This window comes from Haliotis rubra, unplaced genomic scaffold, assembly GCF_003918875.1.
Source record: "Haliotis rubra isolate DU_JTF1 unplaced genomic scaffold, ASM391887v1 Scf292, whole genome shotgun sequence".
Classification (NCBI taxonomy): Eukaryota; Metazoa; Mollusca; class Gastropoda; order Lepetellida; family Haliotidae; genus Haliotis; species Haliotis rubra.
The window spans coordinates 811,638-870,974 of record NW_025766960.1 but is presented as its reverse complement, the minus strand read 5'-3'; the positions used below and the strand labels follow the sequence as shown (position 1 = coordinate 870,974).

The 59,337-nt window shown below is 41.7% G+C and overlaps 2 protein-coding genes and 2 long non-coding RNA genes across 5 annotated transcripts; 1 reads left to right on the top strand and 3 right to left on the bottom strand.

The window, feature by feature from the left end:
* Window positions 1-17,027: 17,027 nt before the first annotated feature.
* Window positions 17,028-20,570, bottom strand: LOC124282105. The gene is made up of 2 exons (XR_006900054.1): window positions 20,378-20,570; window positions 17,028-20,143 (listed from the first exon to the last, which is right to left on the bottom strand). It is a non-coding gene; the product is annotated as an uncharacterized LOC124282105 (long non-coding RNA).
* A 1,590-nt stretch (window positions 20,571-22,160) lies between these two features.
* LOC124282106 lies at window positions 22,161-25,252 on the bottom strand. Its single transcript, XR_006900055.1, has 3 exons — window positions 22,443-25,252; window positions 22,265-22,382; window positions 22,161-22,205 (listed from the first exon to the last, which is right to left on the bottom strand). It is a non-coding gene; the product is annotated as an uncharacterized LOC124282106 (long non-coding RNA).
* Window positions 25,253-26,427: 1,175 nt separating this feature from the next.
* On the bottom strand, window positions 26,428-39,484 carry LOC124282104 (serine/threonine-protein phosphatase 6 regulatory ankyrin repeat subunit A-like). Of its 2 annotated transcripts, none has more exons than XM_046718074.1 (5): window positions 39,395-39,484; window positions 37,437-37,656; window positions 36,702-36,895; window positions 35,680-35,808; window positions 26,428-27,231 (listed from the first exon to the last, which is right to left on the bottom strand). In XM_046718074.1, exons 2-5 carry the CDS (start codon window positions 37,618-37,620, stop codon window positions 27,028-27,030), a joined length of 711 nt encoding a protein of 236 aa, XP_046574030.1. In that variant the 5' UTR covers window positions 37,621-37,656; window positions 39,395-39,484; the 3' UTR covers window positions 26,428-27,027. The 2 variants fall into 2 exon arrangements, with proteins under 2 accessions (XP_046574030.1, XP_046574031.1); XM_046718075.1 differs by having other exon boundaries at window positions 37,437-37,650.
* Window positions 39,485-40,187: 703 nt separating this feature from the next.
* On the top strand, window positions 40,188-58,283 carry LOC124282102 (sugar phosphate exchanger 3-like). The gene is given in 15 exon segments (XM_046718073.1): window positions 40,188-40,402; window positions 40,547-40,688; window positions 44,457-44,549; window positions 44,761-44,802; window positions 44,804-44,842; window positions 45,424-45,492; window positions 47,802-47,927; window positions 48,335-48,394; window positions 49,209-49,281; window positions 49,937-50,009; window positions 54,423-54,513; window positions 55,454-55,548; window positions 55,926-56,086; window positions 56,991-57,065; window positions 57,477-58,283. Coding segments are annotated over 14 exon segments (1,275 nt in total). The 5' UTR covers window positions 40,188-40,402; window positions 40,547-40,595; the 3' UTR covers window positions 57,662-58,283.
* The last annotated feature ends 1,054 nt before the right edge of the window (window positions 58,284-59,337 follow it).

Genomic DNA, 59,337 nt, shown 5'->3' with positions numbered 1-59,337 from the left:
TACTGACTTAAAGTCAAACACCTTCCAGTTAAGCCTACCCCTGCCCAGTCTTAAGATTTAAGTCGGAAATCGCCAAAACTTAAGCCTAAGTTGCTTTATGAATATGACTTGAGTAAAATCTGAAAACTTAAGTCAGAAAAAGTGAAAAACTTAGTTTTTTAAAAAACTTAAGTCATATTTCAGACTAAGTTCTTTTATGAATACCGCCCTCACTATGTTGAATATGTTACGGTTTCCATACAAATAATTCCATAATAACATGTGGACGTCTAATGTACAATCAGGGGCATGTATCATAACATATATAATTTATAACTTGAAAAAGTCTTTGATGGTCATTAACATCAAACACGTCTAAGTCGTGTGTCAGAAATGTTTGCAAAGTGTTCAACGATGTTTTGGCCTCATATAGCTTGAAGCATTGGAATCAGTCGTAGAGACGCTCAACCACTAAGCAGACTGTTTCAGATGTCAGATACGGTTGATCGTCCAATCTTCACATCAAACTTCTTCTCAGCAAAAGTGATGACTTCTTGTTGTGTTGTCTGGGGTTTGTCTTTCTTCAAAAGGAGATTTCTTTCTTGATCAATGGCGTAACTTCTACAAGGGGTCGCTTAGCAGGTGGTGTACTCGTGACAAACATCTTGTGTTGAAAACTCATGTCGGTTGTAAACATTTTATACAGCTCGCTCTACTGTTATTTCTTTATTAAATCGTCTCAATTAATTATCCTGTGTTCCTAATTAACAAGTGTGATGTTCACTGACGCCGTGTCAAGCAGCCAGTAAGGCTGCGCTTCACGCTAATTACCACTCACGCAGTGATTGTTTGTATACGGTCGGATCATCCGACCGGGCTGTGTTGATTGTCGGATTAACGAATGTTTTACAATGTATTTACAATAATAAGCTGCTAGATTGGTGTGTCGGAGTCGGAATGCGAGAATGTCGGATTAACGAGAGTAATTATCACTGTTTTAAATGGTTCCCTAATTTTTTGTCGGATTAACGTGATTGTCGGATTAACGAGTGTCGGATTAACGAGAGCTGACTGTATATTGTTAGAATTAATCGATTTATATATTTGAATCCCAGTTAACTTCCTGGTCACTATGGCCGTGAACCAGCACTTTCCTGATCATGTGACATGTCGTGTTGACAGGATACTATTGGGATTACTTGGTAAGTGTTAAATATTTTGCTTGGGGGGTAGCATAGTGCCGTACGGTATGACTAATAATTCTTCTCTAACAAACCCTCTCCCTGGTCCATCTCTCAAGTAGTACAAGTTCGGCTCGTTGGCTTTGATGTCCACTTTATCTATGTTGTAAGTTTTGACTGACCATATAGGATCGGTGGCTCATTTCCGAGTGTCACCCTCGTGTTCCCCCGGCTGGTATAGGTACCTCACGAGGGCCCTATCTGGTATCTGTTTCTCTTTCCCACGCAATGGCGCAACCGACTCTGCCACTACTGATTTTAGTTTGATAGCGTCGGCTGGTTTCTTGCCAGTGAGCCTAGTGACTTCATGGTTGATGGCCGACACCACCTGAGGTAGCCGTGCTACCCATTCAGTCGATCGTTTCCCCGGGTTGGTCATCTCTCTCGCATACTGATGTCCGAATAAGCGCTCAGCCAAAGCCCTATTGAATCTCTCAACTATGGCTTGGCTGCGATGGGCTCCGGCCGTGCCACGCCTGACCTTTGTATCGTGTTTGTCTAGCAGGTGTGACACGACACCCATGAACTCCCACCCAGGGTCAACTTGCAGCTCTGTTGGCCACGTCAGCGGACTGCGCTTGTATATGCGTTCGAATCCACGGGCTACCTGGGTCGAGTCTTTCGCGGTTAAGGGTTCAGCTTCCTTGTAGCGACTGGCCACGTCCACTACGGTCAGGGCATACTTGTACCTCTTGTCATGGGGTAGGAACAGGAGGTCGGCCTGGTGAACGCTATTGGGTGTGGTAATACCAAACTTCCTTCTGGTGCCGGTAAATAGATCTGCCACAGGGCTTGTTTTTCAAGCCACGCTTTGGCCTCCTCCGGGGGTACTCGCGCCATTTTAGCCAGCTTATGTACGGCACTAACTCCTTTCCGGTACCCACGCGGGCTGTAGTAAATAGCTTCAAACTTTCTCTGGTTCCGTGACATTGTATATAGATACACCTATGTTCTTGGTACAATTTTCTCATGCCCGTACGCGTACGTGTTTATCCCATCAATAGCTATCCTACGCTTAGTGTCAATAGGCAACAGGGACGTCTTGTTTATAGTCAGTCCGCATATCCTATGCCCATCACTTCTAAGCGTGTTCATTTTATGCCTGAAGGTACGGGTCTTGAACAGGGCTTCCTTGAATCTGGCGTGTTTGATGTGTTGTTTAACCACGTACTTCTTAACACCCTTCGCCTTCCGGATCTCACCATTGTCGGCCTTCAGGCCTCAAACCTATGTACTCAGCTATGGGCGTGCCAGCACACTCGTCCTTCATCTTACCTAGGACCTTTTTATTTACCGTGCTGTGTATGGCATGGTCCTTGGGGTAGTCGCTGGTGTCATACAAATCGAGGCGTTTGTTCATGTCCTCATACACGTCCTCGGTTCGAATCTCAATCAGCAGGGAATCCGTGTCAGTGTACAGCACTTCACACCTGTCGCCGTACTGTTTCTTGAGCTCATTGTAGTAAAAGTCGTACATCAGGTGTTTGGATAAATCGAGGATGCTCATCCCCAAATAAACAGGCCGGTTGAATTTGATGTGGCTTTTCTTCATGTGTAGGGCAACGAGGTCGTCGGTGAATATCTTGCTCTGGTTGAATGCCGGGCTGGCTATCAGTCTCCTGAGCTTGTCTTCCTCATTCGACCGAACCAGCTTCACGGTCACGCGTTTCCTCAGGTTCTCCATAGTCTTACCGAACACCGAGTTGTTCATGAGCTTGTAGAGGTTTTTCTCAAAGTCACTGGTGGCCAGCTTTCGCAGGTCCGTGTTCATTCTGATGTAGGGCTCCATCCAGGGGCTCTGGTTGAACAGGAGTACCCTATGTATTTTGGTCAGCCTCATACCCAACGACAGGTACAGCTGTAGGTTGCGATAGTGAACGATGTACTTGGTCTTATTCATTAAGTTGGGCACTGAGTTTTCAACGTCTGCCACCCGCCCACCTAACAAGTTATGTTGGTACTCAGACATCCAGTCTGGGTTAACCCTCATACATTCGGGGCCAGGGGTAGCTGTTGTGTGATGTGTGTATGCCTTGGGTATTCCAAGTCCACCTCGAGGATATAACCTTTGTTCGAATCTGGTGCGATGCTCATAACATCGACCTCGTGCGATGCCCATTCGAATCCCCCTGTGGGTAGATACTGGCTCATGGCCAAGCCGTACAGGTTGTTGGCGTCGAGGTAGAGAATATGATTGGTTGGCTTGCTCGGTCGTGAGCCCTTCACGCATTATTGATTATTGGCTTTTATGTATCGTTTAGAGACCATGGAAATCCCGCCTCGCAAGCCTTTCTCAATGAATAGGTGCATGTCGTAATCGGTGAGCAATTCCAACTTAACTCCGGTCTTTTTCAGCAATGCATCCCACGACAGACCTGGGCTGGTGTAATACCATCCGGGGTCGAAGTTTATACTGCTTGAAACACGTCCGCCTAAACGTCTCAAACACGTCGGCTAGCAGCAGTACATCTGTCCTCAAGTACAGGTCGTGATAGTCACCCAGATTCTTACAGCCCAGTTTATTCCATACGTTAATCGCGTGTGAGTAATCCTCTTGGGATATTGTCGAGTCGGTCAGGTTGCTGTAAAATTCTCTGATGGTAGGTAGTCGCGTCTCAGCGAACTTGGCCCAGCCATCCATGTACTCGTAGGGGTACACACCCTTCCTCATCAGCAGGGGTCAAGTTTCGGCGTCTGTGTATCGATCAGTGATGGGGAAGGTATCGTTGGCCTTGACCAGACTGTCGAGTGACGACAGGAGGAACTGAACCGAGTCGATGAATCTCAGACCGTTTAAGCTGAAGGAGATGTATCTCTCCATGTTGTTGGGGATGCACGTCAGGTTGCCATCGACTTTCGCTATGGGAGCGACTGTATACAGTGCATTCCTGATAGTTTTTTCTTCCTCCTGCAAACACTTTAGAAACTTTTCAGCCGCGTCGGGACCCCTATACACTACCGGAACTTTCGTTTCCCCATCACATCGGACGACCACGTATCCAAACCCACAGGCCTCATGCTCCTGTGTTTTCTGTGTGCCTGGGGTACCGGCAGCCTCAACAGGTTTGACCAAGGCTTCAAAGTCGGCGTAGATGACATAAGGCACAGACATTTGGTTCTTGTGGTTGTCGAATTTTAAGATATTGTCACCTTCCTTAGGCATGTCAACTCTTATGGCCGTCTGCCCCACACCTTGGCAATCCTCCCGGTGGGATTCTAATAAATCAGCTCGGCTGAAACCGTGCAGGCATCGTACACAAAAGTGTTTTTTCCCAACGTGTTTCGACTGGTCGTGCAACAGCCTGCTGAGATGTTTTATCCACGTGTAGTGATACTTTTCACCTCGCTGGGTCATGAATATATTGATCACGCGGCGACCCAGTTTGGGTTCCCCCAACGGACTGACCCTGTGTACTATTGTTGTGTTACCTTCGTGCCCTAAGACGTTTATGGCTATATCGTTCTGTTTTTCTATTTTAGTGATCTGAGATAAGGGGGTTGGTTCATCTATACCATCCCAGTTGAGCCCATCGTCTTGGGGATAACTAGAAGGTCTGTTCGAATTAACGTTAACCGGGAACTTAGCGGCTCTGATCGCTAATCTCAGACAGTTGTTGCCTTTGTTTTTGATGTTGACCATGGCCTGTTTTGCTTTGTAGTAGGGGGGCAAGTCTATGTACGACCCGCCTCTGAATGGCACGTAGTTAGCTATGTCTAGATAAACATTATCGATTTTATCCACGACCCACCCGGACCCCATGTGTGTGTAGCGTTCTAGGTATTCTCGTATCTGCTGAAAACTGGTATCGATTGACTCTTCTATAGTCTCTGTATGAGTCACGACTTCTTGTTTACCTCGGAAGTAAGGCTGAACGTACTTAGTGACCCCATTCCCCTGTTTATCGAGTGACATTTTCACTGTGATTTGAAACTTTATACTTCCCAGATCGTTTAGTTCCTCATTGACTTTATCAGCGATTAGAGGCTTGATATCGGCGATGTCTATGTTCCTATCAACATGCATGCGCCAGCCTCTCAAATAGTTACCTACAGCGTGCTAAGTGGGCATGAACTCTAGGTCAATAGCTCTATTCTGCCGTAATAGTTCTACAAGCAGTGGTTTCCTCATACGGGAATAACCTCCTAAACCCAAATCGCGTGCCTCTTGTTTCAATTGTTTTACAGTGTGGGGCTTTGCTACGGGGTCGTGTAATAATAATGCGACTAACCCGGCTCTCCCCAGGCGGGAATAACCCGTCAACCCTAGCTCTTTTGCTCGGAGTTTTAGTTGTTTTACCGTGGGTGATGGTTGTATGTTAAGTAATCTCAACAATGCTGGCTTGGTCATTCGAGAATAACCAATTACACCCCGCTGTCTCGCGATCTGCTTGAGGTCCCGAGTAGTAAACATTGTGTACACACCTAAGTATATCAATCTCTAATTGGGCCGCCGGCAAGGGAGGTAACTCTTCGAACCTTGATAAAAAATAGTGAGGCGCCCATAAAATCCTTTAGTAAATATCTAGATAGACCTTATCGATTATACCCTTGACCCACCCGGAACATGCGCAGCATAGTAGGGTGTTTTGTATTATTTACGAGTCGTCAACAAGTATATCTATCTCTCCATGCACCACCATCAAAGTAATTCCAAGTGTTCACCATAATTGTAAACGAGCACCCCTTATATAGTTCGCTGACAATCATGGGTTTGAGGACAACTTTCCCTGGGCTCAACTTCCACGAACATTGTTATACCTTACACTGCTATCCTTAGGAGGCGCCTACGTTCTTTTCTGTGGTCTTTTTTCTTCTCGTAGATAAGATGATGTCTGACTACGTTTGCTCTGTGAGCTTTGCATAGGCAGTAGTGACCTTTCACCCCGACACCACACACAGAACACGTGTAGTTGATACTATTTATATGAAAACAACAGTACCCCTCAGTCCTGCAGTTTCTACCACAGGCCTCGGTCTTCCCCATAAGTATGTATTCGCATTGGTACGGGGCCGGTGGGGTAGCCTAGTGGTTAAAGCGTTGGCTCGTCACGCCGAAGACCCGGGTTCGAATCCCCACATGGGTACAATGTTTGAAGCCCATTTCTGGTGTCCCCCGCCGTGATGTTGCTGGAATATTGCTAAAAGCGGCGTAAAACCAAAACTCAGTCAGTCAGTCAGTCGCATTGGTACGGGGCAGGTCTCATCTTTGGTATACTCATATGAGTACTTAGTCTAATTGTTTTGCAACCAACGCAGTCGCTGCTAGACCCAGCACGATTAAGATCAATTCCCGGTCCTTTTGCCCCGGGGATGGTGTGTAGTACTGAGCGAGTGTGGGCTGATGGAGTGGTTCTAGCTGTTTACCGGTTAGTAGGTAGTATTCTCTCACTGCGTCGTCGACATCGTGGAATGTTTTAACGGCATGGTTCTCACGCCTGAGTTGTTCATTGATAGAATCGATCCTCTGTACACGTTTTTGCGCGTACTCAGATTGCGCTGCTTGTAATTTCTCCTCAGCGAAGTCGTGGCGCTTACGTTCAGCCTGTATCTCAGCCGCGTGTGACTCCCGTAGTTTCGAGAAGAGGAAATTACTCCTGGAAAATGCCAGGGCATTTACTAACGCCCCGCCAACCATCATGGCGATCGTAGCCATCCTATATATAGTTACATTTACTTCAAAATATTTTCCGGTAGGATCCCTTGTTTTACTAGGATGTCCTTGGTGGCCATCGCCATACCCAGGTTCATTATGAGCATACCCATATCCTGCAGGTTGAAATCTAGCTTGATAGTCGGTTGTTTAAGCACCATTTTGGTCAACCGAGCGTACCCTACAGCTAGACTGGCGACCACAGTGGCGTGGTATGCTTCGTTGACGAACGTTTTCCCCTCAGACATTATGTATATGATATAAAAATATATATTTATAACATGATATGTGGGTTGACCTCTAATTGTGGGGAAGGGTTTCCCTCCCTTGGTTGTTTATTATACAACCATGAGATAGCCACGGCAGCAGTTGCGCCTGCAATCAACAGGAGTGGAGCCTGGCTCCACGTGTTACTCTTATGTTGGTTAGACCACCTTTTTCTACCGGCGGCGACTCTCTTAGGGTTCTTCTGCCTGGTGACTGTAGGGGTCTCCTCTGAAGGGGTCACCTCGGGAGGAGTTTGGGGTGGGGTCTCCTCCGGAGGGGTCACCTCCTGTGTCATTTCTTGGGCAGCATCCATCTTGTATACTATTATTATTATTTTTACCCTCCTTCAATTGGCAATGCTTCGCCGTGATAATTGCCGCCGTCACCGGGGCTAAAAACATTCCGTATTTGTGGTACAGCAGGCAGCTGACGGCGCTCAAGGCGTGTTGGATAAATGGGTCCTTCTCGAGGTCCTCCCACAGGTAAAGCCGGCGTTCTGGGGGAATGGGGAGGACATACGATGCCAAACCGGTGTAGATCTGCGTCATTGTTGAGTCTATAGTCTTCGTCATCTCGGCCCAGAGCCGGGACTCGTATCTCGCGTACAGCTTATCATCATCGGCTGACAGTTTCTGGATTTTATCAGAGGTATAGTCCCCAAAGTATTGTTTGGCCTTGCCACCGACTGCCATCGCTACCAGTTTCTCTCGGTTGTCATCACTCTTATCATCCTGCGGCCGCTTATCACCCTCCAACAGTTGTTCGAGCAGTTCATCACACTCCATCTTATAATATATCAAGCGATTTTTAACTCTAATGATATAATAACCGATACAGGCAAAACACAGCGAGATGAAGGTTAAATTACACACGATGAGCACTTCACAAACCATTGCTTAGCTTTGCTTAGCATTTACTTAGCATTTACTTAGCATTTACTTAGCATTGCTAAGCTAAAACACCCTATAGGCCATGGGTTGGTCGGTCTTGAGCACAAGCTTAGCATGCTTAGTTTCAGCGAGCTGCTTCTTCACACGTTCCCGTTCTAGTTCATCACATCGTTCTCTCTCAAACACTCCTCAAACGAATCCCTGTCCTTCCAGTGAAATAAGGCTACCCATCGCGTCTGCTCCCTGAGGTCTTTCAACACCGAGTTGAACTTCTGCGTTAGCACCCAGACGCTGTGATTTGCGTGTCGGCCAGAGAAGGCCAGGTACGATAGCATGTCTCTCTTTTTTGTTATCTCGCGATTAGCGCTGCAGTCATCCAGTATGAACAGCGTTGACTCCCCTTTAAATTTGTTGTGATAAGCTTTCAACCAGTCCTGCAGACGTGTTCCCGGGTCGACTTTGTGTACGTCCGGGTCCGTCATCACCCAAAGTCTTTCCATGTACGTTCTATTCATGTGCAGAGTAGGGCACATGATAACGATGTTGTCGAACACATCCCTGTAGTACCCCTCCAACATATCAAGCACGAAAACGGTCTTCCCACAACCAGTTTGCCCGCACACTATGGCGCAGTGTGGGTCGCGGGGCAAATCAATAGATGGCTTGCACGAATCTCCCATTCTCTATATTAAGTTGCGTGTCCATAATAACGTACAGATATAATTTCAACTTGCCCACGGGTTGAGCCTTCTTGGTAATCTGGATTGTTATCCCCTCGCTGCCGTTGTCGATGCGGCGACCGCTACCGTGCAGTTTATCGTCATCCGTTGATTGCATGTCCAACCACAGCTCGTACTTGGTGGTCAGGTATTCACCGATCTGCATGGCGGATAGGTCCAGGTCCTTGATGAGGTGTTGGTGCCGGGTCGGTAGCTTTTTTATCTCATCCCACTGCTGGTATGCCCTCATACCATGACTGAACAGCTGGTTGGGCACGCCCTTGATGGTCACTTCCACCTTTTCAATCTCGGGGTTGAAAAACTTCTCGCTGTCCCTTCGGAACGGCTCCACGGGGACGACCAGGATGCCTTTCATCGATCGCGCCGGTACGTTCAAGTTGATATTCCACACAGTGTCGCTCTTATCCCGCACGACCGATCTATGCCTCAGTATGCGATCGTACAAGATGGCCACCTTCCCCGAGTACTGGTTTCGAACCTGCCTGGCCAGCTCTGGGCTAGTGACCATGTCGAACTCCAGAGAGATGTTGTCGATGGTGTAACTGGCCTCATCACTGTTCGGCGTACGCACTACTTTGCTGTAGTCGTTAAACGTGAGCTCGTATTCAAGCCTATCCCCCAGCGCGGCCTGGTAAAACGGCGCGTGTCCCGTGAGCAACTCGAAGTCGAGCGGCACGCAGAACCTGTTCCCGTTCGCTTGGTCGATGGCCTTTTCACCGTCCGAGATCTTGTCTAGCTGGTCTTGTGTGAAGCCGTATCCCATGCGCAACCGGGTCGATTTGTTGATACCTTGGTCATTGACGCGTTATCCCTCGCTTTTCCAGAGGTCCCTGTAGCAGTGAAAGACGTCGCTGTCGTCGATGCTCAGCACCTCGTTACCGCTGATCTTGATGGTGGTTTTCTTGATGATGGCTCGACCTACATTCCGCACTAGCTCGCGTTTGTCGTTGTCGGAGGTCAAGGTGATGTTGAACGTCAGTCGAACCGTGCCTGGTATGATGAGGTCATTCTCGCCCAGGTTTGGGAATCTAACCAGCAGCGTTTGATTCTGGTCTATCTTGCTGGGATTGTTGGTGATGGTCACCCAATGGCGCACGGCTCTGATGCCTAGAGGCTCTCTTGATCTTCAGAAAGGATCTAGCTTGCTACCATACATTGTTATATACATAAATTATAAAAGTTTTAATATTAAATAATGGCTGAAGGCAGTCATGAGGATATCCCTATGGATGATATGTGGGATGATAGTGCCCAGGCGTTCGACGAGCAGGAGACCTCGTTTGGGGGCAACCCCTTGAGCGCTGAACTTGTACAGGCGGCCGTCGACGATTGTTACGACGCAGTTGAAAAGAGAGAAAACATGAAGCCGTTGGGGCGAGACTATACCAAGTTTACCATCGATAAGAAGGGCACGCTGCGATTGAAGGCTCACCCGGGGGTCGATATCAAGAAAAAGACGGGAAAGGACCGTATGCTTTGTCAACACTCACCAGTCGCCCTGTGGGAGTCAACTAATCCGTGATGAACTAGGCTTCATAGATTATGGTGGCGCACGGCCTAAGCTTACCCCGAAGGTCGTCCAAGATCTGCAAGCAGCCAGGGCTGAACTCAGTAATACCAGGGACGTACCCCAACGTGCTAAAGAAACGTTGGACAGCGTTGAAAAACTGTTGGCCACGTTCCATGCCAACCCCTTGCCGGGGCTCGAATTTCCCCTGAGGGAACTGCGAGGCCTAGATGAAGCCTTGAAACATGTACGCGGAGAACTCGTGAACAACATGGGGAAACTGAACGAAGTCGACGGCATAAATCATCGCTCACGAAAATAAACCTCAAAGCGGAGGACGATGATATGAAACGTCATTGTCGAGGAGAATAAAAACTTGGAAGACGAGAGACGGACTCGGTTGGAATCCGCTTCCTCGAACCGGGAAGCACTCCGATCCCAGATCAGTCGTGTACGGGAAACCATCGATCGAGTCCCAAATGAGGACACCACGCTAGCTGACAGGATCCTAATCCTCTTCCGAGAGCAAGGGATCACCATCGCCAGCATTCTGACTGCATTGGGCTTCATCATATCAACCCTGGTGGTGTCATTGACGCCTGCCGGCAGCAGTGGTACACCAACACCAACACCCCGAAGTGGTGGTGGCGTCAGAGACTGGATAAAAAAACACCTGAAATCCCTCGGGGAGGCCCTGGCTAAACTGGCTGGTAAGGCCGCCGAAGCCCTGCCTGGCATCCTGGGTCTCGTGGCTGCTGAGCGCTCTGGCTAAAACTGCCACGTGGCTCGGTCAAAACCTATGGGCAGCCATCGTCGCCGTGGCGGGGCTGGTGTACGTAGCGGCTAAGGAATTTTTAACCAAATGAGTCCCACCCGACTGCGACCCGCCAACCACCAGGGCTGTTTTACGATCAATGTGCTGCTGATTGGATTGTGGGGCTGGGGCTGTGGGGTGTTGGTTGAACCCTAGGCTCGGGTGGTAATGACTATACCCGCTTTCACCCGGGTCGTGGGTGGTGGGACGTGGGGGATGTTGACATCAGGGTTGACGCCCAACTTTTGGTCTGCCGTGGCTATGACTATTTCGTTGTTGTAGCCCAGCACTTTTTTTACTCTCAGTTGCATATCGTTCGGAACTATGTACAGTCCCACGTCGAGGACGTAGTCGTCTTTCGACCGGGCGTATTCCAACACGCCTTGGTAGCGCTTTGATGGCACTCGGAGATCAACTGGAGCATTGATAGCATCCTCAACGTTAACAACGAACTGTTTCTGAGCGTCGTAGCAGTCCCCTTACCGAGGATGTTGAACGCTGCTTTGCGTCTGTGCGCCAACAGCGCCCACACGCATGCGTTCAATCGAAGTCGTTCAATCTGGTGACACCGCACGAGTAAACCCTTTCGGCGTGTCCAGCATGAACATTTTCCAACCGTCTGCGGTTGACTGCTCCACTTTCTGAACGGTGAAAGCAACACCACCTTTAAAGTTCATACGGTCATCCCGCCATTCATTACTCGACAAAGCAAAGTCCTGGCGTAGTACATCTCGTTTCAGTAAATCATCACTGACTTCTTCCACAGGTCGCCCCCCATTATATGGAATACCCAACCCGTGGTTCGGCCCCAGCAAACGCCAATCCGTCTTCGGGTTTAGTTCGAATTCGTTGCAAATACGTTCGTAGGCCCGCTTCTATCGTACTGGTTGTTTACTGCGTCCCACGCCTTGTCCTGTGGGAGCGGGGCGCTGATCTCTTTAAGGATACGCCTGACCTGGTAGTACACGTGAAACATGAACACAGACTGACTCAGCGGTCCACGCCGAGTGTCAGTCAATACCACACCACACCCCGTTGTAGCGCACCACACGGCGAAGTTGAGTTGATTCTGCCAGAACTGCATCGGGTTGTTGAACCAAGCGTGGACTGCCTTGACGTTAGTCACCGAAAGCTTATACCGGTCGAACACATCTATAAACTGGGCGTCGAAATACATCCCATCAGCGACCACAATCTTCATGTGGGGGAAATCTATGTCCAGTTTAGGGTAAAACACTCCCGGGGAGTACATTTTAAAAGTATTATATAATGAGTATATATACTCTAACATGTACATAACACTTCCAGGAATAACGAGCGGCGAGGCCGTTCACCTGATGCACACGATCGATAATTCGTCGGGTCAACTCGAAGTCGCACTCTGCGATATCACCTACCTACCACGATGGACTAACATCAACGTCAACAACAACAAGCTATTCGTCAGTGGCACCCGCAACCACATAACTGACGGCTACTACAGCGTGTGTTCGCTAAGCGATGAGGTCTTCAAGCCCCTGGGAGCTGAACTCAAGATGAACGACTCAAACGGCACAGTGGTGTTTATCAACAACGGAAGAAACCCCTTGAGGCTCGGCCGACCATTGGTGAGGACACTCGTTATGCCGCCGGACGAGATAAAACCAACAACTACCGTCACAGGCACGAAGTTACCCGACCTAGTACCATACCGAGAGCTGTGCATTCATATCGGTCAGCTGAGCACAACGGACAACATTCAATGGGGTCACCCTTCCACGATACTGAGAACCGTAACCGTGAAAACGGAGAAATACAACGACGGCAGAACCGAGTCGTTTTCACCGCGGCAGTATAAGAGGTTAACTCGGGGCAACATCCCTGAGCTGGTAATATTGGTGTTAGATATAAATCATAATCCTGTGAATATAGGATACCTCAGCATAACGCTGCACATAAAATGACTAGCGCACAAGGTCCCGGGATGAAGTTGAAAAAATGCATCAATGCGGGGATCTCCGACCTCGGGGACACACGCGAATTCAACGACCCCGGAGTAGATGGTAAATTGTACGCCTTGCAACTGAAAAACAACATTTACAAACGCGTTGAAGTCCCCTCCATCGGTGGTACTAGAAACCTAAGTGATATAGTAGATGCCTCAAGAGCGGTCGTCAACACTCGGTACGCCCTAGTCAACACCAGTGATGATAAATGGCTGGTATACCCATCGTTCGGCGGCAAACTGTTCGACTTAGAAGATGTTGAGAGCAACGTGGCGTCCATAACCAAAAATAAGCAGTATTCCCTCGTCTTAACCGACGACGACAAGTGGGTGTTGTTGCCCGCTAAAATCGACTGGTTTCTCAACATTAGGCTCGGCTCCCCCTACGTGTTCACGGAGAACAAAGACAACTACCTAAACAAAGTCGTGGAACAACGGAACCCTGCTCGTGGCTTACGTCCGACGAGACGAGCGTGTAATCATCAGTCCACTCGCCAGTATGGCAGCCCACATGCTATCTAGCAAGCCCGGATGCAAAGCGTGGTATTGCAGTTGGTGTCTGAATTAAGGCGTGGTCAACATCCTGGAGAGTCTACCGGGCGAACTCAACACTGGTCATCCAAGTCTACCTAGGGGAACCATCGCGGGATGAAGTCGAAATCGTGAAGGGGATCAAACTCCGGTGGGGGAAACGACACCAGTATCACATTTGCACTGTTTACGTGCGGGTGGGTGTCGACTCCAACACCAGTCTGCAGGGGGTCACCGTGACCGTGGAAGACACGATATCACTACCAAGATCTTCCTACCTGACAACATACACTTCATGGGGGTGAAGTGCATTCCTGAGAAATTATCAGAAAAACAATTGGAAACTATCTCGTAATAGTATTATAGCAATGATTAGGCACCGGCCCAACGCTACGCTTAACGATCTAGGAGACACGGAGGGAATCGATCAGCCTGGTGAGGAAGACACCTTATACATCCTGCACTTGAAAGACAACGTGTATAGGCGGGTGTCGTTATCAGATTTTAAAGAGCCTGAATGGCTGCTCAATATGACCCTCACCGCACCTTATATCTCATTAAAGGAATAAAGTCGTATCTCTGAAATTAGGAATAACGGTACCTTGCCCGGGGGTTTCATTCCGGGGGCCTAATACAAATATTATACTAAGACCGGTTCTACCCAATATGTTACAGCCAGGGGGGTGAGTTAAGGTTTAACCGCTACTGGTACCAGGAGGTTCCGGCTATGGTACCAGGCTCCACACTCATCATAGAAGTCTATCTCCTGAGACATTCTGTTAGTAAAGAGCAACAGCTTTTACCCGGGGTGACAGTACACTGGAGTCCCCGGACCAATAACCAACGCTACTGTGATCATCATACAACCGACCCCTCAACGGGTTCTATAGCCCCCTCAATAAGACCCTCCTATGGGGCTCGTGTGGACGCAGAGTTACCTATTAACCTCTCACCTATTCCCCTGCATGAGGATCTATACCTTATAAGCTTCAAGTACGTTGATCAGCTATTAACTGAAGCCCAATTAAAAAATATCTCATAAGATATATTATATGCACCCAGGATGGGGTTGTACCCAGTTGTAGAGCAAGTAGCGAAGACACTGGAAACCGCTTGAGACAGTTATGTGATGTAAAACGCCAACTGGAACAAGACCGTGACGCGCGGAAAGCACTATGTAAGAAGTACCATAGAGCAGTCAATATCGTGGACGGGACTGATACCGCCCTTATGGCGACCAGCATGGGACTAGGGGCAGAAGGTGTCGGTTTGTTGACAACCATCGTAGCCGCACCCATAGTGCTGGGCATTGAAATAACAGCTGGGGTGTCAGGGTTGACTGGATTGGTATTTAAGTTTGTATCTCGCAAATTGCACCGTAAAGCATTGAAACACGACGAAATTAGAATTCTAGCTGAAGCAAAGCTGAACACGGTAAGTGAGCGTATTTCCACGGCACTCACTGACAGTAAGATTTCAGAGGAGGAATTTCGTTCAATCCTCTCTGAACTCGACAAGTACCGTAATATGAAACAAGAAATCCGGTCCAAGTCTCGTAAGTCTGCTATCAGCGAAGACGAGAAAAAAAAGTACATAGAACAGGGGATACAAAAAGCCCAGCAAGCCTTTATTACAAACACCAAAGAGATCATAGACGATTCACATTAAACTGTTTCATTGAGGTCAACGCCACATAGTGTCATGTGCTAGTTCGTGGTCATAGCAACACTATTGTGCCACGTGGGGTCGGGAAGTTAACTGGGGGTTCAAAAGTAGTATATACAATGGTGGCGAGATCTAAGGGCCTAACAAAAGCTTTATTTGTGAAATAAAGCTTTACAGAGGCTTTTGTTGGACTTGATCTCGGACAATCATTATATATACTACTCTTTACGATGCAGGTGGCGATGCTCTGCTTGGGCCTTCGAAAATATGTTTCAATCTGTTCTGGTTTTCTTTTTTTGTTTTGTTTATTTGTTCGTTTTTGTTTTGTTTGTTGTTTTTCTGTTGTTGTTGCATTTTTTAAATTTGTTTGGGGTTTTAGTTTTGGTTTTGTTATGACAGCGAACGAGTAAGAGTATTTTATGTTACATTAGGCATTAATTTCTACTCCAGCTGGGAAAACTGAGATAAGAAAACTTTGAATAGAGTTACGGCAGGCAGAAGACGGGAAACATGAAGAAAAAGAAACACGGACAGCAACCACGGTGTTTTAATAGTCATAAAGCGTACCTAAAATATATATTTCACGCCACATGCGTTATACTATATATATATTTTAGGTACGCTTTACTGACTTTTCATTTTCGAGCCATCCAGTGCCTTTAGTCCTTTCACTAGGTACAGACAAGTTACCTATCACTTAAGTCAGTAGGACGTATATTGAAACCTCAGCATGATGCTTTATTTTTTAAATAAGTTGTTGTATGCTCGTTTGTTATTAGGGACCGTTCACAAATTCTGGCTAGGGGGGGGGGATAATGGTTTGTATAGAGAAGCATGTATGATGTGAATGTTTGATTCAAGTGTAAGAGTTGTATGCATGTATATAAAGGAGTTATTCCTAACAAGCACTTGCTAGTCTGGTAGATGCATCCCAAGTTCTGACACACTGAGTGAGTTATATTCCAGTCAGCAATATCTAACACTCATTACAAGCATACCTTACTGCTACCACTATGAGCACTTTGTGTAAGATTTAATTTTAATGAGACTAAGTACATTATGTGCCAGTAAGTAATAAACGTGTGACTAGACAATCCCGTGATTAACATCATGAGCCTCGGTTTCTGAAATTGGGATTTGATGACAGCCAAGTCAGGGAGCCTGGGCCCTTATTCTCGAAACGTTCGTAGCTCTAAGAATTCTTAACTTTGATCGTAGCCAATGTGTTAAGAATGGGCTTGAAGTTCGAGTTACGTTTTAACCTTTAACGACTCTCGAGATCTTTTACCTGATCTCCCTCAATTCTGCTAGTAGCCTTTTACCACAAGTATGGGTTGCTGAAAACCAATTCCAAACCTGATGTTCAGGATGACAGTATTCTGGCAAAGATTACATCATGTGCTTACTTAGTTACTTGGTAAATTCCCAACAAGAAACACAATCACCTTTTGTCAGCCAGTTTAGTAAATATCTGAAGCAACCTTTGGCCTTCCATCCACATTCATTTGGAGCCTTGATAATGGTGGCTGAGTGAGTGAGTATAGTTTTACGCCACTTTTATCATTATTCCAGCAATATCACTACTGGGTACACCAGAAATGGGCTTCACACATTGTACCCATGTGGGGATTCCAGCACAGGTCTTCGGTGTGATGAGCAAACACTTTAACCACTTGGCTAGCCCACCACCCTGGCTTAAAGGAGTGACTGCCAGTTCACTACCACAGACAGACCATGCCCTTGAGTTCATATACAAAAGTTTAATCAGTAATAATTTATTGATTAACAACATAGAAAAGGCATTTATAAATTGACAGTAGAGTTTTGATAAATGTCATACATGTCAAACAAAACATTGATATTTAACAAAATATGCTGAAAAATACTGAAGCACAACAGGGCATTATTCATCAGCACAATGATAAGTAGTTAAGCAAAAACTCCCCAGATATCACTGCATTTGTGATAATGTTATTTTAAAATTATTACCATATATGTAATAAAACTGCTTCAATGGCTCTTTGTAAGCTCAAAAGCATTACATCTCGCATGCTGAGCAAGCATAAAACATGCTGAGCAAGCATAAAACATTAACACATCACGTTAAATACCATCAAAATATGATCTTGTATATGACAAAAAGAGCCTTTAGTGGCATAGCTTATATGACATTTGGACATACAACAAAGGTTAGCAGCCCCAAACACACAATATGCCACTATTGTATGACAGTTTCTTGTTTGATTCTGTGTGTCAGGTCATCTTTTGTTCAGGTCAGTTGTCATAGGTCAAGGTAACATATCACATGCTCTCCAAGCCAAAAATACACAAGACAATCTCTTGCCAGACATATTTGCCTTCAAGGCTATGGTAGGTCCAAGGCATTGGATGCCTTCAATAAAACAAACACTATCTCCTCAAAACTATGACATCTCTAATGAACATATATTAACATTTTACAGGGTATTTTCAAAATATATTTAACTTTTTTTGTCATTCTTGTCAGTTCCATTGCTTATCATTAATGTGTCTGGTAAAATAACATCCAAAATAGCTATGAGGAGGAAATCCTCCTATTACACTCTGATATTGTGAAACTTGGGAAAAATGTGCTGAGTATCAAACTAAGGTAAATGTCAATCCATTATTTCATAAGGCAATTTAAAGACATTCATCAAAATATATTGGGGGAATAAAACATTCAACCTTCTGTCAATGTTCAACCTTACCTGTAACAGGTAATGTCTTCCTGTAACCATGGTTACTGACCCTGATAAAATTTGTCATTGTGACCATTTCAATTTTGAGTGCACACATCAAAGTGTATGTAAATATGCAGTCACAATTTTTTAGTTCACATAAAGTTAGTTTAAATGTCATAAATACAGATGCATATTTAAAGTAAATATTTGCTTAATGTATGCATGATGAATAAAATCAGCTAGATCGAAAGAATACCTGTAGATTGAAAGAAGGAAAGTGACAATATTAGACTGACTGACTGAAAGGATACTGACAGATCAGGAAAGAAAATTTGAAACTGCTTGCCTTAATTTCGTAACTTAGGACAAATGATTTGACAGTGTCATGAGCAAAAGTTCAGCAATATGTTTACGGTGTGATGTTTAGTGCAGAATGTAACCTGATCAAAGCCAAAAGACTTTTACAGAAAACTACCAATGTGAGTGAGTGGATCCTGTCTGAAATGCTAGGTCACAGAACCAGAAAAGGACTTGTTGAACATCACGAGTTGTGAATATTGTGGCTGTAAGGTATCAAATCCGAAACAAACAACATTAAAGAGTGAGTGAGTGAGTGAGTTATATCACACGGGAGAAAAACCTGAAGCAAATCAGGTCTTAAATGTTTAGATTTTTTTTAATGCCCTAATCACGGATATGTTGCTATCAAACCAAGGCTGATCAATTATCATCATTCCCTTATTTTCTGTCAATAGTAACAAAACGTTTCCATCATGTTGGTCACCTTACTCATGTGGTATATTCTTGGGCACAAATTGATTTCACAAGAACATATGATATGCATTAAACCATAAATAAGCTTCACATGACTGACAATGGATGGAAAATGCTTTTTCCACATGAACGAACATAGGCTGTGATATTCTGCTTGATCATAAGGGATGAGGTAAGACGAAGGCCATTTGTATGCACTGAGACAGGCCAATGTTCAAATTCTGAAACCATGTAAACAAGTATATGACTGACAAATAGCTTTTTCTGTCTAGCACTTGTCAATTAATATGCAGCCTGTGATCAAAGTCAGTTTGTCAACATATGTTGGAACAGACTTTACTTACACCTTTTTAAACAGTTTCGGTTAAAGATTCACTCACATTCACTGAAAAGAAAAATACCTCCAGAAAAGTCATATCAGCTCATGGGAGACATTTGACCTTCAGTCTGTATTGAAGTTTGAAACATGCAAGACTTGAAAAGAATAAAAATAAAAATTGTTTATCAACTGAACACATTCTCATCACATTCAAACACTTTCAAGCTTTCCTCATTCGAAAAGAAGAGCCAAAAATGTCAATAACTTTATAAAACCACATGCTTGAAGACTGTCATAATAATCCAAGTCACAAAAACATTGTATAAATATCATACAGATTATAAAAAGAGAAACATCATGCAAAACATTAGAGTATTATGATATGACAAACGTTGAAGATAAATCTTTGAGACACTGAGCAGTGCAGACACTGTGCATAGGTAGAATACATAGGTAGAACATCCAAGTATAATCCAGGTAGATCAGACAGGTAGAACACACAGGGACAATCCAGTTAGAGCATACAGGTACAATCCAGGTAGAACACACTGGGACAATCCAGGTAGAACAGACAGGTAGAGCATACAGGTACAATCCAGGTAGAACACACAGGGACAATCCAGGTAGAACAGACAGGTAGGACACACAGGTAGAACATACAGGTAGACATGATGAGGGTGATCACATCACATATGAGTGGCAACAGTACCATAATTATTCTAATCATATCAAAAATTTGTAAAAACAGTCAGTGCAATATAGTTTTGGGATGTTGGCTCTCTCCAAACTAAGATCAGGCTGCCGTTGTACAAAGTGATCTTAGTGCTAAGGTGATCATAACTCCCATACCTCAACATAGACTTACAACCGGTGTAGCACTAAAGATGCTTTGTACAACAGATTTGTACAATTCTTGTTACAATACGCAAGTTTTCATAAAATTATTTGTGTTGATTTTTACAGTTATTTTCACAATACAAAATAATTATGGTACCAGATAGTTAACACAAACAGGTTGTACTGTTTATGAAAAATATAAAGTTTCTCAAGGGGGGGGACTCTTCCATTCCCTGACATACCCTCCCTCAGTATTCCATGGGGCATGTTATAAAGAGGCTCTTCGATTTGCTGACTTATCCCTCCCTCAGTATTACAAGGGGCATGATATACAGAGGCTCTTCCATTCCCGGACATATCCCTCCCTGGTATTCCATGGGGCATGTTATACAGAGGCTCTTCCATTCCCGTAAAATACCCTTCCCTTGGTATTCCATGGGGCATGATATACAGAAGATCTCCGATTCCCTGACATACCCTCCCTCAGTATTACAAGGGGCATGATATACACAGGTACTTGGGTCCCCTGACTTATCCCTCCCTCAGCATTACAAGGGGCATGATATACACGGGTTCTTGGGTCCCCTGACATATCCGTCCCTCAGTATTACAAGGGGCACGATATACACAGGTTCTTATATTCCCTGACATATCCCTACCTCAGTATTACAAGGGGCATGATATACACTGGTTCTTATATTCCCTGACTTATCCCTCCCTCAGTATTACATGGGGCACGATATACACAGGTTCTTATATTACCTGACATATCCCTACCTCAGTATTACATGGGGCACGATATACACAGGTTCTTATATTACCTGACATATCCCTACCTCAGTATTACATGGGGCAAGATATACACAGGTTCTTATATTACCTGACATATCCCTACCTCAGTATTACAAGGGGCATGATATACACAGGTTCTTGGGTCCTCTGACATCATCCTCCTCAGTATTACATCCCTCCCTCAGGGCATGATATACACAGGTTCTTGGGTCCTCTGACACATCCCTCCCTCAGTATTACAAGGGGCATGATATACACAGGCTCTTGGGTCCCCTGACTTATCCCTCCCTCAGTATTACAAGGGGCACGATATACACAGGTTCTTATATTCCCTGACATATCCCTCCCTCAGTATTACAGGGCATGATATACATTCTTGATATACACATATACACTGGTTCTTACAAGGGGCATGATATACACTGGTTCTTATATTCCTGGGCTTATCCCTCCTCAGTATTACATGGGGCCTCGATATACACAGGTTCTTATATTACCTGGACATATCCCTACCTCAGTATTACATAGGGCATGATATACACATATCCACCCTCAGTATCATGGGGCAAGATATACACAGGTTCTTATATTACCTGACATATCCCTACCTCAGTATTACAAGGGGCATGATATCAGTGTAGGAAAGATGTAGAAAATCTAGCCTGTCCACAGGACTGGCTGGTCAAATTTTTTACCAGTCCTGCCAAAATCTAGCCTGTCCTCCAAATATAAATAAAACACCATTTCAAGACTTAAAACTGGTTTGTTTTATTTTAAGCTATAATTTAATATACGCACACAGAGCTTGGACTGTTAAATCTCTCCTAGTGGAATCATCTGATTATTCTAGTATCCTTTGGCAGTAAATATTCAAAAAGGTTATAATATAATAATGATTATGTCATTGGTTTGCTAAAACTGACCCGACATGAGGACGGACCAGATGTTTTTTTAACCCGTCCTCCACAAAATTCACCCGTCTCGGACGAAGGGACGGGCTATCTTTCCTACACTGATGATATACACAGGTTCTTGGGTCCTCTGACACATCCCTCCCTCAGTATTACAAGGGGCACAATATACACAGGCTCTTGGGTCCCCTGACTTATCCCTCCCTCAGTATTACAAGGGGCACGATATACACAGGTTCTTGGGTCCTCTGACATATCCACCTCCCTCAGTATCCATGATATACCCTCTCTGAGTATTACAAGGGGCCACACAGGTTCTGGGTCCCCTGACTTGATATACACAGGTTCTTGGGTCCCTTATCCCTCCCTCAGTATTACAAGGGGCACAATATACACAGGTTCTTATATTCCCTGACATATCCCTCCCTCAGTATTACAGGGGCATGATATACACAGGTTCTTGGGTCCTCTGACATATCCCTCCCTCAGTATTACAAGGGGCATGATATACACAGGTTCTTGTGTCCTCTGACACATCCCTCCCTCAGTATTACAAGGGGCACGATATACACAGGTTCTTGGGTCCCCTGACTTATCCCTCCCTCAGTATTACAAGGGGCACGATATACACAGGTTCTTATATTACCTGACATATCCCTACCTCAGTATTACAAGGGGCATGATATACACAGGTTCTTGGGTCCTCTGACATATCCCTCCCTCAGTATTACAAGGGGCATGATATACACAGGTTCTTGGGTCCCCTGACATATCCCTACCTCAGTATTACAAGGGCACGATATATATACAGGTTCTTGGGTCCCCTGACATATCCCTACCTCAGTATTACAAGGGGCACGATATACACAGGATCTTGGGTCCTCTGACATATCCCTACCCCAGTATTACAAGGGGCATGATATACACAGGTTCTTGGGTCCTCTGACATATCCCTACCTCAGTATTACAAGGGGCATGATATACACAGGTTCTTGGGTCCCCTGACATATCCCTACCTCAGTATTACAAGGGGCATGATATACAGAGGTTCTTGGGTCCCCTGACACTTTACCTTAATCAAGGAGGTGGGAATATTGAGGTGGTATGGTGAGTATGTACCGGTAACATTGAGTATACAAAATGATACAAAATTTGACATGGTATACAAAAATCATGAAAATTCTTCAAAACTACAATATGGCACAAATATGAAACAAATGGAGGGTATGCTGATATATAATGTCATGCAATATCAACAGCTCGATGAATGGCTAGGCACTCTCGATGCACCTGCCACTAACTTCTCTAGCCTGGTACTGTAGCTCACCGTGTCGCTCTCAGCATCAATATCTACACTTCATATTGCAAAAGCAGACCCAGCACTCAAGCTTAGTGAGTGAATTTTGTTTTAGGTCGCTTTTGGCAATATTCCAGCAATATCATGGCGAGGATACCAGAATGGGCTTCACACATTGTACCCATGTGGGGAATCGAACCCTGGTCTTTGTGTTACAAGCGAATGCTTTAACCATTAGGCTACCCAACTGCCCCTCAAGCTCAGACCTAAGCTGGGTGTGTGATACCCACCACTGTAAGGTCACTGTGTAAATGATCAGATCTGCATTTCACAAAGCTATCTTAGCGCTATGATTGTCGTAACTCTTTGTTAAAGTATAGGAAATACCATAGTCATAGCGCTGTGATCGCTTTGTGAAACAAGGCTCAGGTCTATATCATGTCCGTCACAGGTATCCACTTACCAACGTAAAATACTAATATTCTCAGGGTTCCATCAGTGATCATTTTTTCACTACGATATTATCAAGAAATCTATAACAAATACTCACTATAAATAAATAATGTATGTTTTACATTGGAATTATCTTCTGTTTCCTCTAAAAGTCGCTGTGAACAGTGATTGTAGCAAAGAGTCACAATCAGTTTTAATATTCAGCTTCACTGAATGCAGTTGAAGGGTGTATATTGGCAGAAAACGATGGTCAGTGGACAAGGTCACACATAAACTCACTTGGGCTTGTAGTCTAGGTAACACAAACATTGTCTTTCCGTTTCTGGACCCATTTTTTCACATAAATTGCAAACAAGATGTGCTATGTTCTTACATCACTCAATGACTGACAGACAAGAAGACATGGAGAAATGTTAATGATTATTGCACATCCTCAGCCCAAATATACCTTTTTCGTATCAGCATTACGTGAGTCACTGTCATGTCTGGAAAATGAAAGACATAGAGACTTCATGCCTTTAGTCATATGATGTATATGACCTTTCATGCCTTTAGTCATATGATCATCAAGTGAAATTTCAAAAACAATATTTTCACAAGTTGCAAAGGTAAGAAACTATTATCAAATCCTACATCACAGTTCAAGTGATGAAAATAATACTATTAATAAGATATCATAACAAATAATGTTACAAAATTATTTCTTTTCTTTCCTTTACATTGTTCTGGTACATATACAAATGTATACAAAGCATGTACAGATATTGAAGGTACTTAACCACTTATTTGAAGTGAGAACAGTGACTGAAGTATCTGCAATCTGCATCCTCCCATACGTTTGTTCATTATATACTTCAACACCTCTATATTATACAGGACACATTATATCTGACACAGTAGGATAAGGGCCCTTTTGGATCTGCACAAGAGCTGAGTGATACATTTAGAAATCTTTTGGCAGTTATCTTATGTTTTTTTCATACAAAGGAGAACTAGACACTTGCATCTTTTGACTTATAATGAACAGACGACATGTTGAAAAGGATGTTGTTCCAATCCTTTTACAAATTTGACCCAAGCTAAAATATTCTTAGGTGTAGTTGGCATTACACAACATCAGTTACAAAAATCATCCTTAGTCACAGGCTCACTAAAAGCAGATTTTAAAGGGTACTTTAACTGCTACTTCAATGTTGTTTTAATGACTGTATGTGTGACTTCATGGTATGGATGTGTTTTTAACAATTTGAATTCTGATTCTGAAATCTAATGTTTTATTTGTCAAACTTAAATTCTAGTGAATATTGTTAGACGATCTGTACAATATTCAGTTCGTTTGATTCATATCTTCCACATGTATTATTGGCCTCATGGCCATTTAAACAGAAGAAAAACATGATGAAAATGTCAAAGTTAATTAATTTACTAACTAATTGAAAAATATGCATTTTGATATATCATTTATGACTAAGGACACACATTGAAATAAAACAGATTATTTTGGGGCCATTTTGGCAAATATGGGGCCGTTTTAACTTGGGTCCGTTTAGTCATGGGGCCATTTCAGCCAAAACATTTGGGGCCGTTTCGACTTGGGGCTGTTCTGCCGTGGCGCCGTTTCAGCTATAACCCTTAGCCATTACATCATGTCAAACGTCTAGAGCGTGCAAGTACAAGAGCAAACCAGTTCAACAATACTCTTTCCTTTATTCCATAACTTCTAAATTTCCAATGTTCAGAAGAAGGCCTTTATCCTACTATGCCCCTTCAGCATTCAAAAACCCAAGAAACAATGTCATGTTGAACACAGCAATGGCTATCATGATATCACTAAAGACGTAAAATCTCATTCCAGATATCTCTCAATTGCACTTGTTACATATTTACCGGGATAGTCATTTTCACCTATACATGTAAAAAAATGTTCATTTGTTGTCTAACACAACGCTCTGCAATAATTAGGTCTGTATATATCAGTCTGGACCAGACAGACCTCTGATTGATATAAGCAACAATCTACGCACAGGTATTGGGGTACACAATTCAAAGATGAAGGAAGTGGCCCATTTTGAAAATCTGTAATACCCAGCATTCAAATCAACATTCACTAATTTACTACATCCTCTAGTCTCCTGCTTCATCAGTCTCTCAAAAATCAGATCTATCACTCAGACACCATACCTTATCTCCCCATTTTATGATGTCCTCAGATAAGATTATAACTGTTGGAGCAATTGATGGAACATTCGGTCAGTCAATCGATCTCACTTTCGTCAGCGATTATCGATTGGCTCGGGATACTAATCCATTTACTTTAAAAAATATTCATGAAAATCAATTTTTTTAAAAGTATGTTTCTTATTGTTATATTCAAGACCAAAACAACTGACACAGTTTCCTGACTCGTAAAACAGCAATACGAGTGAGTGGGTGAGTTTGGTTTCATGCTGCTTTTAGCAATATTCCAGCAATATCGCAGCAGGGGACACCAGAAATGGGCCTTCGCTATGATGAGCGAACGCTGTAACCACTGGGCTACCCCATCGCCTCTATAACAGCAATGTAAACAACATACTTGCAAGGGAGTCTCAACCAGAAGTATCCTGGATCGCCTTCACTGTAGTTTTCATTGGTGCCTGTTTTGAGTTCACAATGTTACGATTGAGATTATGATTTCCCACATCAGTTTTGTAGTGGGGTTTACGAATACAACCCATTATTGATCGAATTCTTATCTCTGATTATCGATCTGCATACTGTAAGCGATAACCAGCACGATAGATCATAATTGAATGAAAGTTATGATTTTAATGAGACTGATGCTTCATCAATATTTTGTATATCCAAACAGTCGCAGAGAGATATGTCAACATTTTCATATGATGCAGAAATAGTGGCGATTGTGCTAGGATTATTATTGTTTTTAGGGACAACTATAAGTGAGTGAGTTGGGTTTTACGCCACTTTTAGCAATATTCCAGCAATATCACGGCGGGCATTAACTATAGTGAGTGAGAGAGTTTTTTTTATGCCGCATTTAGCAATATTCCACCAACATCATGGCTGGGGACACCAGAAATCAGCTTCACTCATTGTACCCATGTGGGTAATCGAACCAGGGTCTTCGGCATGATGAGCAAACACTTTAACCACTAGGCTACCCCACCGCCACATTAACTATACGGGGGTGGGGGTAATAATATGATAAAGTCCTAAGACCAATGGCACTGGGCCACTCACCCTAAAAAATCCTTAATAAATGCCCAGTCCCTCACTCTGATCACATAATGACACAACACACAAGTGGCAAGTGATGACATGATGACTCAGAGTGTCACGAATCTGCATCACAAAATACATGAAAGAAACAAGTTCATTTTCCTCCATTGTAATAGCAGGTGATATGAAAAATCACAATTGATAATTGTAAACATTAATCACAATACACATGTGGGGCGTCTCAAAAGTCGTAACAGCTAATTCAAATTGAGACCGACTTGCTGCTAGTGTATGATATTTAGAAGCATGCAAACCTGTCATGGCTTGATATGATGAAATACTGTTCTATATCCGGTACCCTATCTACCCACACAAGTTTAAAATCTTCATATAGTTTCTTCTTTTTTGGTACAGCAGACAGCTTTTTGAGACAGACCCTCATCAGTTCAATCATGTCAGCTTAGTTCTGTTAGTAGTAAATAGTCTTTGAGCTGTCGAGGAATCATGAAACTATCCACTTTGGTCTGTGGATGGTCACCTAGCTCATCTCGAATTGTGGCACGGCAAAGATGTTGCAAACTTCGCGGAGTCTGGGAGAGGCGGCACAGATAGGCACAGAAGTCCTTGTGGCAACTCAACTGCTTTGGGATATCTCCGGACTAAAACAAATAGAAACATATATTGATAATAAGGCAGTTCATATTCCCCAAAAATAGACAAGGCAACAAAACAACCAAGTCTGAAATTTAATAAGACACAAACAGAAACAAATTGGAAATTTTACTATAAATCGTATATTTATATACTTATCCTATCTCATGGTATGCACCTCTCTTCTTCTTCTACGACCATGTGTGGAAACGTGCTGTAGGCTAAGTTGAATCAAACTTCCTGACCTCTGCCCACCTGACCTCTGCCCCCACTCCAATAACAATACCTGTCAATCATCTCAGTAAGCGTGCAGATCGCTCAGATGATCACATGACGCTCTGTGATTGTGATTCTCGTCTTGGAGCCTCCGGTAATCTGTGATGTGGGGCAGGTCGGGTGGGTATCCATCGCGTGAGATAGGATAAGTATATAAATATACAATTTATAGTAAAATTTCCAAATTTTTAAACTTATCCTATCTCACGGTATGCATTATCCCACTGTTAGCTGGAGGGCCGCAGATTACCCTGTCAATACTTACAACCGTGAAGACACATAACCCTAGGAGGCCAGAAGAAAGCACCAACTCCCGATATGCTAACTCCAACTTGTGATGGTTGTTTCTGATAACCCCTTAGTTTACAAAACACAAAAACTCTAGGGAGTGGGCGGTCCTGAATTAATGTGGTTTCAGCCGCAACTTTTGACAAGCAAATGGGGCAAGTGGACCCCGCCTCCCCACGATTAATCAAGTGACCCCAGTGAATTAAAGTCGAGGACCTTACTCTGAACAGTCCCTGCTTCGAAACTATCCCCCACAGACACACACTGGAAGGCGGTGAAAGAAGGAATAGCCCGTTTGCTCAACTAGTTTAACGTTCAGTACCAATCTCCCTAATTTACCAAGATGAGAAAGGACCTAGGAGCGGAACGCTTCGAAAACCATGCAGGTAATCGGAAATCAACACTTCACTGACGTAATTGCTCAGAGAGTAGAGGTCAGTAAGCGGAGTGTCGAGCACCTCTGTATGTAGCACAAGACTGGCCTCTCGGTCTATAGAGTCATAACTATGACAGTGCAGCCACGCCCTAGTTCCCCAGGAGAGGTGGTCTAAGCCAAGATAAAAAAGGTACAAAGATAAAGCTAACATCGAGATCTTTTATTAATTGTACAGAAAGCAAAACCGACACGCGGAAGGACTGCTTCATCTGCGAGCACGGGTCGATGACAGCTGCTGAGCTAGGACCAGAGGACCGAACTGGTATAGGCCCTCCACGTCCGTGACCGAGAGATCCCGAAGATAGTGTGAGGCGAAAACTGTATCTGACTTCCAAAAACATCCCTCCATGATGGCCTGGAGGGAACAGTTCCTATGAAGCACCATGGTGGAAGCTAGGGCCCGAGTCTCATGAGGATTCGCTGTCGAAGGTGGAGGAAGGTCAACATAGGCATAAGCACTCAGGATAGTGGATCTCAACCAAAACACCAAAGTGGTGCGCGAGGCAGCAGATAACAGGATAAAAGTCTCTTGCGCACCCTGCGTCGGTCCTTAGAGGCAGCTAAATAGATCCGCAATGCCCGAACTGGGCATAGAGAAAGATCTTCCGTGTCATCGGGACCCAAGATAGTGGACAGCGGTGGAATTGTGAACGTGCGGTCTGGCTGTCCTGGTAGTTGGTTCTTGGCGACGAAATCCCACCGCAAACCAAGAAAAACTTTAGCATGTCTTGACCTTTCAAACTGCACCCGGGAGACATCAAGAGCGTGTAACTCGGAAATGCAGGCAGCAGTGGCCAAAGCCAGGAGGAAGAACGTCTTAAACGTGATCTGCTCAAAGTCTTTTCCCTCCAAGGGTTCGTAAGTCGCTGACGTAAGATGATTAAGCACAACGGTAAGGTCCCAAGATGTTGGTCGGAACTTCCGGGATTGGTCAGCAAGTCTATAAGATCTTAGGAGAGACTGGAGCTCAGGAACAGTCGACAACTTCACACCTGTGGCTGGCGCAATAACAGTGTTAAGGGCAGCCAGCTAAGTAGACAATGTAGAACCATTAAGCTTCTTGGAGGTACGAAGATGTTGGAGGTACTCTGCCACCAACTGCGGCGAAACAGTAGTGGGAGAAGCTATACCTGACTGGCCCTGCAGTATGCCTCAAAGTTCTTCCACTTGTCATCATAGAGTGACCTAGTAGCAACAGGCTCAGAATATCCCTTTGCAGTTAGCGACTTATAGAGATGCGCCAAACGTGAAGATGAAGTGTGAGCAGAGACCAATGCAGCTGATTGGAGTGCGGGTGCACCAGAAGATCGAGGCGTTCGGGAAGTGGTACAGGATCTGGATTGGCCAGTTCTTGTAGATCGACGAACCACCCTCTGGCCGTCCAGAAGGGCGCGACCAAAAGAAGTGTCATCTGCTGAGTCGTGCGTAGTTTCAGTAGTATGCGTGGAAGTATGGGCACTGGTGGAAAGGCGTAAACGTTTAGGTCGTCCCAAGGAATGGCTAGAGCGTCGAGACCCCAGGCCAGAGGGTCCGGAATCGGAGACACAAACAGAGGTAACTGGTGGTTGAAACAAGTGGCGAACAGATCTACCGTCGTAGTCGTCAATGGAAAGCAGACGGTGTGGAACACCTGTGGATGAAGTTTCCACTCTGTCGGGGAGGGACGAAGTGGCCAGGACAGAGAATCCGCAATCACATTCTTCACTCCTGGGAATATGATTGGCTCGAACAGAGATGTCGAGATTGTCCACCAGCTGGAAGAACCGTTGTGTCCACTGCAGAAGTTGCGGCGACCCTGTCGGTCCCATCCGGTTGATGTGCCACACTACCGCTGCATTGTCCGAACGGATCAAGAGAGAGGTCGATCGTAGAATCTCTTGCCAGTGAGTGATGGAAAGAATCACTGCCCTGAGCTCTAGAACGTTGATGTGGTAAGCGTGATCTGTGAGAGACCACCGCCCTGCCACTTGCTGATCGAGAAGGTGAACCCCCCACCAATGTAGAGATGCGTCCACGTACAGGTGGTGTGTCGGGACGAACGGCCTCAAGCAGACTCCGCTGCAGACGTTCAACACTTCCATCCACCAGAGGAGATGGGGATGGAGCGCCAGAGGTAACTTGATCAGGGAAAGCGGGTTGCCCACCCTGATGTGTGGAGCCAGGAATAACTGCAACGGTCAAAGTTGAAGTTGACCCCTGAGGTTCAACGCCTGGGCCGACGTCAAGAGACCCAGGAGCTCCTGCCACTGACGAAGAGTCCTGGGTTGAGACACTGGTAGTGGGTGTCCTCGAAGACGAAACGAAGAAACTTTGCGATGGTCCAGGAAGATCGGGATGTGAAGGTATGCATCCTGAAGGTCTAGGCTGACCATGTAATCCCCCGGTTTGATGATAGTCTTGAGTAAAGCCACCAACACCATACGGAAATGAAGACCTTCATGTTGAAGATGACTCTCAACTTCTTGGAATCCTTCTTCGGGTCAAGAAATATTGGAGAGTAGAACCCCGGGTCGGTCGGAGTCGAGCCTAGGGATTCGATCGCAAGTTTCTGAAGAAGCGTAGATACGGTGGATTGTAGCACAGTCAGTTGACGAACAGGATACGTCCTGTGCTCCGGAAACAATGTGATAGGAGGGTTGCCGATGACCGGAAGTTGAAATCCCTTGGACAGAGTTCATAGAACGTAAGGGCCGTCCAAGATGGTCCAATTGAAGTGTAAGTCTTCCGCCCACTGGGGAAGTCGTGATAGGCATGATTGGAGGCATAAGGATCCAATCGTGCTCTGATATCATCAAGTCACTGCTTCTGGTCCTCTGATTGGAGGACTGCTCGGAACCGGAAGCTGGTCGAGAAGCAGTGAACGATCAGCTGACGGTTGGAACGTCCTCTGTTCAAACCTCTTCCTCGAAAGGAAGACAAAGATCCCGAACGAAGATCTGGGTTGGACGGCACGTAGGTAGCTGGCCGCCGTTGACTCAACAAATCTTTTACTTGCAATCGCTGAAACTTCAACAGCTCCACCGAGACTTGCAAATGAGCATCCTGCCCATCTTTAGCGGCTATATCCCTTATAGCCCCGTTAAAGAGTGATCTGCCTGACCAAGGTTGACGGAACAGATTTGTCCGGAATCTATACTCCCACGAAGATAAGTGAAGCGGGCCCCTGCGCGAACTGCCGTGAGGTAGGAGAAAAAATGGGCCAGCTGATCCAAGATGTCTGGAACTGCTCCTGTAACAACACCATCGCAGCCCTAACACAAGCCTGTTGAGGGGAAGCCGCATGCGAGACAGACATAGCCACAGCTTTAGTCGCCCTCAAAACCAAGTTGAGGGGAGCTAGGATCCTCCTAATGGCACCGTCCAGGTGCGACAATTCACGGTCATCAACCAGAAAGGGAGAATAGGTCCTCTGTTTAGAAGTTTAGAACCCAACAGAGAATTGTCATCATCCACAGAAGGTGAGGCAATCAACATAGAAAACCCATGAACATGGGAAACAGCCAAGTTAAATCAGGGTGCCGCGAACCAATCCTTAACCTTTCTTAAGTTGTCAAACACCTCATCAAGCGAAACCGCAAGTTGAGTAATGCAGGGACGAGGTGGAAAAGTGATAGAGCCGAGATCCCCTGGTTTCATACCAAAGCTAATCAACAAGTCCGAAGGTGAACTGCTACGACGTAGTCGAAGGTTATCAGCAATCCAAACTAATAACTGACGTGTGTCGACTGCATCCACGCTGACATCTGAAGCCGAAGTGCCATCTGAAGTAGGAGAAGGCGTAGCTGATAGAGGAGTTTCATCCCCGGAGAGAGGTGGAACGGCCAGAGGGCCAGCTGGCTGAACTGTCGATGGTGGAGTTGATTAAAATCAAGAGGTCGAGACGCAGAACTCTCAGACGACAGATCCCAAGAAACCGGTAAAATAGGTCTGGCTGATGTGTGAGGCGTAGTACCGAAAGTAGGAGGCAATATAGAACCAGAGGCTGGCATGGGTGGATGACCTGGCAAAGGCCGCAACGTAGAACCAGTAGAAAGCGGCACAATGGAAGACTGTGGTACACTGGAATTAAGCGTCACACAAGCAGCAAGCAACGCTCTGACATGAAGCACTGAACCAGGACAAAGCGGCATATTGGAAATAGGAGCCGCTCCGACAGTAAACGCCAAACTAGGAGCGAAGTGACGCATAGGAGGCAAGTGAGGTACCACCAGTAGGAGCCGAACCGGGAGCAAGTGGCGCTCTGCCAGCAAGCGTAGAAGTGGCTCTTTGACAGCAAGTGGCACTTCCAGACAATAAGCGCCGAACCAGGAGCAAGCGGCGTTCTGCCAGCAAGCACTGAACCGAGCAAGAGGCACTCTGACAGTAAGTGCCGAATCGGGAGTAAGCGGCGCTCTGGTAGCAAGCGCCGAACCGGGAGCAAAGGGCATACTGACAGCAAGCGGCGCTTTGACAGAAAGCGCTGAGCCGCAAGCAAGCGGCACATTGAAGGTATTCATCACATCAGAGGTAAATGGTGTACTGGAAGTCGGCAGTGCTCCATGAACAGGCGGGATGGCATACGAGGCAGAGGTAGAAAGCGCCGCACTGGAACTCAACGTCATACTAGTAGGTATGACACTGGAGGGTATGAAAGCGCGAAACTGGAGACAAGCGGTGCATGGGTAGAAAGCATAGAGCCAATCACCTTGCTGGAAAGCGCCGAACCGAACGTATCCACCCCTTGAGAGTGAATGCTGGGCATCAAACCAAGCGCCACACTGGAAACATTCGGCGTAGGATCACCATGGTTCTGAGAAATCGTCACCAGGGTAGACGTACAGGATTGGCCAGATGAAGTAGTCAAAACTACAACTCTAGGCGGTGAATGATCTGGAATCACAATAGGACTGGATACTTGTGAAAGAAATAATCGCCGGAGATCCTCGGAAGCCTCACATAGAAATTCTTCATCTGGCGACGGAGACTTAGACCTGCGAGCCGGTGTCTTGGTACGACGTTCAGTTTTCGATTGTTTAGCAGAAGAAGGACCCTCCGAAGGTTTACGGCGATCTCTGCCAGACAAAAGTAGAGAAGCCACCCGGCGATATTCCGAAAATGCATCCTCATCAAGTTGAGCAGAGTAAGTGCACCGGTCTGCGACCAATCGCAACATCCCAAACAATCCACACACAACGTATGTGGGTCTGCAGCAGAAAAGTTACTGTTGCACTTGTCGCAATGTTTGCGCTTAGTACAATTACTGCGACGAGATCTACCCATCTTGAACACAGTACAAAATCTTCAATAGAAATTAGCACACGTCCACACGATGTAGCGACAAGAAAGAGAATGACAGGCACAGAGCGTCACGTGATCATCTGAGCGATCTGCACGCTTACTGAGATGATTGACAGGTATTGTTATCGGAGTGGGGGCAGAGGTCAGGTGGGCAGAGGCCAGGAAGTTTGATTCAACTTAGCCTACAGCACGTTTCCACACATGGTCGTACTCGTAGAAGAAGAAAAGAGGTGCATACCGTGAGATAGGATAAGTTTAAAAATATGTTCTTTAAATCATTTAATAAATCCCCATTCATAACTACTCGTCCCTTTCCGTAACCTGAAAGAAGACTCGTACCCCTCGCATAGCCATTTTACTGAACTTGACTGTCTGACCACAAAAGCACAGAGAGAAATAAATAGTCTAGTCGCCGAACTATTTTCAAGGGCATGTAACTCTTGTTTACTTGGAAAATAAACATGGCATCCACACCAAGGAAATTACCTCGAAGGGTATATGTTTAACATGCTTAAATACTTTCCTACGCCATAATGTTAATATATCCTGGTTATAAAAATTCAGGAAACCCAGGAGGACTATGCAATAACTAAAATATACTTGAAGTGTCTGGGGAATAATTATGCAAGCCGAAATGAAAATTATTTCAACTAACTATTTTGACCCAATTTCTTCTTTACATACGCGCATTCTGATTGGCTGGGGGAATATTTCTCCCCAACATGGCTACGAGAGGGGTACGAGTCTTCTTTCAGGTTACGGAAAGGGACGAGTAGTCACAAATGAATAAATCGCCTAAGAACACTTTGTCAATAAAAAAGATACTTTCTTCCCAACAATTCCTATCATAAATTGAAAGCCTGACTTATTGGTCATAAAAGCATGTAGCCTCAAGCATGTCAAATCCCCAGTCTAAGTAAACGTAGGCTCAGTATCACTTGTTACACTGCTATACTGAGTCTAACAAACCCTATTAGAAGGTTAGACTAAGCCTAAGTTTACTTAGACTGGTCAAATCCCCTGTGCTGCACTTAAGTAACTTTTGTATTTTTGAGATTGTGATTCATCGGTATCATTTTGACCCAAACATACTGTATAATTGCTTGAGTCAATCACCTTTTACACACTGACTGTAACATATACATGCCTACAAAGGAAAATGCTTGAGCAAAACAACCACCTAATTATTGTCTGTCTCACATCAGAGAACTTCAATATGAAAACATAACCTAGAATGATTCGGTTCAGTGTTACAACAAAGGAATGATAACAAAATGCAAATATCGTAAGACAACTGACAAAGAAAATATGTATAATATTAGGCAGGTACCTTGCATGGATAATATATCAATTAATATCAACATAAAAGAACACTATTCACTGTATCTGCTGTTGTTCCGTATCAGCATCCCTATATTTGCTGCCAGGAATTTTGTAAACAATCTGACAATTTGCCAATGTTTGTAGAGTTTCAGCGAGTAAAACTGCATTTCTCGACTCATGAAATAAGTTTGTTTAACAAAGGCATGATGTCTCATTGTGAAAATCTATGCTCATGATGTCAATCGCGGGATTGTCTGGTCCAGATTTAATTATTTACAGACTGCCGTCAGCACTTTGCTCTAGGTGATATTTTATTGTATCTTAAAGTAAATACTGCATACTCAAACTGACAGGAATCATAATTTGGGGATGGACAAGCTGATTTTAGGCTAAAACTTACGAACTATTACGCAAGAATCATTATGGCTGGCCTCACTTGTATATTAACAATATACTGTCAGAACCTTCATGATCTATTAGTCTAATAAAATATTTCTCTGTGAACAACTTTCCAGTCAGTCAGTTCTTGGTACACATGAGCAAAGCACTCAGGCAAGCACACCTGATTTCTGTATACCATTTAGAAAGAGGTCCTATGTAACATAGATCAAGGTGGTAAAGAACTGTAGCTGAATCTTAAAGAAAAGACTGCATCTAAACATGCGGAATGCCTCCAATGCCTGTGAATTCTCCACAACTCACACGATGCAATCAGGACGCATGATTTCAATTTTTTGTGACAGCTGAGATTTATCACATTCTGATTGTTGATAGGAAAAATTGTGAAGTAAGAACATTTTTTAATGTGGCTCTGTTCAATACTAGCTACCACATTCCCTGTAGAGAAGCCACATACCTTGTTTTTGAATGTAAGCTGTGCTCCGGCCACCACTAGGTAGTGTAATACCTCCAGCTGGCCGTGAGATGCAGCGAGATACATCGGAGTCACGCCCCAATTGTCTGCACAGTTCACATCTGCTCCATGCTGGAACACATTCACAGAGTGAGTGAGTGAGGGAGGGAGGGAGCGAGCGAGAGATCAGTCAGTCTTTGTGACTACTACGATAGATAAAAGTATGTTACATAATCTTCTAGCATATGATCCTGATAATCAATTCATAATTTAACGGACACGGCTCAATTTAAGGAAACGAAACCTACTTGTACACAGTGCAACCTTGTTTCACAAAATATAAACAGGTACAACCTGCTGCTCAATGCAAAATGATATATAATGCCCAAGTTTAAGTAGTGGTGATTTAAAGCCTAATAATCAAATTATTCTGAGTCTGATAAGATCATTTTGGTATGAAGATGAGGACGTTTTTGCATTTTCAGGTTGCAAACGTTCAAGTATTAAATGCTTAAATGCTTACAGAATTAACAATAAATAAACACCACCACCATGATCACAGTCAGACAAATACTGGAAGAAATTTGAAAAAGATGCAACTCAGAGACATTTCCCATTCAAAGCTACAGCTGGACAAAATACCACTGAGCCTTTTTTAAAATGTTGCTACAACAACATGATTAATACCAGGGTTTTACCTTGACTTACAAACATGGGGGTCTAGACATCCCCTTCAATACATTTTACAGGTCCTTGCTGGTAATGTGGGGGTCTTGTAAAGTACTGAAATGGTGTAATGGTATTTGCGGTTTTCTGTGTCCATTCTTTACATATGCATGTACTGGATGCACATTTGCGGGTCGCGTAAAACACTGCCTAATACTATACACAGAGAGGCACTGTCAGGTCATAGGCTGATGCATTAAGGACAGTCCACACTTGTTCAGCATTTGTTGTATAAAAAAAGAAAAAGTATATCGTGATTGACAGCTCTGTTGTTGAGACATAACCATGTTTAACATTACCTTTATAAGCAGTAAGGCACTGTCTGGGTACAGACTCACAACAGCATGCAGAGGAGTGCCACCATGACGACACTGTGTGTTCACGTGGGCACCAAACTTGAGTAGTTCCTCTATACAATTCTTGTGCCCCTTGTAGGCTGCCCAGTACAGAGGCGTCTTTCCATAGTAGTCTTTGCGATTCAGGTTTACTGTACCTGGTGAAGTGAGAATAGGAAAGTCACCAATCACTCATGGATTATTGTACACTAAAAATGTAGTCAAAATCTTGATTAGGGACCGTTCATAATTTATGGCTAGGAGGGGTGATGATGATTTTTATGGAGACGCATGTACAGTGTGACTGCCCCCCACCAAAAAAAAATGATGTACAAAGTAAGTGACCCCAAATGCATGTCATGTACAAATGAATGACCCCCTCCCTCTTCCCATATTTTCTAAGAATAATTTTTTAATATCTGTATGTACAAAATTGCTGGCCCCCCTATTGATGCTCATGATAATCACTGGATTGACTCGATTTACAGACCGCCACCATATAGCTGCAATATTGTTGAGAGCAGTGCTAAACAAGAAACAAAACAGAAAATTCTTTGCAAATTATAATACCTATGCTTTATTACTCAAAGTATTAAAACAAATCTTTGATAAGTGTAAAAGTATATCATTATATAAATATCAACACAAGCTTTGCCCAAAATGTCAGTTAAAACATGTTAAATACAAGATTTAACAAACCTGTTTTGTGTAGTATTTCATGAATACGCCGAACATTCCCATGACTGGCGGCGTAGTGTAGATCGGTCCAGTTGTGATTATAGCTTGGTGGAGAGATGCGGTAACAGTAAGTGGTTGGTTTGCTGGTAGCCGGAGAATCCTTCACATCGCACCATGACAAGCTGCTGCCTCTCACACCCATCATAGTTAAAGTAATGCCATTGGGCTTGCCATTCTAAGTCTGCAAAAGTAAGAGTTTGTATTACATGCAAAAACGTAGTCTTTTCCAGAATTATAGTGAATATCCTAGGGCAGTGGGGTAGCCTAGTGGTTAAAGTGTTCACTCGTCACACTGAAGACCTGGGTTCAATTTCCAGCATGGGTACATTGTGTGAAGCCCATTTCTGGTGTCCCCTGCCGTGATATTGCAGGAATATTGCTAAAAGCGGTGCAAAACCAAACTCACTCACTTCTGAATATCCCCTAACTGTCCAACCAAAACCAAGTACAATGAACCATTTAGGCATCAGGTTATACACACCCTCAGGTGCAGGAGTGAGTATGGTTTTATGTCCCTCTTAGCAATATTCAAGCAATATCATTGGGGAGGCTACCAGAAATGGGTTTCACATATAGTACCCACATGGAGAACTGAACCTGGCTTTTGGGCATGATGAGCAAACACTCTAACCACTCGGCTACCCCTACTGCACCTATTCCACTTAAGTTTCAGATGTTACCATACTGACAATACTTTCTGAATTCAACTCTTTGACAGCCAATTCATGAACACAAATAAATGAGTGAGTATATCAGTCAGAAGGTTTTATAACACTTTCTTCAGCACTATCACAGCAGGGACACCAGAAATTGGCCCAACATGCAGTATCCATATGGGTCTACAGTCTGACAAGAAAGCTTTTTATCCACTATGCTACCCCCAGTAACCATCTTTCAACAATTAAAAAGTGAAACATGTTATATTTGGGATTACACTTTCTCAGTAAGGTACTAATTCTAGTACTTTTGTTGGGTTGAGTTCCATCCAAGATTCCACCCCCCCACCCTCAGAGTCTGGCACCTAATCGCCAGCACACAAAGTCAGCCATCTAACCTACTCAGCCACTGTGGCTTCCACAAAAATGGAAGTCGGACGACTGGTAGTCTAGACCATGGACTTTGTATACCCTCTTATAAGTGTCAAGTGGCACACCTCCCACGGTCGAAAGCTATGAATACACAATGCCACTTAAGAGTGGTCAAATGAAATGGGCTTCACACATTGTGCCCATGTGGGGACTCGAACCCGGGTCTTCGGCGTGACGAGAGAATGGTTTAATGCTAGGCTACCCCACTGCCACTTCACCAACATGACAAAAGCATATCCTGCCTATATCTTAACCAACTTTGTTATTATTACAAAGGTTTGTGCATCCACACGGCTATGTTTCAAGCAGAAAATCCTTTGGAGAACGTACTAAACAAATGACACTGACTAACTTGTATAAATTCTACATTAAAACCTGCATCTGATACAGTGAATGTCTCACCCATTTTGGGGGACATTTGGTCACGTCAGAGATAAGATATAGTTTTTAAAACCTTCTAGCTGCCATATTGATTTTCTAATTATTATAATATCAAAACCATGGATACAAATACTGATCAGTTATCTGAGCACTGAACGAAGTTATCAGGTTGATCAGTTGTCCCTCCATGATGTTCTGGGATGTGAAACCTTATTGACAGAAGCAGCACACAATTGTCCCTTCAAACAATAAAAAAGATTTCAATAATCGTTTGAAATGATCGCCCCTTTTCGATAAGTAGTGATTTGAAATAAATTCGCAATCAAAGAACATGTGATCATGATGATGATTTGCTAGATCTATACAGCACATTGACATTTGTTTTGAACCAGAATACAAATACCTAAAAAGAATAATATTAATAATTACATTTATATCTAAGTTACGAACCTGAATAATGAATGTTAAATTTGAGGTTTTGACCAGGTGACAGCGTTAGTGTATATGTTGTTGTTTATCTCCTCGCACCTGCCTGAAGGAAGTGACCTAACAACTATACAGGAGACAAAAATTCCGCGAGGAAATATATCACCATTCTTCTAAATTTGCCAGTTATATGTAGTTTTAGTTTATTTGATGGTCTAAATAACGTATTGAAATAATATTATGCAATAGAGTATACCGATAGAACTCTTTATTTTGCGAATGAAGACAGTACCATCACGGAAGTTGTAGCGTAATGATACACTCGTGTGTCCTTCCGGTTTTTCACGAGCAGACGATGGGGAGGAATTTCTGCGTGTAGTTGTTTCGCTACATCACGTGTACGGTAATTGTCGTTAACAGGGAAGTCAACTGTCATGCTACTCTACTGATTACATACCCCTATGGAATTTGCAATCGTAAATCCCCAAGAATTGTCAGCTATCGTAACCGTTTATCGTTGATACATCTTGCCTCTAGTTCTCTACATCATGCATGACAACAGAGGCAGAGAACGGGTGTCACAATGTGTTTGAAACTTTGGTGAATTGGCTAGACTCAGCCTAACCGGTTTTTGTTTCTAGCATAAATGTTGAGCGATGGCTAGGTGTGTCAGTGTATGAAGGCCTCAGAATCCTGGGATAGCTAGAAACAGGGTCAAGCACTTTTGTATAAGGCTTGTTTGTGACTAACGAGTCATAAGATTGAGGTTAATGATATCAATCGCTGATGCGTAAACTACAAAAAAGGTGAAATCGAGTGTGTATATGTGATAATTCAGTGACTGACATCATGAAGTGGGATACGCTAATGTTCAACTTACCAAGTTACGTAGTCTGACACACAAATTCATTAAATTGCCAGGTATGACATGCATAATTTGTTTGGATGGAAAAGTCTTAACTACAATCGTCACAGAGCAGCTGAAGGCAGATGCCGCTTATTCACAAGAGCAAGTCATTGACAGCTGCTGGGGTATTTCAGTAGTACTTTATAGTCTTCAGATACAATTTAGATGCAATAATCTACTAATACTGAAAATCTATTAGAGTAGATAACTTTGTAAATTGTGTATGTCAGCAATATAACTGTTTACATTTTTGGCTCTTCTTTTAACAGGTGTATGATATGAACCCACATATAATCATCCCAAGAAAAGAATTGTAAGATGGAACAACTGAAGTTTCGACAAATGTGTATATTTGTCACTGGATGGCTATCATATGCATCAACATACCTGCTGAGGAAGCCTCTTGGTGTGGTAAGTAATGTACAAATTGAGAAAGAAGTTAAAGGTCACATGCAACGTAAAACACAACTTTGCCGATTTTGATACCTTTCAGTATGGACTTACAGATACAAATCATCAAAAATGCAAATTCAACTTATAAAGTTGAAAAATAACGTGATGAAACGATTCACTAAATTCACCCCAGCTTGGGGTGAAAAGTGGTTTCAACAGCTGTGCTGCACTGCGCTGGGCTGCGCTCATAAGCACATGCGCAGTGAAATAGGTTCACGCAGCTTGGAAGCAGGATGTCTGGATTATAAGGTCGTGAGCAGGAGTAGTCTAATCAAAACAAATAGTAAATAATCTACTCTTTACATGAAAGAACCTTGTTAGGATCTAGATCTACTCAGCTATGTGTCAACCAGTGAGGCGTTCAACATTTCAAGACGGAAAACCTTCGCTGGCGGTGAATACTCAGTGAAGGCTTTGATGTGAGCTATTTTTCTAATGTTTTGTTGATATTTCACAGGCGCAAGCTTTTTATATGTTATGACAGTAGATTACCGATTAAACTGTTTATATAATTTCATTTGTCTATTTAACCACACATTCTTCTTACCGAGTCCAGTTCGATACTTAAAAGCAATGTCATTATTTAGTGTTGACAGAATTTCTAACTGGGATATAGATATGTCGTCGTCACAGACAAAACTCAATGTCTGTTTTATTGACACCTATGTGTCTGCCTGCTTGTCTGCTAATGACAATATCAATACACAACTTCGGTCACTGACCACATGCAATTTGAACTTAAAGGGCCACTGATGCAGAGCAATTTCCGTGGACTGGTTGTTGCTTTTGTTATTGTTTTTCTCCAGTGAGTACCCGGATGATATCCCAGAATTCATGACTGGTTTGTTACCTCTGCTGCGCCACCCTCATGCGCAATTGATAGTATAAGTATAGACTGATCAACAAAAATGAAATATTTTTTACTCGATAATCTTATGTTGATTTTGTTGTAAATTATGTAGACTTTGATGAATAATTTGGTCTCTTATAAAAAAAATATTCACTTTGATAGAAATGCTGATTTTGATGTCAAATTTTCATTTCATAGTAATGTTGACTTTATAAAAATGTTAACGTAAATGGATGTAGAATTTGATTTAAGAAATAGTTTGACCTTGAATTTGGTGAGAAGCCTGATATAATAGCATTGTTTTGAAAGTAAGGCTAACGCTAACTAAGTACATGGGGAGTCTTGGGGAGAGTAGTGAGCTTGGGTTCACTACTAGTCAATCTGAATGTTGTATTTAATGGCATTATTTTGATAACAAATGAAAACATTTTAAGTTTAACCATCTGCCAGTGGTAAAAAATGTTAGGACTGAAATAACGAAGTCAATGTACGTCTTTATATTTTGTCTTATAATCTTAATTAGTTTACTATCATATTTGTATGCATTTTGAAACTTAATAAAATGCACACAATCTGCTTATACTTAGTGAATTTATAACATGACTGTAATATCTAGACATTTTATAGATTGTCAACATGTATCATATTTCACACACATGCCCTGAGTGCAACCTAGTGTATGTTGTCTGTCTCATTAAACTTCACGGCAAAAAAAATGATTCTGTTGAATGCCATAACAAATAAAAACAAAATGCAAATATAAAAATTAAAACAGACTAAAGTTATAGCATCAGTATCAGGCTATTACCTTGTTCGGGGAATGTATCCATCAATATCCACATAAAGGAATGAGATGCCATTCATCTGCAGCTGAAAAAGTATCCTGTTCCATGTCGTGTATTTCAACAGTCTATAATGCGAAAAAGTGATCTATCGTTTCAGGTTTTTCACATTGGTGTATAGTCCCATTGGTCACCCAAGATAGCACACCTGGCAACTAATTGCATGATGGCCGCCATTCTTTAAAAAAGTAATTTCAGTTAGCCAATTTCCATGTATTTGCGGTTAATCCTTTGAAGGAAAGGGCGTTGTTTTACACAGGCACTTTAGACAGAGTGTATTCAGTATAGATTAGTAAATCTACATACATAAACACTACCTTTTGACAAATCCGCTGTGCAAGATAAAAGCAATTAATCAATCAGCGTGTTATCGGTTAATCCTTTGATCGATGTTTGTTTTGTAACTCAGCTGATAATTCCTCTTACTGCACTTCCATGCGCATATTACATAAGATGTAATACATTTGCCACATCAGACCTCAATTTCTAATGATGAGTATTTACTCCAGACACAAGAAATGCCAAATTGGAACCTTTGTTGGGTAATTTGAGTGGTGTTATCACTTATTATACCTGTTATAAATTCATTAACTGACCATCAAGTGAATGATGACAAATAACGTATGTGTAGGTTTACCACCAAACAAGGGTTACAGCAAGAGAGTAGTTATCGCTGTATTGCATGCAAGTTTGATTGCCTGAAAAAAAACACTTATGGGCCGACACTGTTTTGAGGATACGAACGGAACTCCATTGTTGTTGAAATATATATAAGCATTTGCTGTGTACTTAGTTAGAAACTGTACTCATATTTTTCACATGATTAAATATTACGGTAACACAGAAATAGGATCAAATTGGATAAGTCACTATACTATCCAAACATTTGAAAATCTGAAAAAGCCTTCACTGCTGGGATACTTTATTACAATGAGACAAGAACTACTGGGTATATTTTCAAATATCGGCATCTGATGGGCATCCACCGTTCCTAATGTCCCACTGATTAGGTTAAAGAAATTCTGCCAGGGTGGACAGTAGCCCAGTCCCTGTGACCAGTTTGCAGCTAGGTTTCATAATTAGACTGTTGGCGAGAAACATTAATCGCTCTGGATCAGTGGCCCTTTAACACCTATCAGGCTATACACCATAAACAAAACACATTGATTTATGGCCCGAGTTCGATCTCTGTCACATTATGTAATTACACAGACAGGCAGGTGTGATACTTGTACACATGACATGTTATGATGTCTGTTGATTGAAAATGTTTTACACAAAAAATGAGCATGTATTTACAAAACCCAACATCTCTATATACACAGACACAATGAGCTGTGAGGGCATTGGCAAATGAACCAGCCATTACACTTGAGTGCACACCCACCCGCTCTGACTGGGTTCGGTATCCCAGGTGCTTCGTTTCGAGGGAAGTAAACCCAAGTTCAAAATATTGCACTTTTGATTTGCGATTGTACGCTTATAAGTTTGTTTATATGTTTTTTCATAATCAGCAATGTATATTATATGTCATGAATAAGTGATAATTGTGTTTTAATTATGTTTGATTTTTTGGTTGCATGTGACCTTTAACAACAAAATTCATTCTTATTTCTAAAATTCTTTTTTTTGGGTGGTTATGTAGGTGGTTATTTGATTTACTGCAATCCTTGCTTTTCTCAAACTGTTCAAAATTTCTTATCTATTACGTTTAGGAAATATCAGTGGCTTGATTAGCTTGTACACACAAGACATTGCTGTGATATTTCAGTTGTGTTTATTTGGCAATTGGTCTGCATAGCTCTTTTGGTATCCAAATATTACTTTCCCTGAGGAGGAGTGTGGTTTCCAAATTTCTTCTAACAACTCTGTTTCAGTTACAGGAAAATATATTTTCCACTTTTCAAAAGTATCCTACATTCATGTAAATTTGTTTGTCAAGTAAAGAGACTGCTGACCTGATGGTAATATTTACAAGTGTTCAGACAATTCATATATATATATTCTGCATTAATATAAGACATTCAATTTCAGGTGAAAGCTGACATGGAAAGGGTACTTGGATATGGCAAGACACAACTGGGCTTGCTTGACACTGCTCTCCTCTTGCCATATGCATTTATGCAGGTAATAATTATGTCAAATAGATTCTGGGAGATGAAGTCACTGGGCAATTTTCAACTTATAATTTACAACTGTTGTTGTAAAACTTTCCGGTGTTTGCTAACACTCCAGTGCTCTTTTGCCAAAACAATTAAAAGCAAATGTAGCACTGTCATTGTTCCAAAGAAACTGTAATCAAGGATACAAGTGTCATATTGGTTTTGATCTTCTCCAGATGCTTCTTGGACCAGTGGGAGATCGGTTTGGAGCACGAAAGAACGTTTGGGCTTTGCCTCATTCTGTCATCACTGTCAATGGTTTGCTATAGCTATGAGACAGATTTATGCAGTGTTAAACTTCAAATCTTGACTCTGTATGAAACAAGCTCCTTGCAGTTGGAGAATTCATGAATCTAACATCAGTGACAAATTACAGCTTTTATGCTTTGAGACAATTTGCACTTCATGGTTCAGATAGCTCTCTTGTCTTACAATACATCTAGGTAGTGATTTTTTACTGATGACGTTCACCATTATCTGGAAATTATTTGAAAATTAACACTTACAGGGTTACACGTGAATTTAACTGGTTCACAAGGCAAAATATATGTTTAGGTCAGACCACTGAATCATGTAGGAAGAGTAAGGGAAGTGTTTGCTTATCTAAAGTTGGCTTTAGTTTGAATAACTCTTTTAACAAAGTACACACAATTTAATGATAACTTCTTGACTGTTGCTTTTGAGTCTTGCACGACTGTCATTGCTCATGCAACTCAAATATATGGAGAAATGAGGTAATGATTGAATGGTTTTGTCAGTCATTTACAATAGTAGAAATGTTCATTTACATCATATTTAGATGACTATGGAACTGATGACTTCGTATCTTCAATTTGTAGATTACTTTTGGCTACTGGAGCAGTTTTTCCATGTTATTCCTCCTTCTCTTCATCAATGGCACAGCTCAGGTATGAACTTATTAAGAAAAGAGAACACTTGTAATTTTAGCATATGTTATGTTTGGGATTACACTTTCTTAGTAAAGTACAGATTATAGTACTTTTGTTGGGTTGAGTAATCCCAAATATAACATATGCTACATTTGATCACTTTCTAAATGGCATTGTGTAATCATACCTGTAATTTTGTCTGTGCAAATATATTTACAGGCTTTTTGCTTTAAGTTTGAACAAATTAAGCCACACTGAAGATGTGGTTAAAGTATTTTTTTTCATGTCAGTCAGCTTTTAGTAGTCTGTTAGTATTTACTGAAAATTACTGGCTATGTTATAGCATGCTAAAAATATTTTCTATCTAGTTATTGAAGGCAGATTATGACTAGACTTTCTTGTAGAGTACTGTCTCACAAAAATCAATTTTTATATTCTCAGTCCTACTAAACATATACTGAATCACAAAAGAAATGTCGTTTTTCAAAACCAAATGCAAAATTTTGTTCTTGCAAGGTGGTGTTTTTATTATAATTGTAAGGTTTTCTTAACATGTTTTTCAATCCAAATTGACAGTTATTACCAACATCAGTGTGTTTGCTGTTCAAAACGCATATCGACCAAACGCACCGAAAAAGTAGACATGGTAAAAGGTTCCGTATGACATTGATGAAAATGAAAATGCACATGCATGTCGTGACAACCCTACCAATGAAAGCGAGTCCCAAACTCGACTGAAATCATTTTTTGTTTTGTCACAACCTTCATGCCACGTCTTACGAGAGATCAGAGGAACCAAGTCTTGGGAAGATTGCAAGTTGTCCAGAATGCACGGAGGGTAGGCAATCATTTTAATGTTCATGTTAGGACAATCTACCGACTGCAGGAGTGGTATCAGGTCAGTAACAGCCCCCAACACCGTCCACACAGTGGGCGACATTCAGTAACATCGCAACGTCAAGACCGACAGATTGTGCGTCGCCATCTGCAGGATCGCTTCCCCAGAGCGATGGAAAACAGCACGCAATACTATTGGGACTAACAACAGACCCATCAGTGCTGATATAGTGCGTCGACATTTGCGCGGAAGAAACCTCTGCTGTCAGAGACCCTATCGTAGTCCTGTCCTCACCGTCCATCACCACCCAAACCGACTGCAATGGGCAACTCAGCATCAAAATTGGCGTTATCGACAATGGAGAACTGTGCTGTTTATCCCATGAAAGCCGATATTGTGTTTCGACAGTCGATGGCAGGGTGAGAGTATGGCGAAGGTGTGGTGAAATGTTTTCCAATGAGTGTATTGTTGAAAGAAACTCATGGGGTGGTCCAAGCATCATAGTGTGGTGTGCAATTGGTCTGAACCAGTTACTTGACACCATGGTGTTCCAGAATCTTGGTCCAGGATGAGGAAATGACGTGACAGCTGCTCGCTATATTGATTAAATCATAAGACCCCACTTTGTACCACATTTTGGACGTTACAGAAATCACATCTTCCAGCAAGACAACGGTTGTGCCCTCACTGCCAGAGCAACATTGGACTTCCTAAGACAACAAGGCATTTAAAACCCTACAATAGCTTGCACTCAGTCCAAATTTAAGTCTAATAGAACACCTTTAGGACGAGATTCAAAGAAGACTGAATGGCCTCCAACCAAGGCCGACAACTGCAGCTGGACTCAATCAGTCAGTTCACAGAGTATGGACCCAAGTGCCTATGGCCTTCATCAACCTGCTAATTCATTCCATGTACAGACGATGCAATGATTCCATCAATGCCCATAGAGGCCACACACGATACTGACTTTGGGGTATCTTAATGGTACCATTTTTGGTGATTTTGTTTGTGTGAACTCTAAATGTGATTCCCGAAAATGTGTTAACCATAATTGTCAAGTTTGAACTTAATCCTCCGTTTTGATTGTTAATTAGAGTGAATTAAAGTGTGTGCTTTAAGAAACCGCAATCAGTGTGACATTTCTTATGTGGTTCAGTATAGATTTATAATATGATTTCTCAGCAGTCTGAGCAATTCCATAAAGATAAAATTGTTTGAATGACTTTTTAAAATATGATGAAATGATCCCTCTATAAACATTCAAGAAGACATAATCACCTCTTGTGAGTGAGTGCAATGGATGATGCAGAAACTAGTAACAGTCAGTATCAAAATAAGTTTCTAATACATCTACAGTTGTGAATTTCTCCACATGGATGACCATGAAAATAGTCTCTTCCATTTCCCTCTTTGAACAGGTATCATTAGATGCATGACAAATATGTTCTGATTGAATATGATGCTCATGTTTTTGTTTCCGTGACAGTCCCAATGCTGGCCCAACTGCACCAAGGCCTTGCTGTCATGGATACCAGACAACATCAGAAATGGTGTATTTGGCATATTTGGCACATGTGCCTTTGCTGGCGGTATTTTTGGTACTTTACTAGCTGTAAGTTCATCTGTATTTTTCTTTTACATAATGACTTATGGAATGTGTGGATTTGTGTTAAATTGTTTTGGTATATTTTATTGAACAATATATATAAACAGAAAGAGATGAATGTGAAATTGTATGAAATTGTGGATTGTTTGTGGGGGGAGGGGGGGTTGTTTGACATTTGTCAGTCATTATTGTTTGTATATATAGCTTTCTGGAATGTGTACATTTACATTAAAATGATTTGGTATGATATATTGAACAATATATCTAAGTATGTTAATCTATCATTTGGTGTCTGTTGCAAATGTGTCCTTGTATGAGGAACTTTTGACAACATGGCTTAACTAATTATAGTATATTATGTAATGAAAATGTTTTGCACTTACCAGTACTTAAAAAAACAATTTCTGTCACAGGTATATCTACAGACCAACTATGGTTGGAGATACTGCTTCACGTTACCGTCAGTGATTGTGGTGGGTTACATACTCAATGTGTACAAAACGCCTAGGAATTCAAGATTAGACTTGGTGCCCAGTAACCTATATAGCTATTGTTGTCATAAGAGACAAACAAATTGAAAGGATGGTAGGAATTGATGACTGAGTTGAAATTGTCATATAGTGCTCAGAAGAACTGAAGAACTGTTGTCAGCAGTTTAATTCAAAAGCACCTTAGAAAGACCTGCTGTTGAAAAACTCGGCATTACCACATTCATGTATTGAGAGACAAATGGAATGAGAATCAAGTGTAGATTAAAGTACCCAGACATTCTAGATTCTAGCCAGTTATCACCTTACAACTTCTGTTTTGTCTGCCAGAAACTGTTAGCAAGTTGCTGACAGTTCATAACATTCACTTACAATTTAAAAACCACTAATTAATGCATATGCAGTGTAGGAAAGATAGCCCGTCCCAACGTCCGAGACAGGTGAATTTTGTGGAGGACGGGTTAAATAAATATCTAGTCCGTCCTCATGTCGGGTCAATTTTAGCAAACCAATGACATATATATAATGATTATAACCTTTTTGAATATTTACTGCCGAAGGTGTTTTATTTATATTTGGAGGACAGGCTAGATTTTGGCAGGACTGGTAAAAAATTTGACCTGCCAGTCCTGTGGACAGGCTAGATTTTCTACATCTTTCCTACACTGGCATATGAATGGGTGTTAAAAATTACATTCAACGTTAAGGGTGTTTTAACAGTTATGTTAAGATGTGTATGTTATTGTTGTATGTGATCTAGTTGTGAAGGGTGACAGTTATTCCCTTTCTGTATTATCAGGCTGGCCTTGGTGTCCTTGTGCTGATGTGTTTTGTCACAGCGGAGGAAGCAGGTGTTTCTATACCTGGAAAGGGTAACGTATAATTTAGTTCACTTTAAATTTAAGACAACACTTCAGTCTTGTTGGGGTCCCAGTTGGCCCCATTGTCTAAGTAACCACAGTTCACTGTGTAGGGTTGCATACCTCAGGATGCCAGAAACCTATGAATGCTTGTTCTAATCCCTCTTAGCCCCTAATATGTTTTTAGGTTTATCCAAAGTTGTATATATCAGAGACCTGCATCACTTTGAGCTTTCGTCCAGTGTTTAGCTGATACACTGTGAAAGATCTAGATACTGTCAAACACAGATTTACTCACTTAGTAAGATGCGGACCCGTGAAGATCCGGGATAGAATAGGTCTTCAAGAAACCATGCTTGTCATAAGAGGTGACTACCGGGATCGGTCTCGCTGACTTTTTTCGCCAGTTGATGCTCATGATGTTGATCACTGGTTTGTCTGGTCCAGACTCAATTATTTACAGACCATCACCATGTAGCTGGAATATTGCTGAGTGCAGCCATAGGATGAGTGTTAATGTTTTCATGATGCTTTGACCCAATGCATAAGGCTACTACCCTTCAAACCCATCTAATTCTAGTTACAAAAACAATTTGCCTTATATGGCAATATACGATACCTCCCCTATGTAGAATAACTAATTGTAGGCTATTCTATATTGTTACAGAGTTGAAGAATGTTAAAGCAGAGTCACCTATATCTACAGAAAAACCTGGTATGCTACAACTAATGAAGATACCGTAAGTTTGCAATTTGTATAGTTTGTAAAGCTGTAGTCTACACTCAGCATAGTAAGTGTGATACAAAAGACAACTGTGGGATGATGAATATGAAATATAATTCATGGACAGTCACAAAATCTGTTACGAAAACAACTGTAATCATATATATTTTCACGGGGTACAATTTTCGCGAAAAGTTCACAAAGGGCCAGTTAGCGCATTTCAAACCCCTGAGTGATGGTATCCATCACAAAGTTCTCACAACCGATAGACATGCAGTGATCAATTGGCATCATAATTGAATCTTGTTTACTACAAAAATCAGAGAGAGGTGGGATTATACTTGTGTCAACATTGCAATTTGTGACTGACGTCGTATCGCTTCGCGTGAACGAAGATACAAGAGAAGACCAAAGACGTCAAATTTGCAATTAAACATCGCTAGAAGTGATTATTACCTATTCAGTTCTAACTTGTTTTTGCTAGGCATTGTCTTATATGCAGGGATTAAGATTACCGTGTGTGTAATTGTCTCGTATACAGCCCCGGAAATAGTAATCAGCTGTGCAGTGCACACGTTCCCCTACCTGTGATTTAATTAAATCATACCCGATCATATTTCGAGTTGAATTCTGATGCAGTGATCTTAAAAAAGATAGTATCTGAAACTATTGTTTTTTAAAGAGAAATATATTCTAGTTTTGTGTCATTTTCATTGCAGGTTGTGCTCTATAAATGTAAAATATTTCTAATCACAACTAAGGTTTTGCGACAGCTTTTTTGGTGTATTGCCGGATAGTTTTTATGCCTGGAGCAATTTAACCTGTCACCGATGAGGTTTCGTGCGATCTCGCTATTTCTACTACGAAAGCAGTTTGTTGACGCGATCGTCCAGCTACACTAATTATGACTTTTGGCAAAACAAAACATGTATGCGTATCCATTTACTGTCATCTACACTTCATTTCGAGACGTGAGTAGACGCAATATGTTAGTGATTGCTGTGAAGTAAGTACATTGTGTTAAAGGAATTACCGGTAGGCGAACATCTGTGGATTTCTTGACATTGTTTGATCATGTAATTTACATGAACCGGGAATTGCTTTGATGTTATCTGAGAGAATAAACAAATTACATGTTGTTCCTACTTGAGTATTTGTCATGACTTGACCAAGAATAGTTCTCTTGGTATGATTTTTGGCGCACGATCTTTTTGCGCTAAAAGCGCGAAAATTAATCACACGCGAAAATAAATCACACGCGAAAATAACTATGATTACAGTAACTGTTTTAGTAAGCTGGAAGTTGAACAAGCTTGTAAAAGCCCTTCCTGTCATAATTGGTTGGTATGACACATTTGTGGATTTTCATTCCACAAATCAATAGTGATTTGTTTTTGGGTTGAAAAAAAATGAAAATTGTTTGGTTCAGAAGGTCACAAATACCAAATATAATTAGGGAGGTGATTATTTCAAGTTGCTGAATATTTAAGTGCATCTTAACATGTGTAATATTCTGTATAATCACTGAACTGGAGTTAGGAAGCTGAGTGGTTTGATCCCCCGGCCTTGTCATTCCAAAAGATGTTAAAGGATATTACTTGTGTAACCCTATCTGGCACTTGGCGTTAAGGGGAGAAAAGGGACCTATGACAATGTATTGTGTATTAGTGGTGTATCCATATTAAACTGACGTATGGAATATATAGAGATTATAAAACAAGTGGGTGTTGAATATGGAAAATATTCCGAGATATTTTTAAACATTTTGATTTATTCACGAGCAGGAATATTTTCCATGTTCAAAATCCACAAGTTTTGTGATCTATTTATTACACTGACACAGGACGGGAAAACAGGGTGATCCATGAAGATAAATTGAGCAAATGATGCCGTATGTAGGTTACACAACACCAAATGTTTTCCCATAGACTTCTATAGTAGCCTTATATTTTTTTAAAAATAATCCAGGCTATCAACAGCCATTCCATGTGCACATGGGTACACTCTGGCCTTTAAACTACCATAAAAACACACTATCTGGCCAACTTGTCCGGCTCGTTTTGCGAGCACAGGAAGCGGAACACATCAACCCCAGATCCGCACCAAATGTCACCTACTGGAAAATATCTGTACACACAATAAGCATAAGTCATGGTGATGGAAATCACAGCACTGAATACTTAAAATTGTGGTCAGTTTTAATTACTGGTTGGATATGCTTTTAAAAAACATAAACATCTTACACTATTTCATCCAATCACAGCTGTCACATGTCTTTATCTCTTCATTTGTTTACATACGCATCTCGCTCAGTGAGCAAGCCATTCTCATTTAGTGTAGTATAACCTGTAGGAAAATTTAGAAACATTTGCCCTAGGCAAATCTGTGACTTATGTACTGTATATACATGCAACTTCTCAGAAAAAATATATAACTGCATGAAGCTTCAATACTTTTTCCTGTCCAACATATCTATATGGCACAAGAATATATGGATTTGCTGCACTGACAGAGATGTAAGAGTTATATCATGTCTATTTCACCAAAGCTATACAAAATGCACTTCTGCATTAATAGAGAAAGTTTTAAATCATACATATACCATGGAGTTTACTCTTATTTCACAAAAAGGGGGGGCAATGGGTTAATTCCATGCATGACTGGGACTGCCTTGATCATATCAATCCAAACTATATTTTGAACGACAAAAATCATTGAATTCAGGCCAGAAATTGACAGGTTTAACATTAAGCAGCTTTAACATCCTGACATATGTAAGGCTGGATGATGAACTTTGCCAGAATGTAATAAGTGAGGGGTTGGATTATGCCTAGCAGTCTGAAACACTGACCACAGTACCCTGTCAGCCTGTTAGTCGATCATCAAGGCAAATGACCCTTTCAACAGATGAAATCACTTTTAGACCACAGCATGATAAGAACTTACATTTGAATCTATTGATTCATCAAGCTAAGACTTTGAAATACTTCCAGAAATTCAAAACTATTGACTGTGTATTGTTTTGAGGCTGTTACACTTGCCAATTTCATGTATAAGCCAGTTCAGAGGGAACAAAGTGAAAAATCCACATAACTTTGGAAATTTATTGGTTACCCTGCCCTAAACTGAATATTTTTAATTACAATTAACAGTATTTGACAATATCAGCTAAAAAACAGAGCTTCTCTGCAGTAATTTATGGGTTACTGTTAGAGAAAGACACAATGTATTTGGGTAAACAGGGAGATAATTTTAAGATATCTAACACTCTCATGTCAATAAAATGTGAATTCAGACCCATAATATTACATTCCACAAGGGTCAGTTGTTATTATTTACATCTAAGCAGCTTATGGGATTGATGTACAGCCCTTATTTCATGTCTGGGAAGCTGAAATACTACACACTGAGGCATTAAGGGGACACTGTCAGAAATTTCTAATGTATGAGGATGACCGAGTGATGGAATTTGGTAGTGAAACATTTTGGTGCCTTAACTGACTGGGACACTTAAATGTACTATATGTACCTACATGTCCAAGTACTGCAACTTCTACAAGGCGTGAAGCATATCGAAGCAAAGGGAGTATGCTTGATTAGACACTGCCAACAACAGACTTCGGGCCGGCATGTCGAAATACCACATTGGATGTGAAGGCTTCTTTTCTGCTGTATTTGTGAAGATACACCTCCCATTCACCAACAGGCATTCTACAAGCTGAAAATAGTGTTGAGATTACATTAAATGTCAAATCATAAAATCTATAACAGCAATGAGACAGTTGTTAATAAAACAGAAATTCATTTTGAAAGTCCTATGGGTGAAAAAAGGGGTATATTTTTAAAAAAGGAAAAGAAAATTAGGTCGCTGCATATTCAAAAGGGGACAGGCAGAAAGAATTGATCATATGCTACACTGTTTGCATTTAAAACAAGGGTTTGTGACATGTTCTGCTGTCAGCAGTGAACAAATTTCATGATAGCACTGAATACTTAAACAAAACGAAAGGGAGATAACTCTGTCACGACTACTTTATAGATGAAAATAAAGAATTAAAAATATTCAATTGAAAAATAATACCAATCCCCAAGACACAGAAATTGAATTTTAATTATCCACGAACCTAATCTTTTTTTGTTTGGTTGACATTATTGGTCAAAAACTGGTTGAATGGGGTTATAATGTTAATTTGAAATATCGAGGTGGCAACAGAAAGTTCGGCATTTTGACGTCACTATCGCTGAATAACCTAGTTTGGTGCACAACACTCGTTGGATAACTTTCAACTGGTTACACAACACCTGTTTCAAATAACTGAAATTATCTCATAAAGATTTTCAATACATGTGTGTAATAAGGACTAGAACAAACTTCATGTTGAAAAATGCCCTTACATCTGGAAATCTGATACCTTGTTATTTATTTCAGTGCTTTGCTGGAAATTGCAATAACCGTGTTCTGTCTGAAGATTGTGCGTTACTGTATGTACATGTGGCTGCCTATGTATCTCCTTCAACATGTAAGTAGAGACAACTATGATATAGAAGTTGTTCTTCAGGGATGTAAAATAGAACTGTACTTCATCTCATATATACATATCCACTAGATCTCAAAATCCCATTCTCTTGGAAATTCTGTATTAAAGGACTACTATATGTAGTATATATTTCGATCTCCTTGAGCAGGTGGGGGTGTGGAAATGGGTATCTTTAGCAATGAGCTTACTGACTGAATAAAGAAAATCAAACATAATCAATTAAATTTAACATAATGTCAACTTGGATGGCCATAATTATATTGGCTTTGATGACATATCTTTAATCCCTAAGGTTCACAGTGCAAATTATGTGCATCCACATTCATATTTTGTGTACAGGAAGCAATATAAATAGTCATTCTCTTCATGTTGTAAGAAGCTTGTGAAATGATAATATAAGAAATGCTAGTTTTTGTATTCATGTCTTACCTGATAATTCATCTCAGTTTAGTAATTGACTTCCGTTGGTAAATGCGCATCGCAAAATACAGGATGTACCAGATTCGTTCACTTTGATTTTAAGTTATCCATCCCTGGCTGTTACTTGTTTACTTGATCTTGGTTTCAAGTTTCTTGTTAGTCATAAAAAGACACTGAAACTACTTCAACTTGTTTTTATTTCATATAAACTATACATTCATTTGGGAAATGACTTCAAATAAGACAATTCAAGGAGAGAAAAAACTATTGCAATAGCATTGCAATAGTTGGTTGCAATAAACTATCGCTATCGCAATAGTTTTCCCCCACAATAGTCACCCCTAATTATTATCATTCATGAAATATTGTTTATGATCAGTCTCCTCTCAGGTTTTGTCAGGCTTACCTTATTTGCTGTTGTGCATTTTTCTCAGCAAAGCTAGTGAGTTTAGATCTGTTATAGATCATTTACAAAGTTAGTGAATTTAGACCTGTATTTCAGTTAAAATATTCTCAAAGTCTGGCTGGTGTGTGCTCAACAACATTTGAAGTCGGTGGAGTACTAGGAAGTGCCCTTTTAGGACTTGTACTGGACAGGTAAGCTCCCTTACTCAGAACCAATAGTCAACCAATTTGGGATGTATGATGATTTTCTCATTGCTTTCTGACCAATATTCACAGGGCAAGTTTCATTAACCAGGGATGGCAACAGGAAAATCAATCTTCAGCTGAACACTTAATATTATGTCATTAATTGGGGGGTTGAGGGGGATTCAACAGACTTAGACGAGTCACAGAATTGATCAATTTGAAACAAAATCGTCGGAGATCCCTGATTAACATTTCAGTCACCAAATTTGTTTAGTTTGGGATGATGAGATAGTCATGAAAGTTTGGTTTAATAAACACCTTTATGCTTTCAAGTAAAAATTCATACTTGTCACCTATTATTGCATTGTGTTGTTGCGTTGTAGGTATTTTCCTGGGCGTTCTCTACACGGCACATGGCTGTCCATTCTTCTGTCTACAGTGTCGCTGATTCTCTTCATATATACAAGCTCAATGGGGAAAGTTGTAAACTCAGTGTTTATGTTCCTTGCAGGAGCATTCAATGCTGGGCCAGACACCATATTAGGTAACATTTGTATGATATTTGCACAGAGATATCTAAACATGGCATGAAAGTACAATTTACAATACAATTCAAAGTCTCAGAATTTGTAAAAGGATGGTTGGTGTTTTGATAGGTGGCAGTATTTTTGAAGTAGGTAAGATATCTTAGAATTTAAAATCCAATATGGCCACAGTTAAGAAAGATATTCAAAAAGCAGTTGTCAGTTTGATATTTTGCATAGAGTTGATTCTTGGAAGTTTGGAAACTTGCCATTCAGTTGATGTGGAGGAGTACAGTTTTGAGGACATGTTCCCAAAACGAAGTGAAATACAATCTGTATACCTTGCATCCAATCAAAAACCTAAACCCCAAAAGTAATTGGACAAGTTATTGCAGATCAATAGGGCAAAATATAGCAAATAACTTGTTCATTGGGCTTATAGCCTATGGATTTTTGTACTATCTGATATTCAGCAGTCGATGTACACATACAATTTTTTTTATATAATCAAGCCATTAATTACATCATTAAAACACACAAACATGTACAAACCCATGCAAACAGCTTCATGCAAACTTTCAATATTTTCTATTATGATGCTTAAAGATATGATTTCAGATTCAGGTTTTGTTTCCACAGCAACCTGACAAAATTCAATAAAAAAAAATAGTTTCATAAAATAATTAATTCAGACAATCACCAAACAACAGCACTTTAACAATCAACTAAGAACATGAGTGAGTGTTGTTTTATGCCACACTCAGCAATATCTGGTCCTCAGCAGTTTTCATAAAGACTCATAAAGAGAAAAATATAGTAGATTCGATTATTACAATAGGGCTTCCAGTCTTAGGCTTGGAGCGGTCAAGGAATGAAGTATGTATGTGCACTCAGTGTTGTTTGATTGTATGTTTTACATTTCAGGAGGTGCCATACCACTGGAGTTGGGAGAGAGGGATGATCGTAAAGCAGGGGCAGCTACAGTTGGTCTTGTCAACGGTATTTTACATTCAAATATAATTCAGTGTATGATAGGCAATTGAACAACATTGTTTGGATAAGCATTGAGATAATAGACCATCACAGTCCATTACAACAGTATATGAGGGCCGGTGGAGTAGTCTAGTGGTTAAAGCATTCGCTCGTCCAATGAAGAACCAGGTTCGATTCCCCACATGGGTACAATGTGTGAAGCCCATTTCTGGTGTTCCCCGCCGTGATATTGCTGAAATATTGCTAAAAGTGGCGTAAAACTAAACTCACTCACTCACTCAACAGTATGTGATGTACTCCAGCAAGTATATAGCTTCTGTTATAATGGGACCTTTTCACTTCATTACAGTTTTGAAGGCATGCCAGCCTTGCTGTTAATTTCTCTTATGTTTCCTATTGTTTGTGATTGTTATCTAGGTTTCGGGAGTGTTGGAACCTGCATAGAAGGACCAGTGATAGGGCTGATATCCAGTAGGTATGGCTGGGCCGGGATGTTCTACCTAATGATTGGTCTGTCTGCTGTAGGCGTAGCTGCCAATTTCCGTGCTGCTCGAATCTATCACAGAGGCCAAGACACAGCATCTGCACTTCAAACTGTTTGACAGGAATTATTTTTCTCAAAAGAATTATTTTTATTTTTACAGAGAACTTTTAGTGTACATAGAGACAGAATAACATGTTCATATTAAAGGCATGAACTTACATACAGTTGTTATTGTTACTGCCACTCTGTTATTGCATTAAAATGAGCTTTGATCAAATTCCTTAGTGTAAACCCACTTGTTATTGGGAGATTTTTATTAATATTGATGTACAGTTACTGTTAGCATAACATCGTACCCATGCATCCTTCATTCTCTTCCCACAGAGGTTACTTGTCATATCTTCCTAAGAACCTCTGTTCTTATACGGCCATATTTCCCGCTTCTCATAAAATCCCCTAGCGGCAAAAGATCGCAACACAAATTATTTCCCTTCTTTCTATCCAATCAGAACACGTGTTACATCGACTTAGATTCAACTTGACTAACACAAACAAATGTGGGGCCACAAATATCCCTCCTCTGCCGGGGAATTGATGTGACAAACAAGGCATTTAATGGCTAGTTGTCCGTTGTCAACGAGGGTAATAAGAGATGCCATTGATCCGCCATTACATGACTGAGTCCTGTCTAGAAGAAACGTTTGCGCATCATGCAGGGTAAGAGGTTTAGTTTTCTCGAAGCATACAGAAATTACCGAGAACTTGCGAATGATCACTTTTGAAACAGCGTCGCTGATTGCACAACTAAATCTGATTGCAACCAATCACGAATCCTGAACACTCGCACCATGAAAGGGCCGTATTAGAACAGAGGTTCGCAGGAAGGTATGACAAGTAACCCCTGTGGGAAGAGAATGTGCATCCTTGTGTTTTGCTGTTTAAAACAGTAGTTTATACCTTGAATAGGTAGCAGTATATAGACATCATAGTACAGAATAGTTTTGCTGCCTAAAGCTGAATCTCAATAATGAGAATGCCCCAACTAAATATGACAGCAGTCCACATGATATATAAGAACTAGGGCTGGCTATCAACTAATCAAATTGATAAATCAACTTATTTCATGTCAGTGTTGTGTGGTGGCACATTTACACATGGATTACTAGCAAACACAGCTTCCTGAATTTCATTTAAAAGTGGTCCATAAATATAGACCTAACTTTGTGTATTGTGGGTGTAAATTTAAACTTTATTTCATCACAATGGTTTACACGAGATGTGATTGATTATACAGTTTTCAACAATAATCATTAATTATTCTTCACATCAACAATATTTCTGATTTTCTTTTTTTTTAGCCTGTCCAATTAAGAACACAATGATAATACACTTTTGACTATTTTTATTTTACTATTGTAGATTTACTGGAAAACATATTCTGACAAATGTGTTCAGATTATAATTGTACTTTGTTTACTCTCAGATGTTCTCAATGATTCAATTAAACAGCATCAACAGTTTGAAAATGAGATTCTTTGACATCAGTTGTGTGATCAATAGACATTCTAGACAAGCAATCAGGCATTGTCAGTACAGTCATCTTTTTGAGACAATGTGTCTAATTATATTGATAATTCAAGAGATATTGTATGGATATTGTATCAGTGCTCCACTGAGAACATGCATATGAGTTATGTCCTTTTGGACAGCTATTTCCAAATAAAACACAGAATGCCCAATAACTGGACAGGGCTGAATGAGTGTCTATAATAAATATTCTCTATGTTTTATTTT

Coding starts and splice junctions, on each gene's coding strand:
- LOC124282104 (XM_046718074.1), bottom strand. CDS start 37,620: ATGATGGGTGTGAGAGGCAGCAGCTTGTCATGGTGCGATGTGAAGGAT. Junction 36,896..37,436: donor TGAAATACTACACAAAACAG/GTTTGTTAAATC, acceptor TCACTTCACCAG/GTACAGTAAACCTGAATCGC. Junction 35,809..36,701: donor GTGCCTTACTGCTTATAAAG/GTAATGTTAAAC, acceptor AATGTGTTCCAG/CATGGAGCAGATGTGAACTG.